This window comes from Denticeps clupeoides, chromosome 16, assembly GCF_900700375.1.
Source record: "Denticeps clupeoides chromosome 16, fDenClu1.1, whole genome shotgun sequence".
Lineage (NCBI taxonomy): Eukaryota > Metazoa > Chordata > Actinopteri > Clupeiformes > Denticipitidae > Denticeps > Denticeps clupeoides.
In genome coordinates this window covers 18,440,384-18,512,472 of record NC_041722.1, presented here as the reverse complement: position 1 = coordinate 18,512,472, position 72,089 = coordinate 18,440,384, and the positions used below count along the sequence as shown (strand labels likewise).

General features: G+C 48.1%; 1 protein-coding gene across 1 annotated transcript; it reads right to left on the bottom strand.

The window, feature by feature from the left end:
* Nucleotides 1-25,153: 25,153 nt before the first annotated feature.
* On the bottom strand, nt 25,154-57,396 carry lgr4 (leucine-rich repeat containing G protein-coupled receptor 4). The gene is made up of 18 exons (XM_028956728.1): nt 56,942-57,396; nt 44,929-45,000; nt 39,206-39,277; nt 37,774-37,845; nt 35,583-35,798; nt 34,763-34,834; nt 33,481-33,549; nt 32,586-32,657; nt 32,390-32,461; nt 32,021-32,089; nt 31,318-31,389; nt 31,022-31,087; nt 30,866-30,937; nt 30,665-30,736; nt 30,418-30,543; nt 30,155-30,249; nt 29,875-29,931; nt 25,154-28,447 (listed from the first exon to the last, which is right to left on the bottom strand). Exons 1-18 carry the CDS (start codon nt 57,136-57,138, stop codon nt 27,024-27,026), a joined length of 2,967 nt encoding a protein of 988 aa, XP_028812561.1. The 5' UTR covers nt 57,139-57,396; the 3' UTR covers nt 25,154-27,023.
* Between the last annotated feature and the right edge of the window lie 14,693 nt (nt 57,397-72,089).

Sequence of the window (72,089 nt, the reverse complement as noted above, 5' to 3'; positions counted from 1 at the left end):
TGCTTTTCCTCTTCACTAGTAATGCCGCAGATGCTTGTAAAAAAAAAATGTCACCTATGCAACTGAATAGGAGATACAGGAAACAGAAACCGTGATATAATAATGTCTCGTCTCGTCTTTGGTTTAACAGAAATGAAGAGTCATTTGAAAATAGTTTTTATTTTATAAACCATTATTAATCTCGTTTTTATTCGTCAACAACATCTGCCTTCGCCCTTAAAACCTGCTTCTCTGCAGTCAACCTGTAAAACATTAGGCCAGCTTTTTACACATTGCAACACATGACTCTCTATTTGCTAACACAGCAATAAATATCTACCTTTGTTTTCTCCAAATGTCTGCAAAGAAGTTGTGTGTTTGGAACAATGCAGTTGGCCACATGCTCTAAAAATGTCTATTAGTCACGCTTCCTAATGTAACCAGAAAAATAATAAAACCCGATGTGCCCAAATGGGAATTCTATTCCAAGTATTTCAAAGCTATGTATTTTTCATGGTGCATAAATGTGATGTAATTACTACACATAACATGGTCAAAGGCCATACTAAAGCTGGCAAGAAGCATGGTGTGGTAAGCTTTTGAAGCGTTGCAGTGTCTATCTTGAGTAGTAATGCATTACTCAGAGTGATTTGCATGAAATACATAAATAAATATTTGCATGAAATATTAGTGCCCACACAACTAAGACAGGGCTACTGGCAGTTTGTCTCCACAAACAGAGAGAAATGTTGTGTGCGCTATATACTCTGCTGTATTATATAATCAGTCTATGCCTTAAAACTATCCAGGGAAATCATTTTTATTTTTTTCTCGAGCTGTCTCCAGCGATCGGGAGTAAAGGGGCCTCGCCGCTGTACAGTCCATCCTGGAGGCAGCAGTGCATGAATGGAAAAGGAGCGGCAGATAGATGGATTCTCGGAGAGGGAGGGCGTGCGTGAGTGTGCGTGTTCTTCCAACGCTGGCTGCGAAAGAGACGAGCCTGGAGAGGGGAGAAGCGGAAAAAACAAGAAGAAAAAGAGAACCCTAAATTCAGTCTGGAGAGACGGACGCTGCACCGCAAGTGGCACAAATAACAGGGAGAAAATGGACAAGGGAGGAGAGCAAATAAGCGGCGAAAGGGACAAAGACGCTGTCTGTCTGTCAAAGCGATCCACTCAAAACGGCATTAGTGTCCGTAAAAAAAAAAAAAAAACCTTAGCCAGCCCTGAACCCGGGAGATGGAAATAGGACATGAAGGAGGGATGAGAGCAGTGCAGTGTGATGTAATTGTCGGAGATGTGATGCCGTGTGATATTTGTCCTGATTATCCACAGTTCCTCTGTCAGTGCATGACGTGTGCGGCGGTTCGGCTCGGCTGAGGACCGCCTCCTCCCCGGCTCGGGAACGCACGCGGGTGAGGTGCGAGGGGAGATTTCTATTTGTTGTCATGGCAACTGCCAGCGTAGCTCGTCAGGAGCAAGAACACAAGCCCCGGCGAGATGGAGTCGGATCCCCAAACTCTCTCTGAGGACCAGCCCTCTCTCCCTCCATTTTGAGAGACAGGAGAGTCCGGCACCTGAAGCCAGAAATAAACTGGCGGCTGCAAATAAATTTAAAATGCGAGGGCATTTACGGCATTTACCAGACGTCCTTATCCAGAGTAACTTACAGCCAGTAGTTACAGGGACAGTTCCCCCCTGGAGACACTTAGGGTTAAGTGTTCTGCTCAGGGACACGATGGTAGTAAGTGGGATTTGAACCTGGGTCTTCTGGTTCATAGACAAGTGGGTTGTCCATGTTGCTAACGTGTAACATCACCTCGACCCAACGAGCACCATTCATCACACAGGGACAACTCGCAGCCCCCTCGCGCTCACAAGCGCGCAGAATAGTGCGGCCCTCCACCCCGAGCCCGGTTTCCCGGGGGACCTTCTCTCCGTGTCAGAGGCTGCCAATCACGCGCCGTGGTGGCTTCCATTCTCCGGCCATGCCCTTTCCAGCGCACAACGCACCTTGGTGGTTCGGGATGTGGGATATATGCAGAACCCTTTGGTTTGTGTCCATTTCCGTACCCGCTAGGCCACCACTGCCCCAATTAACGTTTCAGTTAAGATTTTTTGATGCTATATAAACTATTGTGTGTTGGTCATGATTACTAAGGTCACAGTATTTACGTGATTAAGATCTACAGATAGGAAGGGACATTTGCTAGTCATTTGCATCTTGGAGAGAAGGAACTGACTGGAAATGACACTGTGCCTTGAGAATATCCCACCTACGTCTTCGTCGAGGAGCAAAAAATATATAGATATTTAGCAAAAATGAGCCTGTGCACATTGGTAACAAGGATCTGGGATAAAAACCCCTTTAATGCTTTTCATGCTTTAACTCCGCCCGTCCAGTTCCATTCATCAGTAGAGTTTGTTCTATAGGCGCTACGGTCAGAGACGGTCATGTCCATTCTGTTAACACGTGTGGAGCACGCGCCAAGTGAAGTGCACTAATCTCTCCGTGGTGTGTGACCTGTACGGCCTCTCTGGACGAGGAGATGAGGAAGGGTTGGAGAAGACCGGGGGGGGGGGGGGGGGGGTTTCATTCATCACAAGCGTCTCCTCCTCTTCCTCAGACGCGCACGCACCCAACCACAGTCTTCCTCGCTCTCTCTTTCACACAGACTCCTCTCCCTGTCTCCCTCTATTAGACCCACACAGACACAGCCTGCAGACACACACACACACACACACACACACAGCATCTCTCACGCTGTCCTCGCTGCTGTAGTATCTGAATGACTGCAAGGGGACTGTCTGGATAGTGTGTGTGTGTGTGTGTGTGGGCCCTCTGCCCCCTACAAACAACTACAGCCTATAAATAGCTTGACCTTTTTTTTTAAATCTTGTATTTTTTCCCCCCTCCCATCAGAAAATAGAACACGGGGGGCAAGCGGCGTCCTGCTCAGGACACGCCCGGGAGCTCCGGCTTTGCATGAAACGAGCATTGATAAATTTAGAACCTTACGTAATCCTCCTCGGTTCGAATCATACTGATGAGGCAGAAAGAGATATTTATTTCATTCCGCCGAGCCGCTATGCTAATGAATTGTGTTGGCGCCTCGGCGACGTGACAGGCGGAGACAGAGGGAGAGGGAGGAGAGGCGAAATCCAAGTGCCGAAGCTGAGATCTTCCTGCTGTCTCTGTGATGCTGGAGACCGTGGCTCCTGCTGGTTGCCGGGCTACACTGAGCACTCAGCTGAGAGCGGAGAAAGAGGGGGAGCGGTTCCGGGTTTTAAAGAAATACGAACAGGTACGACATGGGCAATATGGGGTAACACACTCGCCTATGAACCAGAAGACCCAGGTTCAAACCCCAAAGCCGAGAGCAGAGAAAGAGGGGGAGCGGTTCCGGGTTTTAAAGAAATACGAACAGGTACGACATGGGCAATATGGGGTAACACACTCGCCTATGAACCAGAAGACCCAGGTTCAAACCCCAAAGCCGAGAGCAGAGAAAGAGGGGGAGCGGTTCTGGGCTCCTGTGTTAAAAAAGAAGGGTTTTAAAGAAATATGCACAGGTACAACTCTTCCCAGATGGTGAAGCTTTCAATAAGAGGAGGAAATCTCACAACCATCTGAAAAATTTAATAAAAGTAACGGGAAGATCTATTGACAACACTGGAAAACTAACACAACTCTCCATGTTTCATGTGATCTTTTCTCTGAGATTTTTGTACATGTAAATTAAGCAGAATGGGCACTATGTCTGAACACAATAAACCTTTTAATGCTTTAGAAGTACCATGTAATTGAATAACACGCCTCTTTGCTCAATTTGGGGGTGACCAGCACATGCAACCCGAACAATTCTGCCTGATCCATCCTAGTGCCTCAAGGACAAACAACCGATCAGATAAAAGATCATTAACATTTTACAGTAATATGCTCCCAATAATGATAAACATCTCCCTTAAGAGAACAGAAGGTACAGATTAATTAAATTATCGATCCAATCACAACTTGTAATAATATGCAATGGTATATGTGATACAAAATCTACAAATGCTGATTATACGATAACTAAGAATTATTACTGAAGTTAAAGGGAAGGTTTATAAAGACAGTTGTAAAGCCCAGCGATGTTATATGGGTTGGAGATGGTGGCACTGACAAAAAGAAGTTAAAGATAAATAGATGAACACTTAGGGTTGTACGTTTTGGAGGCGAACCGCAGCGTTTTCATGCCGTAATGCTACGTTTTTTTTATTTTTCATCTTCCTTCATTTTGTTGTGTTTGCACGAGTCGAAACAGCGTTAGCCCCAGGATGACTGAGCTTTCGTAATTAGCCTTTCATATGCGATCAAGCAATTACTTAATAACTGAGCGAGCTCCGCCACTGACTTCCACCGAAGGAACGCGCGGCCTTGAGGGAGGAGCCGCGTGGAGTCATCCAGCATCGCTGATGCCCCAGAGAGCGAGAGGCTATAAAAGCATTAGCTTGAAGTCTGTTAAACGAATGGACGTCGCTGTAAATGTCCGGTGAAAACGAGCAAAACGGCAGATGCCCCGGAGTCACATTGGGCTGCAATGTCTGCTGAACGAACGAAGCTTTCTACACGTTGGGTTGAGAAATACATCAGCCGCTGAGCGCTCTCTATCTTCCTCGTGTCCGAAATCAGTGGGCATAAAGACCCGAAAACTTCAAATTGAGGGCATCTTGCACCCGTCAGCGTTGGCACCGTGCCAACAGACGGTTTTCAGAGATAAGTATGTCTGTAGGTGCCAGAGGCTGTCGTTTGTACGGTTGTACAACGTGAAACTGAAAGCGAAGTGATTGTAATTGTGCTACACTGCAGAACAGCACACGGTGCGCACAGTGAAATTTGTCCTCTGCATTTAACCCATCACCCTTCGTGAGCAGAGGTCAGCCATGACAGGCGCCCCGGGAGCAGTGTGTGGGGACGGTGATTTGCTCAGTGGTGGATCGGGATACACTGCACCAGTACCATTCTGGATACGCCACAGCCATAGGCGAAACTCCCGGAAGGGACGGAGGGGACATGTCCCACCTGACATAAATATCTCCCTCCCAAAACCCCATAAAACACAAAATATTTTTTTATTTGAACAATATATTCATGCTTTTTTGAATGCACAATACAAGTTGTGCTACTTAAAAACACACTTTTTGAGCAGAGTAGAGCAGAGCGGCGTGTACATAGCTGCCTGGTGAGTTTTTAATGCATTAAAACTGGTTATCGATCACCACACTTGTTCAACACGGGAGACGTGACACTACAGTTCAGCCCCTTTGTGTGAAGTCTGGCACGTTTCACATAGACGACATGTATTGTTGGCTTAAGCAGAGAGAGCATCCAAAAACCTGTAGACAGGTATCATATGGACGAATAAAGAACAACAGATATTATTTTTATATTATATGAGACATTTAACAAGTGGTGGCCTAGCTGGGCCTAGCTGGGCAGTGGTGGCCTAGCGGTTAAGGAAGCGGCCCTGTAATCAGAAGGTTGCCAAGGTGCCACTGAGGTGCCACTGAGCAAAGCACCGTCCCCACACACTGCTCCCCTGGCGCTTGTCATGGCTGCCCACTGCTCACTCAGGGTGATGGGTTAAATGCAGAGGGCAAATTTCACTGTGTGCATCGTGTGCTGTGCTGCTGTGTATCACATGTGACAATCACTTCACTTTAAACTTTACTTTTAAAGTGTCAGCAGAACATGAAAAAATGTCTAATGCCCCCCCAGCAATGATGAGGGATTTTCGCCCCTGGCCACAGCTGCCGACTTGCCGCCTCGGCAGAGGTTGTGTCAGGCCACACGAACACAGCTGTGCGTGTTGGACTGTGCTACGCTACGGTTACCAGTTGCACTTATGAAAAACTGATAGGTCTGTTTAGGGTGAAGTTAACAAGTGGCACACAGGTTCTCTCCAAACATCTGGCTGTGTTGTTCTGCTCAGTCATTCACAAAATGCTGTTTACGCTCAGGAACCGAAGCAGAAACTGTGCATCGCTTACTCATTTTGCTCTACAAAAAAACGTGCTGCTATATAATTTGCATCATTTTTCATTCGGAAGACCTCTGTAATATGACGTTCGCCTAAATAAGCTCTGCTTCAACAAGAGGTCCTTGAATGGACCTGAAGAAAAACAGACAATATAACAAACAAGACCTGGTAATGTCACTCGTGGAGGTTTAAAGCCATGACAATGATACAGAACTACACTGAATAGAAGCACTGCAGAAAATACACATAGAGCTAAACAGACCTGAGATTTAAGTACCAGAAGATATGTGTTCATGCTTGCTTTAGAAAGTTAAAGGCAAAATAGTGCCCAATAGTTCACTGTGTAGAATATCCTTTAAATTGGATTTGAATGTGTATGGTAACTGAATTACAGATCTGGTGATGCTCTCTGGATTTTAGAGCAAAGTTGCAAAACGAAGCTATTCTGTCCAGGAAGCTCCTTTGGAGGGAACGAATAACTTGTTGTTCAGATTTAAAGGAATCCAGATCTGCTGGATAAACCTAATGTTTTTTTCTTTTTGTGCATGTGGTGAATGTACCAGGAGATATTACAGAATAATTGGTGGAAAGTCGAACTGATCCCAGGTTCTTAGCTCTAAAGAATTAATCAGTGAAGCGTAAACTAGCCAGACAATCCTTCGCAGTTTCTCCAAATGGTGCCGTCCAGGCTCACACTGGAGTGCAGGAACCCCTGTGGGCCTTACCATTGGCAGCAGATGGCCAGCCGCCTTGCTTCCAGTGGCCTCCCCGCGGGCTGCTGCCAGGAAACCTCTCCGCGATGCCAACTGTTTAGCCGTGGTAACGGCACCAGGGCTGCATCCCTGGTCTACATACGCACATGAGTCTTCACGCTTTACCCACAAAACAGATGAGCTTATGGATGCCTGTCTGGGCATATAGGGCATCAAATGTCTCCTTCATACACTGATGACAAAACAAGACATGTGCTCTACGCTCCAAGAGACGCGTGTGACGTATGGACAGGAGGAGCAGGAGCTTTAAATTGCCCAGAAACGAAATAGGTTGAACGAGAGCTCAGTATTCATCTGAGCATGAGTAATAATTACACACCAGCAAAACGTTAGCACCTCCTCTCAAAGGCACTTATTTACAAGCTGTTTATTTCTGTAAAACCAAAAGATACAGTGGGGCAAAAAAAAGGATTTGGCGGCCACCGACTGTGCAAGTTGTCCCATTTAAAAAGATGGGAGGGGTCGGAGCGGGAGTGAAGAGCAGAGGCGTCTCAGTCCACGTTAATGCAGCGGCATCGTTCTGCTGCCATCTCCTTCCTTATATCAGGACGGCATTTGTCCGTGGCTGGAGCCCTGCTCTCAGGCTGATTGGTGCTTTTCATCATGGGTTCACTTCAACTGTGCTTTTAAAGAATCTATTCGCGTATGGTGCAGAAAATATGTATTTGGTCAGTGATGTTACATTAGTGAACATTCCCCACGTGCTACATCTGTTATATGGGGTGCACAGCAGATTATGCAGACCAAGCGATTTTAGGCAATTTGCAAAAAAGCAAAGTCTTGGTGTAATTCACACACCATTCACTAGCTACCGCAACTCCATGTGTAGGTATAAGATGGGAAGTCCCCAGGTCCCTCATATTACGCACTTTTGTCTTGCGTGGAAGGTCCATCACCTCTTTGGTCTCCATACCTTTGTCAAATGACCTTCCCCAAGCAAGAGGTGTGAAGGGCCAGCCATTTGTCATTGGATCTCCCGCTCTGACACCCACCAAGGGCGTGACAGGGCAGAAATAACAAATTCTATTTGGTCTGTGGCAACTTCTTGGTAGTCAAATGTATAAAAGGACTTGTGGTCTCAAGGACTTCCATTTTCTTTTCCATTGGGAACTGAGGGGAATATTCCCATCAGTTTCTGAGTCTTTTCTATTTACCTATTTTTTTCTCCTGGATCAGGTGATCTCTCTGAAGCTTGGTTCAGGCCTTTTCTCTCTTTTCTCTATCTTTTATTTTTGGTTTTTCTGTAATAATTTACTGGTGTTAATAAATTGGAAACTGTTCATCCTTTTAACCTCTATTGTGCCATCATGCCTCTTTCTGCCAGGTAACATCAGATTGGAGTGGTTTTAATACCGTGCTTTTGTGTGTAGAAAGAGAGTTTTTTGGCTTTAATCTCCACTTTTTTTACATAGGCATCTCTGCAAGCTCGTTGGCATCGCTTGATAAAAACACAAGACACTATGCTACATATGGTTTGACAAATGAGAAAAGTTCTGAGAACATAATTTATTAACAGTTACTTTTAGTGTGTCCAGAACCGGGCCCCTGATTTGTGGTGTCGGGGAGAATAATCAGTCTTGGTCTAACTAATCTAGGCTTGTGAAGGACAGTGGAAGGATAATCTGCTCCACTCCACATCATTAGCTGAATGCGTTTCTGCACCTTTCATTATGGCAGGGCCGCGGGGCCCGATCTTTAGCCCCGAGCAGCTGTTATTTCCGAAAGAGATGGGTCTGTGCAGCTTTTCAGTGGTTCACGGCTTCGTTCCTGAAGTCATTTCTTTGGTTATGTGTTGAATATTGGGAGGTCTGTTTTGACAGTGGATGAAAAAAGGAAACAAAATGAAGCGACTGGCCAAATGCATCCCACAAATGCATCCGTCCCTGCAGCACTTCCAGGATGATTATTCCCCAAGTGCCTGACCCCTGCAGAGATGGGAGCGGTCAGGGTCGCGACTCTGATTCTGGCTCTGTTCTGATGGCTGGGGACCGCAACGTGATCGATGTCCCGAAAGGACTGTGAACTCATCAAGTCTCTGGCCGGACATTTATTTGTGTTTTGGTTGTTTTTTTTTCCCCCGCGGATGCAGAGAAGAGCCGGGACTCGCTCTGTGCCACCCGGTCCCCCCGGCTGTGACCGCAATGCAAATAGCGCCTCGTAACTGCACACTCATCATTCAGATCCATATCAGTTAGTGGGCGACTGGACGTCTGGCAGGACGACTGAGCTGAAGGTGCGACCTGACCTTCTCATACGGCGCGAGGGGCCGCTGACAAGATAAATGATGTGCGACCGCTGCGGCGCTTACCTCATTAACCTGGAATAATGTACAAGTACACAATAAAAGGGGTCTTTTTAATGCATCTTTACCTCATGCAAGATCACGTCTTCACATTCTTCTTCGTGTCACAGTGCCCTTTGGATAAGGACGCGGGATTTTAATCGCAAACCCTTATCAGATAAAAAAAAACCTAAATCCGTTCCATTTTTATATGTCAATTGCTGCTAATTACAGAAGAGAAGCGACCCCCCCGAAGGCAGAGCCCCATGCGTTGCTGCGACTGCTGCATCAGACGCAGTTCGATACTCATCAGTTGGCCATTAAATCATGTGCTGAGGATCCCGAAGACTTCTTGACAGCCGTCCCGGGGATATGATGAGGTCTCTTGTCCAGCCACGAAATGCGTTCTGGCGCGATTTGCATGTGTTAGGACCCTGGACGATGCCCCGTCCCGACTGTAACAGCGCATTTTGAGAGAAACTCTTTCAGAAGTTGGAAAAAGAGCCGGCGAGCTTCATCCCAGTTTATCAATGAGATTCTCCTTCAGCTGCTGACCGCTGCAGATGGAGGCAGATTTAGGCGCATCGTTGCTCCGTCGCTTGATTGTTTGGTCAATTGCTCTCTGACAGAAGCCATTAGACTTCTGAACTCCAGATTCAAAGAGGCTGCAGAGATCAAGACGCCGGCGTTCGGTAGAGATGACGAGGCACTTTCTCAGGCAGCTTTGCCGAGGAAATTGTTGGTGTCTTTGCAGGGGGTGATGATAATCGAGGTCTTTAAAGCACGTCCAACATATAAACCCTGGCCTCCTGGCTTTAACAAGCGTTCTGAAATAATCCTTGTATTTTCCATCTTGACAGACCTGACATGGATCCTCAAAATTGTACAAAATTTGTATCGGTATCTGTGTTACCAGATTTTGTTTAGGCAGCCGCACATTTTCTTACAGTAAAGAGTCACTGCACGGTGGTATTTTTTATTTTCCTGCGCATTCGAGCACATCATTGGACGATTTCAAGGCTCTAGATTTATATCAGTACAACATGCGGGTGAAATCCACTATTGTGCATACTTGATGAAATAAGTTGTGGCACAACATGGCTTTGTTGTAATGTGAAAAGACGCTGCTCCGTCCTCCCGTTTAACACACAAGATGACTGAGCAGCGAGCATCTAACTAACGCTCAGGTTCATCAGAAAATAAATAATAAAATGTCTTAATAAAACATGCATGATTCAAAAAAAAAATTAAAAATGTTAGTCAGTGGGGTTTGAACCTGTACATTTGTGGTCTTCTGGTTCATAGGTGAGTGTCTCACCCACAAGGCCACTTCCACCCTAAAATTCTACCCCGTAGCCCTGCGTCCGGACGAACATGGAAGACGGAGATGTGTTATGTAACGTCGCCCGAACGTTGGGTGAACATTTTGGCAACCGTTGGGAGCGTGTGCGCCTCCCACGGAGCTCTTGAACGCGCGGCCGCGTTACTCCCACTCCCGAGCGAGGCCTGCAAAGCTGTGGAACGGAGCAGGATCAACATGGCCCGTTCCAGCCTGAGTCACTCTTCTGTTTGACGTCGGCGCGGAAGGGAGAGTTTGTGCGGTGCGGCTCGTTGTTTCTGCACGATGGACGAAGTCGGTAGGAGAACTTCTGGAAATGACGTACAAGGACGCTGATGGAGCGGCAGTCGAGACGGGACACGGATTAATCCCGAATCGCGGAAATGAAGGGTCTGAAACGTTCTCGCCCCAAAAAAGCAGCGCTCAGCACCCGCGGCGGCTAATCAGCGGCGTGCAGCAGGGAGGTTCACATCGTGGAGGGCCACCGTCCTCCGGACGTCACGGCGGGATAAATCTCGTCCCCGGAATCCGCAGATTACTGACGGCACGCGGTACGGGCAGGTTGGAGAGGGGTTTAGCAGCAGGGAGCGGAGCTCGGCTCGTTCCCAAGCTAATGAGGCTCCGGGAGACTGACGGGGGCCCCTGTGGGAGAGTGGACCGGTGGAGAGTGGGTCTTCCTGGGTTTCTGGAGAGACTTTAATGAAGATGTGATGGCGGTTGGAATTGGTCCCCGGGGGCTGAGACTACACATTCTTTGTGCTCGTATTGAGAGATAATCCATCGCTTCTTATTAAGTCCTACAGATGGACGCCCAGTAATATTGACCACCGGTGACTTGATTTCAGGTTTGTTGGCAGCAGACATCCGAGCACAGTGCATATGGACAATAAGAACAATAGTAGGATTCCGAATTGCTTCTAGCTATTTAGTGGATCTTAAATCTATATCACGAACGAGAGGTCGCGTTTGCATGTCTTCAAATGGAGATTACAGAATCAGGACCATGTAACTAATTCATCTCTGATTCTAACCTTGCGTTTTTCGCGGAAATGGACACAGAGCATGTCCAACGTGACCTTTAACCCCAAACGCGTCCTACATATATACAATGGCGGATAAAAGAAATCCTCTGTATGCTGCACATTTATAAAGGAGAGACGAGGGGAACCACAACGCTAAATGCCAAACAAGGAGAGCAGGGAGTTACAGCGCCACCTACAGGTGTGGAGGGGGGGTTAAAACTGCATTCGGGACATGGCACCCATGTGGACGCAGTTTTAGAGAAATATTAGAGATATTCTTGTGTGGACGGGTATAAATCTATTCTCAGTTAAATCAATAAGTCAACTTCTGCTGAAGGTCTCCACTAGATGGTCACTGTACTCGTCCTACTGAAGGCATTTCAACTTCTTCTAAAGATCTGTCCTCTGTCAGCCATCGTTAGACAGTCTCTGTCCTCTGAGTAAAAAAAAAAAAAGTCTCTAGAGATTTCTCTCTTTTTTTTAATGAAGTCTCGGATTCGCTTCCTTTTCACCTTTTTCTGCAGCGGCTCAGCCATCCTCTCGGGTCCCGGGGCACGTGGCGGGTCAGAAGTTGATCCTTTCAGCACCACGCTCTCGTTCTGCGGGCCGCCCCCGTCCTCGCGCCTGGTTTCAATAAGCAACAGATGTGACTCCCCGACTCCAGGCGTCCTCCCAACTCTGCATGTTGTTATGAGGAGGTGAGCGCCTCCAGCGCTGGTGAAACGAGCTGAGGAGGATCAGAGCGTGGGCCATTTTTAGTTTATTGTCTCACGTGTTGGTTTTTAAACCCTCTGCGGAGCGATTACTCATGAATTGATGCCCGTTGCAGAATGCAGGCCCCATCAGGAGGCTGTTTTCTGACGTCAGTGGCCATTTTGGATTTCTCTTGGCCTCTGCAGTAACGTTCTGGAACATATTTCAGCCGGGTGTTGAAACAAGGTCTCCACCCTGTGTAATTTTCTATGTTCAGAAGAACCATGAAACAAGCTGAACATCATGACAGATGCTGCTGGAACTCAGCACCTAAGTAGAAGAAAAAAAACTTCCTGAAATTTTAAGTTCATAAAACTGACAGATCATCTTTCTAGAATCTTGTATCAGAAGTGTTTGAGTCTTGATGATGATGAGTGTGTAACGCTCGGAACGCATATTGGAGGAGCATTTAAAATGTCTGTAGGGTGTGTCATGTGGTAACAACCAGTTGCAAAAGAAACTCTGAAACTCTAACTCAATGACAGCCAACACGGGTTGATCATTCACTTCGCTCGTGAAGACAGATCTCAAGACGGAAATCCGGCAAGGACATCGCTTTCATCGCTAAATTTAATGAGATCTGAGCCGCGTCCAAAGCGCACATGGAACAAAGCTAGAAATCCACAGTCGGTGGTTGCGGATCTGTATGGTGATTATGCAAATATTTGAGGTTTATGTTCCATGAAGAAATCGTTCATCTCTGATCCGGCTGTGCGTAAAAGCTGCTTCACTCAACAGCCGCTGGTCATGTGACCTTGTGACTGTACACACTGTAATGAGGTGAAACGATGTTTAAGGAGATGGTATCGTGAGTCAGAATTCACTGTGGTACATACAACGTCCACACACCCCTGTGATGACACTTCTATGCTGCTTGTGCTGCCAAGTTGCTAGGCAACCAGAGATTTCTCAAGCACCAGGTTACAGTGTGTTGGTGAGAATGAGAGCCGGTGCTCAGCGAACAGTGTTCTGAATGCCTGCATGATCACAACCGCTCATCGTCCGGACATCCCGGCAGGTACAGATTCGGTTGTTGCCTTGAAGACGGATATCTGTCGACGCCTCAGCATGCAGCTGTTCGCCTCCCCTTTTCGTGCTTCATCATTTTATTCGATTCCTCACCTGAATGCATTTTGAGCTTTAAAACCAAAAGATGAAGCACCGGCTCTCATGCTGAGCGTTAATCCCGGCAAAATACCCGTACGATGCTGCCAAGGGCGAAGCAGGCAGCAGAGAGGAAAAGAGCCGAGCTGCAGGACAGGAGCCGGAGAGATGGCCCCTGGCACCAACAGTAATCCACCCCTCTCTAGCCAGATCAATGGCTTACAATTAGTCCACACCTTCAAATAAATTTAAATTGATCCCCCACCCTCCAGTTACGGTTAACTAGTGTATTTTTATTCTTAATTTATTTGAAAAATGTGCACAGGCAAGCTTTCTTTAATCAATGATCAATCAAAAAAATGACATTTACAGCATTTACCAGACGCCCTTATCCAGAGCGACTTACAATCAGTAGTTACAGGGACAGTCCCCCCCTGGAGACACTCAGGGTTAAGTGTCTTGCTCAGGGACACAATGGTAGTAAGTGGGATTTGAACCCGGGTCTTCTGGTTCATAGGCGAGTGTGTTACCCACTAGGCTACCACCACCCAAATTACAAAAGAGAAATGTCAGAAATAGTTAGTCAGGAGTTGATTTTGGTGGGATTTCTACTCTCAGTTGTAGAATCGGTCCGTTCTGCCGAGTCAGCGGCTGCATTTCTCCAGCGTTTGTGGGGATGAGAAACACTCGCGTTTCTGTCTCGCTGCACTTCTGACAGGAACTCTGTAATGTGGAGCGCGGAGGAACACGGACGCTCTGGACTCCTGCCGGCTTCCAGACATGCACAGCAGGGTCCCCTCCACCGGCTAGGCCATACGAGACATGTCATGTGTTCACTAATGTCGGATTCACTAGTCCGCCCATCAGAAATACCATCTCGAAATACAGCTCTGACAAGCAATGTGCACTGTGGAGAACGGAGGAGAAAAGGAGACAAAATGTGGCTCAGGATATTTGTGTCACAAGAAAAATTGCATAGTTCACTTAACTAAAAATAATACATATATACTGTATATATTTACTTTTTTTCTATTTGGCAGAAATAAATGTAAATAGCCAACGAGGTCCATTTCATTTCTCTCGAATTTCCCAGATCTGTTCACAGGGACAACAGTGACAAACGACACTGACTAAATAAAAATAAATAAATAAATATTAACTAGGAGAAAAAAAAAAAAAAAAAGTGTCTGCTTCTGCATTTTAATAAGAGGGTTGTTGATGGGGAGAGTATTAATTATGAGGTGAAACACAACATGATATAACTCCAACTTATTTCGTTTCTAACCCAGCCACTGGGGACGCAGGTGACGCCGTATTTCTGGTCAGGTTAATGGTGTCAGGAAGGTGCATTCGGCGAAACACGTTTGCCGAATCAATGAACAGCCAGGTCGGCTGATCCACCGTTGCGACCCCGGGCAGGAGCGGCCAAAGGCAGAAGATGAACAAGACGACTTACTCAGTTTCTAGGAAAACATCAAATTTTCTATCAATCTGAGGTCAGAGAACTTCTCCACCTTTGACTGCGAAATATCACGAATCTGAGGAGCTGGTGAAGTTCTCCCACTCCTCCCTTATCCGTAGCCCCTTATGGGTCCGTCAGCAGAATTCCCTCTTAAGCTCTTTTAGGTGGTGTGACATCAAATCCCAGAGTGTGTGTGTGTACAAATGCGTGTTAATCTCGAAACGATTTTATCAGTTTACGCAACAACCTTGACAGAAAAAAAACGTGTGTGTGATGCGAGGACAAAATATGTCTGATCAAAGAAGAAGGGGGAGACGGAAAGAGACCCGAACACACGCTTCACGCACAATGTCCTTGGGGTCCTGACAAATCCACAGAAAGCGCCTGGAATAAGTAGGACAAGCCATTTATAAAAGCCCAGTCATCTCTCCAGGAGTTCATGTACGGAGACCGGGAGGGGCCCGACCTGCACCCGATTGAAATAAAATAATAAAAGACACACGGAGTGTCCTGACTCACGCTCTTCGCTCTCCGCGAGGATGATGTCACTCGCGAGTTTTCGCCGGTGACATGACGGCTTCTGACAGCGGCCCTCACCGACTGGTCAGATAAGGGAATGTAGAAAAAAAATTATTCGATATTACATTTTAATAAATCAAAGAAAAATAAAAGCAGAGAGTAAGTAGAGTTTATGTGAGCTTGAGACATTGTTCTCTGTGAAGGACCAGAGATCTTCTGCAAAGTGTGAGGCCATCAGTGAGCATTTTTTCTACAAGTGCAGGGGCACAGACACTCTTTAGATACCGAGATGCAAGAATGAAATTACGCCCGGGGCCATGGCCAGAGGAAGAGAGGTGAGGGAGAGGGAGGGTCCCAGAAGCGGCGAGTAAAACGGAGCAGGAAGTAGATGAACATCATACCCGCTCGTCCCCATGTGCTTCTTCTGTTCTTCAGGTCCACAACATGCACTCAGTGTGGGTTCTACTTGAGAGGTTGAGAGGACCCCTGCTCGACTGTAAAGGTTCTGCCCAGATCTACGCGGGGTTCTGCCGCTCTATTTCTGTCTGCGTTGAAGAACGTGGCTATTTCGGGCCCAGAGCTGTCATGAGAGATGTTTGAAGCGCCGAGAGCCTCGGGGCAGCGGCAGCCATTTACATCTGGAGGAACAGCAGCCAGGGATCCATGTGCTAAACAGTCCGTGGTGCTGCACTCCTCTCACGGAACCCGGGCTCCAGACGGCAGAGGAGGAGCACGGAAAAATAAAACGCTGCGCGAAGCTCGTGCCGTAACAGGTGCCATGAGATGTCTATCGCTGATCTGACCCTGGCCTTTCCGCTCAGAGGGCCTGTGCTCATTACAAGCTGTAATAAGCTCAGTCCAGGGTCTTATTCTGTCTTATTCTGTTGCTCTGTAAAATAGTGCCGGAATCAGATCCATCATGGATGCGTCATGGATGTGCCATGGATCAGGCTTTGCCGTAAAGCCGGGGGAACAAAATTAAAATTAGGGTGACCAGATGCAAACAGGCCAATAACTGGATACAATGTGGGGCAATTTACCAACGAGGCAAATGTTCACATGATGTTGGCCTTTCAGCTCTATTTTATTCCACAGAACAACAGTTCTGATCATAAATGAGAAAATATGAGTATATAAAAAAAGGGCATGTTCTTTTACTTTTAGGGGGGGTCATGATATAACTCGCAGGCTGACTCTCTCCTTATTTGATGTGACATTATCGAACGTTTACATTTACATTTACATTTACATTTACATTTAAGGTATTTACCAGACGTCCTTATCCAGAGCAACTTACAACGTGTTTTCATGTTACCATGGATGAAGTGATCAGTTCTGGTTCATTAGGACCCCCAACTATGAATACAATCTTTTTATTCACTCTGTTCTAGTTTCTGTACAGAAGTCAGACAAGAAGAAGGTTACAAGTTCATCTAAATATTCTCTAAAGAGGAAGGTCTTGAGCTGCCGTGTGAAGGTGCTCAGTGACTGAGCTGTTCTGACCTCGAGGGGAAGTTCATTCCACCACCGAGGGGCCAAGATGCAGAAGAGTCTAGATGAGCGTCTTCCTTTTACCTTCAGAGATTATTTACTTTTATTTACCAGGAGAGGGGTTCTGGGTGACAGTCATCACAGCCTTCACTCTTCTCCTCTGGATATCGTGTTGGCGAATGAGATAATCTTAATATGCGGGTGTGAAGCACAACACAAAAAAGTGACCAAAAAAAAAAAAGAAACGATGGCGGTTTCCATGACAACACAAGCACAATTAGTGCCAATAAACGGCCGTAGTTTGTGCATAATTCCAGAAATGAACAAGACCAGAGAACTGCCAGGCATGCTGGAGGAAATAATTATCTAGTGCAGCGACAGCAACACAGATTTGCCATGCAGGTCATTTCCGTTTAAATGCGCTTCATCTGATTGGTCTGTGCTGGGCAGGTGGTTGTGGGTCTTTCTGAAGACTCCTGCTCCTCTTTTTCTCTCGGGGTTATATAACGGGCTGCCGGCGTCAGCTCCAGTAAGACGTCAGGCTGCCCTGCGCCAGTGTGGTAATTCGGTGCCCAGGCTTCATTCATTACCATGCCTGTTCCCATAACCAGAGTGTGGGGCGATTCATGCGGAACAGAAGACCGGGCCTGGAGGGGGGTATGTGCCTGCCTGCCTCCCGCCTGCCACCTTCCTCTCTCTCTATATATATATATTTTTTTTGGACATATGGATATTTAATATCAATTTTAATGATATCGAGGGATCCAAATAATATAACTAAGAAAAGCATTTTTAAAACTTTCTGTGAAATGTAATTTAAAAAGAATGCAATTTCTGGTGAGGAATAAATTAGGACACCCCTGCATATTATCCCACACAGCTGTATCACGTCAGGTGCATATGATCAGTACATCTTTACCCAGCGTTGTAAAGGAGCCCTGCCCTGGGTAAACCTCACATAGGTTTGGTGTGCTCCTGACTGTTGAAGTGTTGTCTATATCAGCCAAAGGGGGCAACACTAATTATTAGGGGGTAGGGTGTCCTAACTTTTTCCTCCATTATAACACACTTTTTTGTTCATATATTTTTTTTGATGTGTAAAAAAATATAAATTTTAGTTGTTTAATTGTAATTAAGTCACTTTCTTTTCCACACATCCAGACATAGATGGACATTGATATGTGAACATTTCCTAATAAAGAGCTGATTATTTAATGGGATGTCCTAATACATATATGTGCTTGAATATTGTCTGAATGAAAAATACAGTCATGTATAATAATGTGTGTACGATATGTTGGTTACATGGTTCTCTCTTTGTGATGACGTTATACCAACAGTGGCCGAAATAAACCTTTTTGTCTGAAAAGTCCTTGTCATCTTACCATTGCAGCCTAGACAAAGCAAAAACGTATAACTGGTAATACAAATAATTTTGATCACTTCTAGCAAGCTGTTAGAATAATTCTTGAAAAAAGGGGGTGTTACAGGAAGGCAAATATTGTAACATCATATAAAGAGGAGAATAAATTCAGTTATTATTAATGATAAGTATATAATACACTCTTACAGCCACTTCTCTAAAGATTAAAACTTACATGTGTGTATGTTTTGGATGAAGTTTGTGTGTTGTGTAACATGTGATTGTGTGTGTGTGTGTTTACGAGTATATGTAAGTGTGTGGGCTGGTGGATGAAGGCACCTGGGTTGGCGTCTCAGATGCCATCCCAGAAGCCCCCTCTTCTTCCGACAGCACGTCGCCATGACAAATTGGAGCGGACTTGTTCCGCCCTGCCGGCCTCCGACGACACAGAGATCCGGCACTCACTCGTACGTTGAATGAATTAACACGGACAACACACACATTTCACCGCGCGTGAAGACAGGCATCATCAGGAGAGCACGTGTGTCTGATTAGCTGATTATTAGCTAATGATCAGCATGTAAAAAACTCGTTCTGATCATATTTAGTGCCTCGATTGACACAGTTCGTTCCTTCTGAAACTGGGGATTCGACCCCGACCCCTTGATTCAGGTCCACAGGTGAGTGCTGGAGGGGCGTGGCCTTAGCGTTAGCCCATTAGCATCAATGTTCAACAGTCCTGCCACTCCTTGTGGCACAAACACGCGCCGCTACGTTTAGGCTCTTGTTATTTTCTCCGCAGCCTTCCCCTGCCCCGCCAACATGGGATGAACCAGCGTTCCTCAACGCTCAAGTAAATAATCGGAGAATAATCAGACTAATCGGGACCCGGGGGGGTTATTCCGTGAAGCAGGATTTCCCAGTTCACTGGATAATTCAAGCCAACGGACGAGAGCGTCCAATCGGCCCGCCCGCTGCCTCGTCTCCCCATTGGCCAGTGGCGATGGGGTGCTGGAGAGCGGGATTCGGCGGTGCTAGAAAGCCATCAGGCCACGCTAGATTAACTCCGCCGCCGCGGTGAAAGGACTCAACGTCGTGTTTCACGAGAGGCGTCGCTCCGACCCGGCCCGGCCCTGGATTCACGTGTGTGGTTTACATAATCGGCCCGAGAAATGCCGAGTCGACACTGACGCGCCTGGCCTGAAGAGGCGGGAAAAGTTACTAATCAAAGTAATGCTGCGTTGCCAGTATTTTACTTCATTACTTCATTAGAACATGCTCGTACAGCAGACCAGTTGCACTGAAAAACTTCTAGTCCGATGTGTGAAAGTGTGCGACAGCAGAGCAGAAACGAGACACTGACGGTACTTGAAATGATGCATTTATATTTTCTTTAACGGAAGAAATAACTAATTCCGATGCCAAGTAATGAGTAGTAAGTAGTACTATTAAACAGTAATGTATTCATTTTCACTGTCACACTGGTAATAATACACACAGCAGCTCCGGTGCACTAAGCGGCTTGTTTGAAACTGTACATTTTGTGCAGCATTACACGTTATTAGGCTTACGCTGGTCTAATTACGGGAACACGTTCCTCCATCCAGACCCGGTCCCCACTGAGAGGGGGCTGCTGATTAATCCCGGAGAAGCGGCGTCTGCGGCGGGCCTGGAACGGGGATGTGAGACGCGCGGAGGATAATTGGTGTTCCGTCGGAGCCGGGAAGCGGGAGTCAAGCCGCGTGTGGGTCCTGTGAAGGATGGATCTGTTCGGTTCAGACAAGAAGGCACAAAGACACACACACACACACACACACACACACACACTTGCGCACACGTACGGACGGAGAAGGGCCGTCGCGGAGCCAACGCACACACAGACAAACACAGGCGGCCCACAGCTGCACCCAACACCACACAAATCGTCTGGACCGTTTAATTACCCCGCGACAAATGTCACGGATACGCGACCGGACAGACATCTGAGTCGAATAAAATAATAATAATATAAAAAAAAAATAATAATATTTTTCAATATTTGACCTCCTGCGGTGGCAGCACATTACGTATTAGACGTCGAACAGGACATATGAGGTGCAGGGACGTTTCCAAAAGTGAACTTTGACAGTCTGCTGTGACAAAGACAAGGGGTGGCGATATTAACAGAGCCCGCCCATAAATATTCAGCATCTCAACGAGGTTCTGGACTTCAGGTCTGCCGCGTTTTCAAAGCCTCTGGACATCTTATGTCTTTTCTAGATTTTGAATTTTATTTTTAAAACTTCATCTCAATTTCACTGAAATTCTGTGTCGTCTCGCGTTTGGACATCGGACACCCGGGAGAACAAGGACACACTCTCCTGCCACCTACTGCGATCCGGTCACATGGGGAGGTGACCCTGAGAGGTCACGCATGCCAGGAGCGACTCGCACTCCCTCTGTCACCGGCGCGCTGTTTACAATGCCAACGCCACGGAAACCGGCTCACAGAGGGGGAAAGGGCAGGTCACTAAGTTCTCACACACACACACACACACACACACACACACACGTGATCATGCATACAGAGCGAGCGAGGGACTCATTTCAGCGCCCGGGAGACGTCCCCCGGGCCACGTCCTGTTGATAAATACGCTGAGCCCCAAAGTGCAGCCAATTAACACCTCCTCCCTGACCAATCCGGCGCCGGCCCCCCATCCGAACACCCGACAGGACCGGGTTCAGGCCGTAATGAGTCGTAATAGGACCAAATTAGATTTTAAAGGGTTTTTTTTATAAACGGGGAGGGGGGGGGGAGCTGCCAATGTCACCGCGCCCAGGCAGCCTGAGCCCCGTAACTCCACAACACGTCACTCACTCAGTGTTGGGCTGCGGGGGGCATTTCAGTAAATAGATCTGAGCGCCAAGGGGGACACCGGTCAGAGAAACCAAATTAGACTTAAAGAACAGGCAGTTCTATAAGGGGACAGACGACCCAGGAAGCGACAGAAACGACAAGGAATGATCGGAAGAATGTTTTAGTGTTTTATTACATGCTATAAATGACAAACGTGCTATAAATGAACACGCACGCACGCACAGGTCCACAACTCTGGTTCCGGTTGATTTGACTGGTGTGATCCATGATTAGGCAGATTTCAACAGTAGGGTGGTAGTAGCCTAGCGGGTAACACACTCACATATGAACCAGAAGACCCAGGTTCAAATCCCACTTACTACCATTGTTTCCCAGAGCAAGACACTTAACCCTGAGTGTCTCCAGGGGGGGACTGTCCCTGTCACTACTGATTGTAAGTCGCTCTGGATAAGAACGTCTGGTAAATGCTGTAAATGTAAATATATTGGATGAAACAGATTCGAACATGGATTTAAAAATAGTAAAAATAGCAGTCTGGTAATGCTGTTGCCACTTGTGAAGTGATTGTCACATGTGATACACAGCAGCACAGCACACGGTGCACACAGTGAAATTTGTCCTCTCCATTTAACCCATCGCCCTTGGTGAGCAGTGGGCAGCCATGACAGGCGCCCGGGGAGCAGTGTGTGGGGACGGTGCTTTGCTCAGTGGCACCTCAGTGGCACCTTGGTGGATTGGGCTTCCTTAACCACTAGGCCACCACTGCCCCCACTGCTTTAACCAGGAAAGGCAGGTTTTCGGGGTGAGGCTGTGCAGGGGTATGGATTTCCATTGTTGCTCTGCCGAGGAGACGTATGGGGAGGCGGAACCGTGGCTTCTGCTGCCTCCTGCTCAATGAGCGCCATTAGCGGCGCGGCCGGCAGCGCTGAGCGATCGTGGCTGCAGACGGAGGTCGGCTCGACAGCTGGAGGTTCGGGGCCAAATAATGTTTCATGTGAAAGTGGGGCTGTCGTTACACCCCGTTAGACCGCGAGAACATTACAGCACCGTGATGGCCACCCGGCTCAGGAACCTCACCGTTTATCTCCCTCCATCCAGATGAGGGTGATTGCGGCCCGTTTTTCTCTCTCCCTACACACACACACACACACACAAAAATGACTCATAGGAGAGCTGGAGGCACATGTCTGATGTGGAGTGTGTGTGTGTTTGTGTTTGCTGAAGGTGTGTGTAGTGGACGATAAACTGTCAGGTTGCATTTACTCTCTCTCTCAGAAGAAAAAAAAAAAAAGCTCCTTGATCAAAAACCTTCAGGACTCATTTTGTAGGTCACAAAGGTCATTTGCTCTTCATTTAGTCCAGTGGTGAACATTCTTCAGTTCTGGTGCTAATAGTCATATTTAAATCGGTTACAAGCCCATGACCTTCCATGTCAGTTCCTCCCGATCGGTTCCATGCATGCGGTTAGGTCAGATCAGATTGGGTACTGACAAGCGAGCGAACGGTAAACAAAACCAAAATATTTCAACACGTTAAAAACGACTTGTGTATTAATTTTAACAGCCATGTTTACTACTCCAATTTACCGAATTGTGCAGAACTGTATATTTGTATACAGTACAGGCCAAAGGTTTGGACACACCTTCTCATTCAACGTGTTTTCTTTATTTTCATGGCCATTTACGTTTGATAGATTCTCACTGAAGGCATCAAAACTATGAATGAACACATGTGGAGTTATGTACTTAACAAAAAGTGGAGACCTGACCTCCACAGTCACCGGACCTGAACCCAATCCAGATGGTTTGGGGCAGAGTGAATACAACAAGTGCTAAACACCTCTGGGAACTCCTTCAAGACTGTTGGAGAACCATTTCAGGTGACGACCTCTTGAAGCTCATCGAGAGAATGCCAAGAGTGTGCAAAGCAGTAATCAGAGCAAAGAAACTAGAATATAAAACATGTTTTCACTTATTTCACCTTTTTTTTGTTAAGTACATAACTCCACATGTGTTCATTCATAGTTTTGATGCCTTCAGTGAGAATCTACCAACGTAAATGGTCATGAAAATAAAGAAACCACATTGAATGAGAAGGTGTGTCCACACTTTTGGCCTGTACTGCATCTGACTTCTGGTTTCTGTTGGTTCATTCATAACCCCCATCACTCGCCTGCCTCCTACTAGAACAGGGGATGCTGTGAAATTGGGCATTCCCCTTTTCAGCACACAGCCGGGCGCGGTGTCAGTGTAGACCTGTCAGTGTTCCGTGTAAACATCCAGAATCACCAGCTGAGAACAGCTGGGCGGAGCCTCGGGCTCATGCCGCTGCCGTTCCCAATGATAAATCTTTGTAAGATACTCACTGATTTCACTGAATGAAATCTAACAAAAGACTGGTGCAAGTTGCGCATCTTTTGTATCGAAAGCAAAGTGACATATCAGCTATATTTGCAGTCCATTGGCGGCCATCTTCGATTCAGGGGGCTTCATGAGGACTTCATTGCTCAGCATCATCTGAAAAGGCCTCGGGCATGAACCCACAATGCTGGTCACAAATCATTTGGGGCAGTGGTGGCCTAGCGGTTAAGGAAGCGTAATCAGAAGGTTGCCGGTTTGAATCCCGTTCAGTCAAGGTGCCACTGAGCAAAGCACCGTCCCCGGGCGCCTGTCATGGCTGCCCACTGCTCACCAAGGGTGATGGTTAAATGCAGAGGACAAATTTCACTGTGTGTGCTGTGCTGCTGTGTATCACAAGTGACAAATCACTTCACTTTATCACAATACCAATTTTTAAACTATTAACTATATCAAATATTAATTTGCAATATTCTTATTAAATGGTTTTGTTAATAAAAAAAAACCTATAACGGAAAAGGTTGTTCTGGATGCAGATGTGCGGACGCCAGCAACCGGCTGCTTCTGCAGAGCTTCTCAGATGACTTCTGACACAGCTGCAGGAGCAACTGCGGCCATAAGGCCAGAATAATCTCGGCATCTGGAACAGTCTGTTGTGCTTAGTGTGCATGGCTGAGCCGAGCGCCTGCAGAACACTGCCACCTGCTGGCCAAAGCCCGTATTCGGCCCTGACTGACTCATTCATCTTGGCAATGCCAGACGTACCGTAATTTTACCCTCTGAACGATCAATAATTTAAAATAAAAATCCCATAATGAGGGATCATTTTAATCCTTCTAAGTTATTTCACCAGACATACGTGGCTTGTAATGCATTTACAACCAATCAATGCCCGATGTAACACAATGGTGGCAAACTGGCGATCATTTAATATAGATTTATGAGTATGGGTGGTAGTAGCCTAGTGGGGTAACACACTCGCTTGTGAACCAGAAGACCCAGGTTCAAACCCCACTTAATAACATTGTGTCCCTGAGCAAGACACTTCACCCTGAGTGACTCCAGGGTGGCTACAAACTACAGATCCCATAATGCAGTGCTTCAGTTGCCTTGCTGAACACTTTGTGACGCACAAAGTAAACAATGATGAGTGGTTTGAGGGGTGGATGTGCAGTTAAAAGTTGCATTATACACTATAATATGCACATTATACACTATGCAATATGCACGTGTTATTGAAGCAGATTTTCTGAGCAACGTCCGAATGAAAACAGGAACAATTTGACTTCAACATTTAGGATCTGTCAGAACTGCTCCCCACACTGCACCAGCACAGCGCCGAGGGTTCCCAGCCAAGTATGCGTCCGGTCCCCTCTAAAACGAATCGCTAAACCTCGACTTTTTAATGCGCCAATCAGTGAACGGGAAGGGAGGACTGCAGACCATTCATGATGTCTGCAGTTTGAGAATTTGGACCTAATCCAGCATTGCCAGTGCATCTCCAAAAAAAAAAAAAAAAAAAAAAAGAAAGAACACATCAGGAGTGGGTTCTGTAGTGACAACGTGCAGAACAAGTACACATTTATTTTATTTTCTTTGTATTTGTTGGTCTTCTGGAGTCTCCACTCAAGCCATTCCTTAACTAGGCCCGAGGTGATAATTAATGGCCTAATAATGACTGCGAAGATATGCGGGTTGGAACAAAACAGTCCTGGCCAGGGTTGTGAAACGCTGTCCTAAGATGCCTACAGGTGCAGAGTTTTCAGTGACACGTCCTCTTGCGCATGGGTGTGGGTACAGGCAACACACACACGAACACATGACACGGCACTTTAAAAGCAATTTAGTTTATAGATTTCGATTTACAAAAATGGAACTGTATACAAGATTACAAATTCCTCCCAGAATTGGCATGGACTAAAGACGCGACTCGGTTTGTGACAAAATACAGAAATCAGACACATTTACAGAGCAAGAGGGCGCAATCTCACACACTCACACTCACACACACACACACACCAGGCTGTAGCAGAGGTAGCTTCCACGGTTCCACCATGCATCCCATTGCTGATCGGCTGAGCTCGATTCAAATCATTTAGACAGACGCTTTCATCAGAGACTCGTACAGACAGCCGACACCACTTCACCCCTACAGCTCCACCCATCATGACTTATGAGCCGTATTGATTCTTTTTTTATTTTTTTTTTTTTAAAGATAAGGTTCCGGTGGTGATAATCACCGGTGGTGATAAAAGAGTTTCCAATGAGATTAACCACTTAAATCCTCAGAATATATTTCCCAGTCGTCTTCTCCCTGCAGGTCTTTATAACAGCGGTGCATTATATGCATTTCAATGTCCGTATAAGGACAACGGCCACATTTGAAATGTTCACAAAAAAGGGTCATTTGCTATTCTGTTTGACCAAAGAGAAGGTGGAACATGAGAATAAAACAGAACAAAAAAAACAACCGTGTGCAGTAGTGTGAGTTCCTGGTCGGCGTCAATTTAGGAAAAAAATATAAATCATTAAAAACAGCATGTTAGCAGGGAAAGGTAAAATTTGTGTGTGCGTGTGTGTGTGTGTGTGTGGACGCCACACCTGTTAGCAGGTGGCGACACCCCTAAAACGCTGGACATCCAGTTATGCCACCAAGTGTCCCGGGTGTCATTTAGCCGGTGTTGGGAGGCTTCATTACTCCCCGACTCAGAGTTTAATTATGAGACGGGAAGTGGCACAGTTTTCACCGCTGCACTCCTCTCTCCGGGGGAAAACCCTTCCTCTCAACCATGCTCATTCACACACACACACACACACACACACACAGAACAGATTAACAATAAATAAGTACACACACACACACACACACACACACACAAGGAGACGCAGGTTAAAGCAATGCAGTAAAACCATCTGGTAGGCAGTTAAACCTCCTCACAATTCAGCATCAGAACCCAGGTCACCTCACAATAGGACTCCGCCTCTTTTTTTTTTTTTTCCTGGTGCTGCATGCGGCATCGGTGAGGTTAATTACCCGGTTAATCACCCAGTCCTGTTTGTTGGTGTATAATCGTTTCTGACGCCCCGGGGGGCAGACTTTAATGACGTTTTTATGAACAAAGTTTTAAAAGGGGGCGGAGCCTGTAGGCATGACTGACAGCTCTCACACACCCTACGTCCTCTTTCTGGACTATTTAAACCCCCTCCTGTCAATACGTGCCACGCCCAGGTGTGGTGCAGCTTCCGTCTCCTCCCTTCTCTACATGCCTAATACCCCATGTACACAAACGTGACCACGCCCACTACCACTACCAACATGCAGGTTATCGGCGCTTTAATTCCACCGTTCTGATGGATGAACTAGTGACGTTTTAGACATTGAGGACCTGGACATTTGGCCCATCATGTCGAAACAGGAGGCCGGTGTTTCTGCTCCAGCCCTAAGATTAAAACATCAGGGAATGACAGAATGAAAAATATTAACTCTGGCGGGGGAAAGTTCCGAATCCGCGCATGTGTTCAAACACAGACAAACACGTTCAGAAAAATAGGACTTAGTACAAAAATATACGTCTCGTTTCATCGTGTGAGGGCCAGGCGGGCCCCGGCAGAAGGGACTGTGGGTAAGGGGGCTCCAGGTTCCCTTTTTGGTCGGTGTTCCGGTCACCCCGCTGGAGAAGTTCCGTCCCGGTGTCTCGGCGTCACACCTTGCCGCGGGGCGGGGTGTAGGCGTACTGAACCAGCGGGAGCCCGCGGCTCTGGCAGAAGCAGGCGCGGCCGCAGGCCTGCACCTGGTCCGAGCTGTCCGACACGAAGGAGTCGCCCTCGTCGGCGTACTCCGACTGAGCCGACGGGGTCCCGCCGCCGGCCCAGAACCCCGCTCCCCGGGGAGGGTGGGCGGCGCGGCTGGGGGTCAGCGCCGGGCAGCTGTGCGACTTCACCAAGTGTCTGCCAGCCGAGGAGGAGGAGGAGGAGGAGGAGGGTGACGCTGATGAGGAAGAGTTCCTGGCCAGCAGGGCGGCTCGGCAGCAGTGGCCGCACACGGCAGGCTCCGCCCCCAGCTGCTGGTAGGCGCTGCAGGTGTAGCCCGGCCCTGTCTGCAACTCGTCGTCCGGCAACATTCCCTGGCAACCGGCAGCCCGAGCGGCCACCCCGGTCACCGCGGCGACCCCTTTGGTCCGCCCCCCGGTGCCGCAGCAGCCTCCTCCGCCGTGGTCGCGTCCGCGGAGGCGGAGCCAGTCTCCCCGGAAGGCGGGGCTGAAGAAAACGTAGAGGACCGGGTTCAGGCAGGCGGGCAGCGGGAAGAATATGAGGAGGACGGACTTGGCGATCTCCGGGCCGCCGGCCGAGTCGGCGCCGGTCAGCAGCGGGGCGAAGGAGAAGGCGGCCACGGGGCAGAAGAAGATGCAGTTGGTGAAGATGAGCCACGCCACGTGGCGAACGGCGCCCGCCTGCTCGGGGTCGGCCAGCTGCGCCCGCCCCAGGCCGCAGTAGAGCTGGGTGTAGACCGCCGCCGTCAGCAGGAACGCCAGCGCGTTGAGGAGCGTCAGCGCCACGGTGACGCCGAGCCACGGGCCGCCCTGCGATGCCGAGAAGGGCAGGCAGAGCGGCGACACCGCCGCTCCGGGATCCGCCGCGGGAGGGACCAGCGGGAGGCTGGCGGCCCCCGCGGCCAGCAGCGCCAGCAGGGACGCCGCGACCCCGAACCTCCGCCGCCCGCCTCGCGGCGCCCCCGCCGCCCCCAGCAGGGCCCTCACGGCCACGCTGCGCTCCACCGCCGCCAGCGCCAGCAGCAGCACCGCCCACTCCGAGCTGAACACCGCCAGCACGCCCAACGCCGGGCACCCCGCGCCCGTCTCCCACCACACCCCGTACGCCGCGAACGCGCCCCAGGCGGCGGCGTCCAGCAGCACCAGCGCGGCCACGTACAGCCCGGTCAGCAGGTTGGATCCGGCCAGCAGGCCCACCAGCATCCGCGCGGGGGACAGCGGCGTGCAGGAGCCGCGCCGGACGAACGTGGCCAGCAGGACCAGGACGTTGAAAGCCAGAGACACCGCGCATATGAACCAGACGGTCAGGCGGATCATCCAGCTGCCCAGCAGGTGCTCGCATGGCTTAAACGCGCCTGTCGAGAAGGAAACAAAATTACGTTAATTCCATTAAGATAATATAAGATAAGATAAGAAGAACTTTATTTACAAAAATAGTGCAATAGAGCAAATATCAAAAATAGCTTAAGGTTCAATAACAATAATGACATTACTATATACAGTGAAATGGCCGAGATTAACACAGCTTTGTTTCGTACACTTCCTGGGTGGGGGCTGAACTAAATTCTAGCCACATACTTTAGTAATTAATATGCATGAGCCCCCCCCATCATTTCAAAAGTAAAGTCAACAATCATGTATGTATGTGTGTGTGTGTGTGTGTGTGTGTCCAGTGATTGTCACTTGTGATACACAACAGCACAGCACACGGTGCACACAGTGAAATTTGTCCTCTGCATTTAACCCATCACCCTTGGTGAGCAGTGGGCGGCCATGACAGGCGCCCGGGGAGCAGTGTGTGGGGACGGGTGCTTTGCTCAGTGGCACCTCGGTGATTCAGGATTCGAACCACCAACCTTCTGATTATGGGGCTGCCTCCTTAACTGCTAGGCCACCACTGCCCCCTATTTCAATAAAACATTCCCTACTTGAAATTCCCCACTGTGATACTCTAGTCTCCCTTCTAAAGCTCACTTCATCTGAAACCCGAGTGAAAATAGGAGCAACATGAAATTGTGGCAGTAGCCCTATGGGAAAGACCCTCACCTATAAACCAGAAGACCAAACATCACCTACAAGCATTGTGCCCCTGACACTTAACCCCCTAACCATACCCCGTAACTACTGGTTGTAAGGTGTCTGCTAAATGCCACGATCGTGAAGTTGTCCTAACAGATGCTAAAGGGACTGGAGTGCAGAACAGTAGTGAGTAACATTTCAGATGTTTTTGCCCCATTTGTTTTCAGCGTCCAAACCAACACGTTAAAGATTGAGCCACAGATAAGTAATAAAGAGAAGTGATTGTCACATGTGATACACAGCAGCACAGCACACAGTGCATCCAGTGGAAATTTGTCCTCTGCATTTAACCCATCACCCTGAGTGAGCAGTGGGCAGCCATGACCGGCGCCCGGGGAGCAGTGTGTGGGGACGGTGCTTTGCTCAGGGGCACCTCAGTGGCTTTAAATGATTTTATCTTTTGCGATTACATGACATCCTAATTGCTGAAGTGCACATGTTCACCAGCAAACACATACTTGGCCCAGAGTGTCAGAGCTTAATGTGGCTCAATGAGGGGACTAATGTTAGTCATTTACTCAGAGCACACAGGCTGTAAATCTCTTTCGCCCTCCAATAGCACTTCATTGAGGGATCGAACTGCTTCAAAGATAACTTTCCATACAAATTCGGTTTGCAGCTCTTAAGGCAACATGTCCCATAATTCTTAGCAAAAAGGTGATGCACAGCAGAAGGAGGAGGAGGAGGATGCTGCTTCATTAACCTGGAGCTGGGGAGCAGTGCAGGACCAGAGAAATCCTCTCGACTCCCTCATCACCGCCTGCAAAACAAATACAAACATTCATTTAACTGAAGTCCATTAATCTGTTCCTCTTCCATCAATCAGCCCCTGGTTCAGTTCCCCCGATATATCAGATCAGGGCTGCGTATGTATCAATAGTAGCGCGTGGAAGAGTCTGGGTGATCGTGCCACCTTGCAAAAAAAAAAAACGCACATCAAACATCCACAAACCGAGAGTCACGGTCATTAGTGTCCCCCTCACCTGCGCCTTTCTTCCTGGAAACCTCATCAGAAGAGCTAAATGGGTCGCAGCCAATGAACGCACAGCACTGGTAAGCATAGGGCACAGATATGGACCTGAGGGGAAACAGGCAGTTGGAGATTAAATGCTGGATCTCTCAGACGTTGTTATCTTCAACAGATAAAGTTCAACCAATATCACGCGGTTCGTAAGTAGGTAGATGTTCAGTTTCTGTAAAGCGTTGTCGGGCCCGGAGTCCGGAGTCAGCCGTTTAGGGCAAGTACCTGAGTTTGGGCAGTCTCCTGGCATTGAGTGGACTCTTTATCTGCAGATTGCCCGCAAGTCTCAGTTGACTGAGGGAGCCCAGGCCAACTACGGGCACAGTGGTCAGCGCATTTTGACTCAGGTCCCTAAAGAGAACACACATGCTTTTAGAGAACGTGTGTTTTACGTGTGTTTTATGCAAACCCAACTGTTGATAGTCTCTCATTACATCAGTGCCAGTGCTGCAAGAATTGAGTTTTCACTCACAGGTTAGTTAAGCTGCTCAGAGTCTCAAACGCGTTGCTGTGGATGTTTGAAATCTGATTCCTACTGAGGTCTCTGGAGGTAAAACAAAAATCAATCATCAATAATAAACGGAACTAAAGGAACCAAAGCACACACTAAACTCCAGTCATTGTGCATCTGATAAACCAATCTGTTGTACTAACGTTCACTCGAGATACTCACAGGACTCTCAGAGCGCTCAGGTCCTGAAATGTCTCTCTGCCCACCTGGCTGATACGGTTGTGCTGCAGACTTCTGCGTAAGATGAAAGAAGCATGAGCTACGCGCACACACGCAGACTCACGTAAAACAGAGGTGGCGAGGATGAGCTGAAGTTACATCTCCTGCAGCTTGACGCAGCCCTGGAAGGTCGGCAGCATCCCGATCTCATTGTACGACAGGTCCCTGAGGGGCAGAAACACTCCAGTCATAAACTAGCAAAGAGTACAGCCGACCGAGCCAGTAAATGGTGCAGCAGTGTATTTCATCCAGATCCTGTTACACGACAGCCATTGAGCTGATGCAAGCACTACTCTATGCGAGTAGCGAGATGAGTGCTATGCGTTTTAGCCTCAGCTTTTTGCCGCAGCCGGCAAACGGCGTAGAGTGTGGGTCTCTCTGGTGAGGTCACTTACAGCGTGCGCAGCAGGGCAAGGTCATTGCACAAGTCAACTGGGACGCCACTAATTTTAGTTCCGGTCACAGTCCTGAAACACAAAAGGTCCAGTGTTGGTACAAACATCCCATTCACTCACACACACACACACACACACACACACACACACATTCTCCCCCTCCAAACTGTTTCCATGGTGTGTACCAATTAGGAAGTACACTGCAGAATGCGGTGTTAATGAATGCATTGTGTGGCACAGAGGTGTGAACCTTCGCTGGTCTCACGATTCGATTACGATTATCGGTGCCTCAATTTGCGATGCACGACTATGCATCCCATAAATGTTCTCCATTACTCCACGCAACGTTTTCAGATACAAGCGTTAAGGCATGCGCTGCACTTGCAAAAAATGCCCGTGGTTTTCTAAACTCCCTATAAGACAATAATGTCGTGCGTGTTGTAGATCTCTGGACACTCAGAGACTGACAAGATCAGCTTTTCCTCCCTTCCCGCTACGTGTGTGTGTTTCGAAGGGGCAGAGCAAACACTGCACCGCTTAAAATGAATCACAGTGCGCAGCGGTCAAAGGAGCGGCACTGTACTCCGATGACGCAAGAATTGTTACGCCGCCACCAGAAAATCACCTAGCAACGGTGTGTTACACGCCTGCATCACAATGGATTGGTTATGAGGGAGTGTGTTAGGGTGCATGTTGTACTCACAGGCTCTCTAGGTTAACAGTGCCACTGAGGTTGGGGAACTCTTGCATCCTACTGGCCCCACGCAGCATGCTGCAATACACAAAACACAACATAACGCACACACACAAACACCTTCCTGATGCGGATCCACAACCGCAGCTGGACATCACATAATGCAAGTCATCAGTCCTCCTTCCATGGCTGGCTCCTTCTGCAGCTAATGCTGGCCTTTTATTCTCTGTATTCTATTTTGAAATATTTACCCTATTGAGTTGTAGGTCAAGTTCACACAGACCCTGCATATAAAATGCTGCATCCAGTAACAGGTCAGATGATTGTGAACTGTCGTGATTGTGAGTCACATTGTGAGTATTATTGTGATATACTCACAGAGAACTCAGATCAGACAGGTTCTGGAAAGCAGAGACTCCAACAAAGGTCAGGGGGTTGTCATAGAGGTGGCTGCAATAAAATAAAACACACACACACACAATTACAGCAGAGTGCTGATATGTACGGTTTCTAAATCGGTCGTCAGAGAGATTCCAAAGGCAATGGCAGATGAGGCGTGAGCGTGAATCCTTACATGGCCCGCAGAAAAGGGTTCTTGCGGAACGCTCCCTCTGGAATGATGCCGATGTTGTTGCTGTGGAACCCTCTGGAAGTAAGCAAACACAGAAACTCACAGAACAGCCTGACGTCAAAAAGGCAGCTTTTTACCGCCGGCTGGTGGCCTGCACAACGCTTCAAGTCTGCTTCAAACGAGTATTTCAGTAGATGCAAGTTAAGCAACAACGCACAGAGATCTCACAATTTCATTGGTTGTCTCAGTGTCCACATGGTTTGTTTAGTTGTGAGGTTAATAATGACTACGCAAGTCAGGCTGGATGTCCAAAGAAGGTGACACATACTGTAGCTCTTAAATATACGCATGTGCTCAATAAGCCCTTTTTTTAGGTCCTTGTTTAAGAGTATCCCAGTGTCTGCCCATGGATCCTGATGACCTTCTGTCTCTCATCTCCCCCCCCTCCCTCCTAAAAGATCCCCCGCACAGATAATTATCCCTCTCCGCACTTCATTCCCTCCCATCCCTTGGCCGAACAGATCTCCCGGACAGATGACCTTCCCGAGGACGACTTCTTTTATGCGCTTCCGAACTTGACAGCTGAAACTGGCCGTGGTCACTGGAATGTCACGTTAAAATACTCGGCCTGCTGCTGTTCCCTCCCCCTGACCAGAAAAATGCCTCGCCTGGCCCAGTCGCCTCTCTTCCGAGTATTTGTTGTGATGGACAGAGAGAAACGGGGCGAACAGGGAGACCGGATGAGAGACAGATGATCCCAGTCATGAGTCTAAAGGGCCACGTCTCGTCTCATCTCACACTTTCGACTCTCTGACATGGACACATCAAACACCCAGAGAAAACAGGACAAGAGTGTGTGTGTGTGTGTGTGTGTGTGTGTGTGTGTGCGCGCACTCACAGCTCTTTCAGTTTGGGCATCGTCTGGATGGCTTCTGGAAAGGTCATCAGTTTGTTGAAGTTGAGGTCTCTGGAGGGACAGAAGACAAACATCCCAGTAAGAGGAGCTGATGGATATTTATAAATTGGACCCAAACGGCTCAGCCATTACCAACCACAGCCCCCGGTTCTGGCCACACCCGCTGTCCTAACGTTCTAACAGGGAAATGAGGACCAGTGCATGATCCTGAAGAGCTGGTCTACAGCTGGTCTCGCTGATTTAGCAGGGATTGAGAATGCTAACAAGTTGCCAGTACACACAGACACACACGCACACAAACTGTGGGAAAGAGTGTGTGTCAGAAGAGGAAGAACGATAGCCATCACTGCCTCAACTCTATTTACCCTGGCTGCAATTACCACGGGAAGTGGACACGCCAACGTCCTGCACCCCTCCGGGGACCGGACGCCGTGGGGGAGCCGGGAGGCTGGGTCACACTGGCCACCACCAAAACACTCTGCAACAAGTGCTGGGAAAACAGCCTGCTGAGACCACTTCCTCTCCCACTGAGACACACAATCTCTCACAAGTCTCAATTCAGAGAATAATAGCAAAGTGTTCCAACAACTCTTGAATATTGAAAAAGATTTTAAACAAGTGCTGCTATTAACACAAGGAGCAATAATTTATCTAACCAGATCGTACTGGGAATTTGAAGACAAATTTTCCAGACGACCTGCAGAGGGCGCCACTGAACTGTACCTGTACCCTGGAACCATTTAATTTAATTTCTTTCCCTATCCATCCTCACTACACATTCAACATATGTATATTGGTCCTTTTTTAATTAATGTGCCATGTCACTGTTTTAAATAGTGTTGTCTTACAAAATTCTGTACACTGTCCAATTTTTATTTTTTTATGCAACCTTACTGGCAACTTAAAGAAATTCACTGTAAAAACACAGTATCTCTGTATTTAATATGACAGGCGCTCGGGGAGCAGTGTGTGGGGACTCAGTGGCACCTCAATGGCAATGTAGCGGTTCGGGATTCGAACTGGCAACCTTCTGATTACGGGGCCGCTTACTTACCCGCTAGGCCACCACTGCCCTACTACAAACCCACCCCCCCCCAAAAAAAAAAAAACCCAAAAAAAAAAAACAGGAAAACGGGATTGTGTTGGGTTGCATGTTGCAGCATGCGCCCAGATTAACGTTGCCTCACCTCACTGTGCAGCATAAATGACTAATAATTGATAAAAAATAAAACAGAAGCCCCTCCTCTCTGGAACCGAAACTCACAGCGTCTCCAGGTTCTCCAGGCCGGCAAAACAGCTCGTGCCGATCTCCTCGATCTGGTTGTTGTGCAGATGCCTGAAAGAAGGGATCATGGTCATCGCGGGCCCACGTGCGTCGCTGATATCTGCAGCAGACGCCTTTGCGCCCTGTGTTTGTTTAACCTACTTTAAAGATTAATGGAATCTTTATTCATGGCACAGAGATTTTCCGGCAGCAGAGGCTTGTAAGCGGGAAATCAGACACAGGGAACGGCCCAGAAAGTGCAGGACCAGATGGGGAGCAAAGCGTCTTTTCCTGTTAGTTCGGCGCTGGAGACTGACATTCGCCTGGGTGGGTTGTGTGTGTCATGTTTGTTCTGCTGAGTGGTCTAACTGATACTGGGTGGTAGTAGCCTAGTGGGTAACACACTCGCCTGTGAACCAGAAGACCCCGGTTCAAATCCCACTTACTACCATCGTGTCCCTGAGCAAGACACTTAACCCTAAATTGCTCCAGGGGGGGACTGTCCCTGTAACTACTGACTGCAAGTCGCTCTGGATAAGGGGGCGTCTGGTAAATGCCGTAAATGTAAAATGTAGATCAGTCTCCTGTGATCAGGCTGTCTGTAATGTTCAGTAAAAAACTGGCTTCGTCCACACGGGAAGGTGCTGCGTCAGCACAGCTGCATTTAACCCATCACCTTAGTGAGCAGTGGGCAGCCACGAAAGGGGACGGTACCTTGAACCTGCCTTTGAACCTTTGAACCTGCAATCCCTCGGTTACGAGGCGGCTTCCTCCCTTACAAGCTACCACTGGCCCAATAGTGCGCGTTTACAATACTCACAACACCACCAGGCTGCTGAGGTTGGCGAACGCGTGGTCGGGGATGCGGGAGATGCGGTTGAGGGCGAGGGTCAGGGCCTGTAGGTTGCCCTGGTGACGCAGCGGCCCGACGGGCACCTCGGTCAGGCTGTTGTCGTCCAACCAGAGGTGGCGTAGCTGCTGCAGGCCTTCGAAGCTGTCCTCGGGCACCGCGGTGATGTGGTTGGCGTCCAAGCGGCTGAAGAAGCAGGAGGGGGAAACGTTTGCACTGTTGTGAGCGTGTGTAAGGCCCGGCAGCGGGGCGCTGAGGTAAACTCTGCGCCTCATTCGTCAGACGGCTAAATATTTGCTGTCGCTGTTTACAGGGAACATCCCAGCGCCGCTTCATTTCCACATTTCCCCGTTCGCGCTGGAGGTTGGGTTCGTGATTAATGACTCTTCCGCAAACGAAGAGAACAAAAGCAGGCAGATGTGACGGACCCAACAGCGGCGGAGCGGCTCTCTTCGCAACGTCAAAACATGGAAATAAATGAGTTCACTAAAAGTCTACCGGTGTGTGTGTGTGTGTGTGTTGAGTGGGTGCTAAGACATCACTAATCTCAGCCGTCCGTCGCTTGGCAACAAAACTCCTATCCTTTCCATGATCTCAGCGGACTGGTCCCGCTCACCCTGTTCCTCTTCACTCCATCTTACGCGCACCAAAACGGCAAAGGTCGTTTCACATCATTTCAGCGACTGTAAAATGTATTTTGGGAGCACGCAGCTGCCAAAAGGCGTAGACAGATGCATAAAGAAGATGCAGTCGGGAACCCTGACCTCAGATCAGTTGGTCACTACGAGCTCTAGAACACTTTTTTTATTTTTTTTGCCCAGCAGATTTCTCTCAATATGTGTGTTTAGAAGTTAGAATTTCTCTCTCAATTATATATTCTATTTTGTTCAGAAACACTCTCAAACGCACAACCTCAGGTCCATTGTATGGATGGTAGTAGCCTAGTGAGTAACACACTCGCCTATGAACCAGAAGACCCAGGTTCAAATCCCACTTACTACCATTGTGTCCCTGAGCAAGACACTTAACCCTGAGTGTCTCCTGGGGGGACTGTCCCTGTAACTACTGATTGTAAGTCGCTCTGGATAAGGGCGTCTGGATAGCCTACACTGGCATACGAGGAGCTATACGAGGAGAAACTAGAAGAGTTTACTGGTGAAGGATGGAGTGGCTGGAACTGAACGCGTGGGCACAAGCACCTCTCCCGAAGCCCAAAATTTAAATCCCAACTACAGGTGCTGCTCAACACTGACTGAGTCCTCGCGAAACACTCTTATGTCCCGTCCCCCGTCCCCCCCGGGAAATAATCCAAGCCAAATCTGTGGGGTAAATAGGCGGAGAGTGCGAGCACCCCGTTTCTCTTCCCGCTTGCCTGGGGGAAGGTGCCAGGTAAGCCTGGCACGGTGCCCGTAAACAGGCCTATTAATAACGCCGGTGTCAGAGGGAGTCGATTTATCACGCTGCGCTGTTAAAATAAACGCCAGCCGACATTCTGCTGCCAAAGCACGCGGCGAGGTGAGTGCCAGAAAGAGCTGACGAAAAACAAGTCCGATTTTCCCACCATCATCTAAAATTTTTTTAGCTACAATTAGCTACTATTGCAAAAGTAATGACGTATTGAGCATTTACACTGAAGGCCACTTGTCATTTTCGTCTAACTTTTCAAAAGGTTTACTGATTTAGGCCGCGATGCGTTGAAGAATAACGCATGCAAATGAATACAAGGTCCACAGGAGCCCACCCGGGTTCTCGCTGTTTGAAAGGCGGATCAGCTCCGGCACGGACGCAGCGACGGATCAGGACATGCCTTCACGTGTGAGGAGCGCAACCGACAGGAGACGAGCCGCGCCCCGACTGCAGCTGATTGGTCAAACGACAAACTGGGCCGTGAGTTTAGAGCCTCCAAGGGACGAAAGCGCCTGACTCCCACAAACTGCATGTGACACTACCAAGGACAGGTTACAGCGTGAGGGTTTTCATTTTTATATATTATTACTGGAAACTGATGCATTATATATTTTAGTTGACGAAGCGATTAAGGAACTGAAGAACAGAACCTAACGCTTGGAAAGCAAGGCCGATGACGTTCCAGTTCATTAGGACAGTGATCGTAATAGACGACAGTGACATTTGCACGCGGAACAGGGCGGTGGGTTCTTACAGTGACTGCAAGGCGTGCAGGTTCTTGAGGGCGGCGCCGGGGACGGTCCTCAGCTGGTTGTTCTGCAGCATCCTGGCGGCAGAGAGCGGGATAAATATTTAGACAGCAGCTCGGCCTTCCGAGCCTTAATTACACAGACGGGACGGGCGGAGGGGATCCTCCGTCTCGGGCCACCGGCTGAGAGCAGCCCATCGCTACACGGGGCCCGGGTTGCTCGAGAACCGGCTGCAGAACTGCAGGCAAATGACCAGATATGGCTGTGTGTGTGTGTGTACACAAAACAAGCTTTATGCAAATTTATTGTACACAAACAAAAAAAAAAAAACAAAAAAAAAGATAAATTAAAAAAAAAAAAAAAAAAAACAATGAACGACAACATTGCAGAGTGTGTGTCACAGTGCAGGTCGGCATCCTCCCTCCCTCCATATCTCGGCGCTCCATCTCTCTTCCTGTCCCCTATCAGGCCGCTCTGGCGTCACTGCAGCGACCACGGCGCTGGCCCGGCGGTACCTTCCCTCTCCGCAGGTCGCAAGGGATTGTGGATTGTGGGAGGCGCAGCGGCGTTTGCCCACTGCCCCACGTCAGGGCAGGAAAAAGGAAATTCTTATGCAAAAAGTGCGGGAGAATAGGAAGAGAGCGGCGAAACTCGCTGCTGGCAGATAAGCGACATTTGAATTGGTGCTTAAGCCTCATCGGTGACGCGGGTGCTAAATCTCGGCGGTCACCTGCTCGGTTTTACGCAACCGACTGGGAACTCAAACTGGTTCTGAAGACCTCATCTCAGAGCCGATCGGCATTAAAAGGAGGTGTCCCATGCGGGTGACCTGCCGTGACCTGGTCACACATGCCCAGCCCAGGAAAAGAGGAATGAATCATGGGGAAAGTGGAAAGAAAAAAAGGTAAGACGGGGGTGGTAGTGGCCTGGTGGGTAAGGCACTCACCCAGGTTCATACCCCACTTGGTACCATCGTGTCCCTGAGCAAGACACTTAACCACTAAGTGTCTCCAGGGCGGGACTGTCCCTATAACTACTGGTGGTAAGTCGCTCTGGATAAGGACGTCTGATAATGTAAGGACGCATTCGGCACCAGAACCAGTACCGGCAGCCTGAAATTCAACTTTTTGCAGGACGCAATTGTCTCGGGACTGACCGGGGCAGCACATATGCATATGCATGATGCATCGTGTTCTAGGCAAATGAACAAGCATTAATAATGGATTTTGAAAAAAAGACCAGCGCAAGTCTACACAATTAAAATAAATAAATTGGGATATTACCTCCTTTTATTTTTGTCAACCACAATATGGTTAATAAATGAAACAGTACTGGCACCGCCGACAGAACTAAAATGGGGTACGGTGTCGGTGGCAAGTCACGTGTTACACACACCCTTTCATCATCTCAAGCTGTAAAAGAGAGAGACAGACTTACAGAACTTTCAACTGGTGGAGTCCAGACAGGGCATCAGGGTGGATGAAGGAAAGGTCATTTCCCGCCAAACGTCTGAGAGAGAGAGAGAGAGAGAGAAAGAGAAACAATCAAAATAATAATAAAAGATTTTTCAGTCTGCTCAGATTATGGGGCTTTGGGCACTTCAGCTAAAGATGTATGCTGATATACGACCACTTTTTACCACACAGCTAGAAAGATTACTGCCTGTTCAACACGCAAACACGCCCCACAAACCCACACGCTCTTTTGCATCTCTGATGACGCTAGGTGAGGTGTTGATAATCCAGCCGCTGCTGGCGCCTACACGGGTGGCATGTCAGCCCAGAAACAACTTAACCTATTCTCACTGCCTCAAATACGGCAAGATCCCGGCTAACTACTTACTCCGGAACTGTCGCACAGCGAAGATGGACCCAAGAGGGTATGTGTGTGTGTGTGTGTGTGTGTGTGTGTGTGTGACCAGGCTGGTGAGATCAACACGTCCTGCAGCCAGGAGGGAGGTCCTCACCCCCACCTCACTCATCCCACCAGCCCAGGCCGCGTCCACTACTTCATGTCCCTAATAACGTTCTCCTTACTGTTAAGAAGACCCCAAATGTCACCTCCATCTGCAACCGGCCCCAATGCGTTACATGACGGCAGCTGGAGCTCAGGCCCGTGGAGAAAGAAGAAAAGGCAGAAGAAGATGAAAGGCAGAAAGGAGCACAAGGAAAGAAAGTGGCACTGACTGAGTGCCTCGACAAGATGACAGGCTCTCCTTATCGGAGAGATTCATCATGGGGGCTCAGGAGGCGGTGGGCAGCTGCAGGAACACCACACAGAGAGACGGGGGTGGTGCTTGTTCTATTATATATATGTATAATAGAATGATATATGATCACTGTTATTATCAATCCGCTCTGCTGCATAAGGAACGATGGGGTTCAGCGTGCAGCACAACGGCAAAACACGTCCGGTAAATGAAGGACGTCTCTGCTCTCAGTTGACGGAAATCAGTCACAGCGGCAGAAAACTGAGTCCACGTGACAGGCTTTAAAACAAAACTCCTGAAGTGCACATATGGCAGGCTGCTCCAGTTGTTTTAATAGACGTGATGCGTGGCGACGAAGCTGTGCTCCCGCCGTGGCCGTTGTTTCGTAGCGGTTCGGGGTTAAACCCGTGGTGCAACAACTGACAAGAGGAGACAGGTGCTACAGGTTCTGCAGCCAGCTCACCACACCAGCAGACCTCTTTCACATTGAAAGTATGATGGAAAAAGTTCACCCTCTGATGCAGCGGTTCCTAAGAAACGTCATGCAGCAGCAGCTGGTCAGCTGACATAGAATGACTCAGAAGGACGTGTGTGTGTGTGTTTCACGTCCTCATCTAGGGATGGTAAGGTAAAGTAGCTAAGACATTTATTTACAGTGAGGAGTGGGCAGGTGTCAACTGAGGGGGAAATATGATTAAAAAAAAAAAAAAGCAAATCCAAGGACATAGGGAAAGATCTCTAGCAGACCTCTCCATCACTAGCAGACGTGCTAATGGGATGGTAGTAGCCTAGTGGGTAACACACTCGCCTATGAACCAGAAGACCACAAAGACCCAGGTCCAAAATCCTGCTTACTACCATTGTGTCCCTGACACTTAACCCCAAGTCTCTCCAGGGGGGACTGTCCCTGTAACTACTGATTGTAAGTCGCTCTGGATAAGAGCATCTGGTAAATGCCATAAATGTAAAGTGTTGCTGCGGCCAATCAGCATTTTGGTAGGTCGGAGCCTTTAGACGTGTGACTCCTCCCATCAAAGGGAGACACACACAAACATTTACATTTACATTTATCCAGAGCGACTTGCAATCAGTATTTACAGGGACAGTCCCCCTGGAGCAATTTAGGGTAAAGTGTCTTGCTCAGGGACACAGTGGTAGTAAGTGGGATTCGAACCCGGGTCTTCTGGTTCATAGGCGAGTGTGTTACCCACTAGGCTACTACCACCCAGAGAAAGACAATGTGTGTGTGTGTGTGTGTGTGTAACTGGTTAACACTTTAAATCCTCTTCGACTATTCCGCAGTGATGCCTATTTATCCATTGTAAACACGCAGCTTTGGCAAACGAGTTCACCAACACGCTTTACTGCAGTGCAGAGTTAAAAATGACACACGGGTAGACCTGGGAAACGCAGACCTCACACAGTTTGTTGTTAAAAGTGCCAGATAATAACAAACAATCCAAAAATCTGTGTGTGTGTGTGTGTGTGTGCTTGGGTAACCATTGTGGGAAAAAAAATATATAAAATAATGAAAAACTGCACCAGCAAGCAGAAGGAAAAAAACATTTTACACGCACACTTCAACACAAGATAGCAGTGTGAGCAGCCAGTGAACACAGACACCAACAGCAGCTCTAATCCAATCACAACACATGTTTACAATACCAGATGTGTTGTGGTCAACCAAGATGGCTGCAAATCAGCTGCGGCAAGAGCTGTGGGTTGAGCGTCTCAATGAGTGTGTGTGTGTGTGTGTGTGTGTGTGTGTGTGTGTGAGAACAGATCTTGGCTTGCACTGAAACCAGCAGGCAGACGTGCTTGGTAGGGTTCCCTGAGGCTACAACCCACCGCAGAACTCTCCAATCTGTTTATCTTCACCGACGACCCTCATTTGTCAGGAAGACTCTTTTTCATTCATGCGGCAGAAACTCCGCCTCCGCCGCGAGGTTCTGCCGTACCTGTGCGGTTCAGTCTGTGGGTTCCTGAGGATCCCCGGCCCAACCAGGCAACAGGTACCTCATTTCCACTACACTGGTGCCGAACTGGGACCCGACTGAGAACCACGTTACCAGACTTCGGCTCTACGCCATTTTCTCTTCCGATCACTCCGCCCACCACGGAGCGCTCCCATCACGGCTTGTTTTCTATAGAAAAGTGCGGCACGGGAACCAGAGCAGTGGAACAGAAGTCAGAGATACAGCGCGAGATGTGATGATAATTAGTGACTGTTTTCTACAATACTAAAAGAGATCAATAAAATAGATCATTAAAAAGTTACATTTGCTGCATGCCGTACCAATCAATGGCCAAACCCCTAATATAAACAAACCTTTTAAATGAAAATGTTTAATAATATATTTAGTTATTTATTATTATAAAAGGATTATGAAGTTTGAGATTCATGCAAAACTTTTTTTTTTTTTTTGAGAATTCAGTTCCTGAAGCCCCCTGGAGTGTCCAGCGACAGACTCAAGTTACAATAAATGTTCTTAAAGCACCCTGCTTTACTGTATGTATTAATTTGTAATTATATAGCTTTTACTGATACAACAGGATTGTCACAGTATGATGCGTGCAACATGCAAGATAAAAAAAATGTAATAAAACAATGCGGGGCCGCAGCTGCAGGGTTTTCAGTGTTTGAGTGGGAGCACATCAGGTCACTGATAAGAACATTAATGAGCCTCCAAATATTCTGGTGGCACTGTATCACTTTCTGGGGAGTCCTCCAATGTCTGCATTCATTAACCTGCACAAAAGAGCATAAAGTGACTCTGTGGTTTATGTTTTCATTAGAAATGATGGTAAAAATGAGTTAACGTGCATGAAGGGGAAGTAAATCAGGCTGCTGTGAGGCATGATGACAGATTCTGGGCCCAGAAAAATGCCGCTGTTTATTTTTGTATACCTGTGTGTGTGTGTGTGTGTGTGTGTGTGTGTGTGTGTGTGTCAGGCTGCAGGCTGGAATGTGTCCGGCCTTGTTGAGTCAAAATAAAATCCTCCCTGCAGAAAACACACACGGCCTGGAGTGTGCCCAGTCGAGAGAGAGAGAGAGAGAGAGACTCCTACGCACACTCATGAACAGAAACACACACACACACACACACACACACACACACACCCCAACACAAACAAGTAAAGCGTGTTATATTCCATACATGAGATGGAGCAGATGAGATTTGTTTCTGACAGGCAGGGTGTGTGTGTGTGTGTGTGTGTGTGTGTGTGTGTGTGCTGTATGTACATTTTTGTGAGAGAGTGAGGGCTTGCGTGACTGGGTGGATGAGAATGTTTCTCTCAGCCTGCCCCGAGGACACAGAGACCTGCTAAACACACACACACACACACACACACACGCACACGTTAGATGGCATCTGCCTAGAATATCTTCGAAATTAAGTCTGTATATAATGAAAGCAGCACTGGGGCATTCTGGGTAACTTTTCAGTCAGGGAGGGAGTGACGCAACATTCAGTTAAGTTCTGTGTGTTATTACCGGGGGTGTGCAAAAAAAAATAATAATAATAATTTGATTCACGGTTTTATCTCTACCGATTCAAAATCGATTCACACAGGATAAATCGATTAATATTTCCCATTTTGTAACGGCGCGAGTTTAATTGTTTTTCCAGATAGGAGCTTGCCAATCCTATAGATGGCGCTATGCTTGTTTCTGCTCAGATAGTAATCGTTGGTGAGAATGAGAAGAATTTGGGATTTTGGAACATCGATGGCAAGGAAGAGATTTATAAAACTCATGTCATACGCAAGCTTTGTACAGCTAAAGTCAAATATTTTGCAAACGCTGCAAACCGCAGGACTCACATGGAACGTCCAGAGGATGCAAACGAAGTTCCGCCAAAAGTAACTGTGACTTCAACTATTATCTCAGGGCTGTATTTCGTATCAGACTGATGGAAAATAAACAATAATCAACGTTTTGAATCGCGAGCCCATGAATCGAGATCGAATCGTGACATTAGCTGAATCGTGCACCCCTAATTATTACATTATTAGTTATGCTCTAACGACTTATCTATACCATCGCCAACCATGAAAACTAGTTCAATCAACGGTTGCTAGGCAACGGCCTTCAGTCAGCATTCTGATAACTAGAACGTTGCATTATGATATTAAAACAGTACGGAGGTATGAAGAACGGTGACGCCACGGTGGCTCTCGTCAGATCAGAATCGGAACGTGACATTGAACAAGTCAGCGGTGGCCATTTTTCATGTAGAAATACGAGGAAAAAAAAACAAAAAAAAAGAGACCGTCGGAAAGTGAAGGGTCACGACCAGTTGTAAAACCGGGCCGTGCGAGAACAACGCTCCCGCCCTTTTCTTTTTTTAAACTCCAGTTGTCACGGAAACCACTGTTTTGCCTCCTTCCTTCCTGGCTCACATTCCTAGGAACAATGCGCTGAAAAGTAAATGGGCCTTTGACAAAGGCCGCGACGGCGTGTTTTGGGAAAAGAAGGGTGCGGAGATTGGACGGGATGAAAGACGCGCCGGGCAAGAAAAACCCGAAGGAGAAAGAGAACAATGACGCGCGGCGGCCATTCCGGCGGCGTTACCTGATATCAGGTAGACCGATTTTATCTGCTTCCCCTGCAAGCAGACGGCGGACACACGCGCGAAACGTGCACCACGAGCTCACGCAACCGCGGCGGCTCCGGCGCAACAGACGCCAACCAGCAGTAGTGCCGGCACCGCACCGGTTTTACCGGGCCCCAGACCAAACGTGGAGGTAATGGCCGTATTGAACCCCCAAAATCAGCCCAAACTGAACTAGTGAGTCGAATCGCAGGGCCATCGCGGAGTCCCGGGTAAATCTGGGTCCTGGGATCCGCTTGGCGCGTGGCGAACACCGGTGAACGTCCGGCATTCCGCCGCACGGACTGAACGGCCGAAGACGGCGTCAGAAAGAGGCGTAGCCGGCGAAGACTCACAGCTCCTCCAGGTACGGCAGGGTTTTGAAGACGTTGGCCGGGAGCTTGGTGATGTTGTTCATGCTGATGTCCCTATGGAAACAAAACAAAGTGACTTTAGCACGGGAGTGAACGCACACACACACACACACACACACACACACACACACGCGCACACACGCAACCACAATGGTGCCAGGCTGTCAGATAACACCTGTTGAACAAGGGGAAAAAAATGTGACACCCCGGGACCAACACGGCCCACGCGATGGCAGACGGGCATCTGCCACGCGAGTCCATGCCGGAGACGGTGCCACGGGACCCAATAGTGGCGTTACGTCTGACTGTGACGTCAGCAACTCTGAGGGACGGAATGCATTTACATTTATAGCATTTATCAGGCGCCCTTATCCAGAGCGACTTACAATCAGTAGTTACAGGGACTGTCCCCCTCTGGAGCAACTTAGGGTTAAGTGTCTTGCTCTGGGACACAATGGTAGTAAGTGGGATTCGAACCCGGGTCTTCTGGTTCATAGGCGAGTGTGTTACCCACTAGGCTACTACCAGGCTACCATCCCTGCTCCCGGAGTCCTGCTCCTGCGAGCGCCGGGGAGAGGCGCGGCGGCGTGTAGCGGCTCGACAGGTATGCAGCCCCCTCCCCCCCCCCCCTCTCCTGATTTAACCTATGGCAGAAGCTTCCAAAAACTTAAACCGGTGCTCTGGGATTATATAAAGAAAAAAAAATATATAAATATATATATTTATATCCTAACAGAAGAATAAATATAAAAATGTGTGTGGCGCCCCGAGCGGTGAACCGTGGTACTGTAGCACTGCAGAAAGTTCTGGAAAGGTGTCAGAGCACTAATCCATAAACAATCTTGTACGTTTACAGGCCATTAAAAAAAAAAAAAAAATTCAAATATCGTGCACTTCCAGAGAGACCGATTTGCAGACAGATCGCATCAATTTGCATGCTAGGAATGCACAAGCAAACTGTGTACTTGTCTAACCAACTGATAAATGAACGCATGAAAAAAAAAAAAAGAAAACATGAAAGAACTTTAGCCGCCAGGCAAAACACACAAAAGCAGAGGAAGGGGACGAAGATGAGGAGGAGGCGGTCATCTTGGGTTTCACCGTCAGGACCGGCTTTAGCCTTCACATGACGGGCAGGCTGGCCTGAAGACCCTGCAGAGATTAAATTACACACACAGCCACCCCCCCCCAATCGTCTCGCTGTGTCCCTATTGAAAAATGTCCACCCCCGCCCGTCCCCCATCAGCCCCCATGGTCTCCACCCTCAGCCCCGGGTTACCCGTTTCATCCAATTACGCTTCAGGGCTTCTTTCAATGGGGCGTCCCTCGCACCCCGCACCCCCTCCACGCTGCGCGCCCCTATTTGTACGCCGCCTCCGGTGGTCCTCTGGTAGATACATTGTGTGTTGTTGACAGCCGCCGCCCCACCCAGACACCGGCGTCTCCCCAGCGCTGCCCGCAGCTCGCGCGCCTTCACTCTTCACTTCGCGCCCTCGTCCAATCACGTTTAAACTCTTATACACACACAGGATGGAGGTGAATAGACCTCCTACTTCACCATCCTCACCCGTCAAGTCTGAACAGAGGCCCAGTAAAGCCATGGGATTCAACCAGCTAGGTGAGGAAAGGTCTTCAACGCCTGAAGCATCTGGACAAGGAGGAGCGAAAAGCTGACTGGCCAATCGGTGGCCAGTATTCTGTTCAACCAACAAGAACCTTCCAGAACCTTCTGCGCCCGTAATGTCCACCTCTGGTCATGACTTGAGGCAACGGTTTGGTTTCTGATGATGCACAACTTCCAACAGATGAGTTAAAAGCAAGAGAGAGACAGATGAAGGAAAATAGCTCGTTTCACGTATGTGCTGGGTTAAGGGTCGTGAGGGGTCATATGAAGCTTGGGGTCTCTCTGATGAAGCATATGCTGGGGCTGATCACAAATCGTAATTTTGTATTACTAAGGAGAGTCTCGTGTCCGGATGCGCGGGATATGGTTGATGCGTGAGGTGGAGGTTCAATCCAAATGAATAATTTAAAAAACGGCAACACTGGTTATCATAAAATGTCCAGGATTCAAAACTGAAATAAATATTAGAACCCAAATTTAGCCAGAACTAATGAAGGGAACTAGAGAGTACAAGCTCATCAGTCCTAAACACACACATATATACACACACACACACACAGACACAAACACACACACAGTCTTTAATGAACACCGCCTCACACGCTCAGTCCCTAAAGCATAATTTATTAGGGTGAAGTCGGAGTTCTCCAGCGTCCACCTCCTTTATTCATCTCCAACACTTCCTGGTCCGACTGCTATAGAGGAGCTTGTGTTGTTGGCTGAGGTTTCTTGGCTGGAGAGAAGGGCACGTGCACAAACGCACACAGACACACACACACACAGTTCATTGTGAGTTTTTCCACAGGTAGACATGAAAAAAAGAAGACTCGGTAAAAGGCAGCAGGGGGGAGAGCGTTGAGGAGCGAAGAAACGTGGAGAAGTAGAGTATGAATGTGCGTATGTGCGTGTGTAAGGGAGAAAACCGCACTCGGGCGGGCGGGCAGACAGCGGGCGTAAACACCAGCCCTGTTCTCACGGAACGGAGGGGGAAAGCTGAGTGGTCCCTTTCACCTCTGCCGAACAGGCGTGTGATTGAGGCAGCCCCCCCCCCCCCCCCGGGACCCCCGAAAACACAGTAGCCACATTAACCCTCAGACTGCTTTTCAGCAGTAAAAGGTTTTCATGAAAGAGCGAAACTTTTTACCCCCCTCCCCGCAGTATTTTCAGGTGCATCATACGGACAGCGAAAGAACATGTGAAAAGGCATGGGATGGGGGACTAGGCTCGTCACAAACTCCATACCAATACTAAGGATGATTTTCGATACCACAGGTGGTATCAAAATATACACCAACTTTTTCAATAAAGATGATTTTCAATAGGATTGCTTGACAGTGGCGATTCAAATATTCATATTACGTTTAAACAATTTTCATCCTCTCTTGAATAATTCCGCGTATAATTCGATTTTCTTTCAAACGCTTTGCTTAATTTCTCCTGCAGCTCGCTTTGATGGAGACAACGGTGCAGACAACTTCCAAAATACTTCCGGACGGCGTATTTTCCAGCAAGCTTGGTGCTACAGAATTAACGTTGGAGCTGCTTGCGCCCGCTGCCATGTTTAAAAAAATCTCTCATGTAAACATCGGGTCCTCCAGGTAGCCGGGAGTGCAGCTGGCCGCTGCAATGCCTGTTGAAAATCGTTGTGGTCTGCTGGAGATTTCAGTGATCCCGCAGATGCAAAATTGGACTGAGTATCGATTCCGGTGATTATTGATATTGAAATCAATACTAAATTTTAATACTTTAAGCCTAGTCTAGGTCTAGGGTCAATCAAAAAACAGGAAACTGTATGTTCTTTCTGAATGAATACATTTAGGCTACAAAAAAAATATTTAAATGGTCATTTAAAACTATATTTTATTTTTTATTAAACTTAATGAGCCAAACTGTTAAGACCACCTCACGTTGCCCTGAATCTTAGGTACACTCAGCCCCCCAAAAAACTACTCCTTCTACTCCTCTCCAGAGGGTAAACACACTCCATGAAGGGCCGTGTGATTTGGCACAAAATGAATATTGAGATATAAATTGAACCATAGACGGTAGACAGTATATATTGAGTCATATAATATGATCTGTAAATGTAAATGTAGCTGCTTTTTTTTGTTGTATCCACAGCAGAGACACCGCAGCAGGATGTTGTAAAATAAACTTTTTTTTTTTACAAATTTCAAAGTAGCTGTGAATGTAGAATAGTTATTGAGCAAATCTGCCATTATAGAAAAAATATGACATACCATTTCTCCCACAAAGGTCCCATAAAGTTAGCAATAGGCCATGTATTCGATAGATATTCATAGACCTTTGCTGAATTTTCTCTTACTCATTAAACAAAATCTCCACTTTCACAAAGTCGTGTATGTCTGTGAACTTACACACGTTGATTTTTTAATTGCTGCCGTTGATAAATTGTGAAAATGCTAAATACATTCCCTCTTCCACTCACTGCGCTATTGACTGTATGCAACGTTTCAAAATAAAAGCCAACCCCCAAACCTAACCCTAACCGTATTATTTACAGCTTCCACAAAAGTAAAAGAGCATGATGGATTTACACGTGGTTTGACCCCGGGCTGAAAGGCACAATATTAAATGCAAATTAAATAATTCTCCGTTTTTCCATTGTTTCAAAATAAAAGTGCCCAATCAGAATTTTGAACACCATCAAAAGCGCGGCGAGCGCCTCGAATCGGAAGAGTGGCTGTATTAATAAAAGTGGAGACTTCTAGCTTTTTGTTTACTGGGTACGAGAAAAGACAGGACCCACTCCCAACTTTCCTCCGGTTAGATTATTGATGATGCACCGCCGTTTTTAACAAGCTCTGCGCTCTCGTCCATTCAGCAAAAATAATGGAGTGCGCTGCAAGTGGGCGTGGTTTTGCACACATGACGCAGATATTTCGCCAACGGGCCGATATGATATAAACTTGTCCAGCAGGAGAGATTTTGATCTCATAACGTTTCTACAGTTTATACAGCCCGGTACTAACTCCCTGATACGGCCATGGAGAAATAATCGTTTTTAAGAGCTCCAGCGCTCGGCCCCGCCCACACAGTCACAGTCCACTTCCAAATTCTTTACATCTCCACGTTCTCCGCCTCGGATCCAAACAGGACGGAAGCGGCGAGGAGGCACAACCCAAACAAACCCAGAATTCTGACATGTCCCTGTGACTTGGCTTGACTTGTGACTTGTGCGTTTCTCACTCTGGATTATTCTCACACCCATTATATCCATTTGCACACCAGTAAAAGTTGAGGACGCTCTTATTAATATTGTGATGAACATCTATTTTACTTGCGTATTAGGTAATATTTGATATCTGTAGCTTCACCGTGAGAGCAGGCCGAGGTGCCGTGACTCAGCTCGAGAGAACGAGGAGAAAACGTATCACGCCCGGTGGGGCGGGGCGGAGCACGGACGCCGCCAGTGTGGACATAAGATGCGGTCGACAGCCTACGGTAACCGAACGGACCTGCAACGGGGTAAAAGTTCCTCAGGGAAAAGAAACGTACCAAAAAATTACGGATTCGTTACAGAACCGTGCGAAGAACGGGGGGTGGGGGGGGGGTGGGGTGGGGGGGTTCTCCAACAATGAAGAACGTCTAGAGGAGGGTGGCGGGGGGAGGGACGGAGAGATAGAAATTCTTTTCCAGCAGTGGAACATTCATCCCCCAAACTCTCTCCTCCCTCTGCACGTGTGTGTGTGTGTGTGTGTGTGTGTGTGTGTGTGTATGTAGCATTGGCTGGCCTTGATTTGACTTCATCAGGGCAGTAAATTACCGCGGCCCCCCGAGCGCCTCTCCCTCCCCCACTCAGACGGCCTCCTCCCAACACACACACGGCCCAGAAATCCCCCACAGCCAAGGAATAAAAAAAAAATTAAAAAATTATGTTAATGAAGCAGAACCAAATGTTGTCTAATTCAAACAGTTTAAAATAACACCAACAAAAAAGCTATTTGCTCTTCCTCTGCATATCAAGACAACGTTAAAAAAAATAAATAAATTCACTTTGTAACACAACGGCGCAAATGTTAATCACAATACAGCCTTTCTTGTGCATTGACAACTCTACATGAGAAAATCATCCTAACACACATTACAAGTCAATTCGTCACTATAATATAAACCTTCGAAACAGTGCACATACAGAGCGATTATTAAAATTCATTCACCTGCCTACAAACCAACGGTGTGAACACACACACACACACACACACACACACACACACAACGTGGAGTTTTGCTAAACAGATTATGAAAGCAAACCAGAGTTCAACAAGGAAAACGTGTTTTCTTTATTAATTTTAATGTCATTATTTTAAACAGGTGTGTGTGTTTGTGTGTGTATAGCGAGCTGCTATCGGTGAGATTCACGGCCCAGCCTGCTTGATTTCAGCGCAGAAAGCCAGAGCGCTGCGCGTCACCGTAGCGTGGTCGATTTGAAGGGAGAATTCGGGAGAAGCGACCGCCGCATTGTTATTTAAATCGGCCCCATCTCAGGGCCCCTCCGCCTTCGCCCACAGAGCTGCTGCAGCTGCTGCGTGTCACACCAACCGTCATAAGCCTTCCGCCCGCTGGGGTGGGGGGGGGGGGGGGGGTTAGGCCGGGACGGATGGGGGCACCGAAGGGCCGGGAATTTATCCCGAGACGAACAGGGAGAGAGACAGCTGCACTCCGACCCAAACCAATTACTGCGGGTCACATGACCACAAGCAACATCTTCGACCCTCCATCCACACCGCCGCTTAGAAAGGTGGCCCTCAGGCTCGGAAGTAAAATGCACCGAACCTGGCAACGTAGGCTAGCGAAAGGAAAAGTCGTTTAAAATAAATTTAATTAAAAAAATATATATATTTTTGCACAGGGTCTGACCAGAGCCTGCCCAGATGCTGATGCTGACGTTACCCTTCAAATGAACAGTCGTCGACCTTCACCGGTCTAACGATTCGATACGATTACGTTGCGTGCGCTCGAAATTTGGCCCACAAAAAAAAATTAAAAATCCCCATAAACACAAAACAGCCACAGGCAACAAACAGCGGCAAGCAAACGGCGAGCCAGCGCAGCAACGAAGCGCGTACGGCGCACCGAGGGCCGAACTCCTACCAGGAGTGGCGCTGCACTCGGATCACTAACGGCACTACCGCCGCCAGAAAACCCCCCCGAGCAACGTCATTACGGTACAATCGCTCTGCTGCGCATCGATTGTGAGATTAATTTCGAAACCCCGAATTCACGTGGCAAGCCCACACTGGTTTAAAAATGATAAATAAATAAATTTTTAATTTTTTCACGATGCTGATATTCAACAGCCGAACGGGCCACTCATATTTCTGCTTTTAGCGACAAAATAGTAAAGTAATAATTAAGTAATCAGTAAATTAGAGATTCTCGAACATTAGGCTGCCAACTATCAAACAGATAACAATATGAATGTTAATTATGAATGACACAGCCACTAAAATAAAAATCTACGATTTGATAGTCCCGTCTGCTCTTGGCGACGCCTCTACACCTGTTGCAGTGTGGCCGAGCCGTGGTGGGGGGGGGGGGGGGGGGGGGGGGGGGGGGGGGGAGGTTCCACCCGAGCGACGGCCGCGGGCTCCGCCCGGAGACGCCGGAGCGCCAGCAGCACTTGGCTTTGTTAACGGGACACAAAGGTGCATTCCTGTCTCTCAGTACCTTAACGCTTTACTGAGTTGGGGGAGGAAGGAGGCTGCAGTTATATGTGGGACATCTGAGTCCAAGGCACCATGGGAATTTCTCCATGCTAGAAGCATATTCCTCAGGAAAAAAAATCTAAAACTGAACTGATCTGAAATCAGCACTGACAGCGTGGGCTTCACTTCAGTTTGCGTGGCTTTCGAGATGTAACCCAACACCATGCACATACCGGCCATAAAATTATGACCACTGACAGTTACTACTGATTTTTGGACACGATGGCACCTGCCAGTGGGACAGATCAGGTTGCAACGGAACATTTTGTCCGTGAAATGTGTGCGTTGGAAGCGGCGAGGACTTGGGCGGCCAAGCCTCGTTGGTGTACTCATGGAAAGGACCAGCCTGCTTTCCAGCAGTTCTTGGACGTGGTTGCGGCCCAGCCCTCCCAGCACAAGCGCACGCGTTCTGTCCGCCGCACAATAGTTAGAACTTTTTCTGTCTCAACATTGTGCAACAACTAAAACCAATTAAAAACATCCACAAGCTATTATTCTAAAGTGAAGTGATCGTCACATGTGATACACAGCAGCACAGCACACGGTGCACACAGTGAAATTTGTCCTCTGCATTTAACCCATCACCCTGAGTGAGCAGTGGGCGGCCATGACAGGGGTTCGGGGAGCAGTGTGTGGGGACGGTGCTTTGCTCAGTGGCACCTCAGTGGCACCTTGGCGGATCGGGATTCGAACCGGCAACCTTCTGATCACGGGGCTGCTTCCTTAACCGCTAGGCCACCACTGTCCCGCATTTGATGGTAGACCAAAATTTCTAAAATTCTAGTATAGTACATGATCCTCGCAGAATATCAACGTTCCTTCAGCTGAGTGGACGAACAGCATGGACTCCCAAGCGGAGGCGTCAATAAAGTAAAACAAGAAAAAATACTCTTCAGACGTCTATAGCTCAATAAGACACGTCATTTTACTGGATCAGTCGTAAAGCGAGACTGTCGTAATTCAACTGGCACCTTTCGCAGAGGCCGACCGCGGCGCTCGCCTCCGCCGCTCTGACCGCCGCCTACGGCCGGCCTGCATGGACGCGCGGCCGTGGAAACACTCGTTTGTGGCCGCGCGGCGCTGTTGTGGCCACGTCTTGTCATTAGTCACGGGCGCATTTCTGTCTTCAGCTAAACGACTCGTCGCGGACGCCGGGACTGCGGGCCCTTTTTATTAAACAAACTTTTCTACTTCAAAAACGCGTATGAACCGGCCGTTTCCAACAATGAAATCTGATTGGCTCGTGGTACGGTACCTGTGGTCACCTGACTCTGACATTAAGACACCGTAATCTGTTAACGAACTTTGACCCTGGTTGGCCGATTAGGAGGAAGTGACTCAGGCCCTTGGTGCCTTTAAATGTGGGTAGTACCCAGGTTCAAATCCCCACTTACTACCATCGTGTCCCTGAGCAAGACACTTAACCCTGAGTGTCTCCAGGGGGGGACTGTCCCTGTAACTACTGATTGTAACTCTGGATAAGGGCGTCTGGTAAATGCTGTAAATGTATATGGTTTTACTCCGGTAATTAAGAGACTGGATTTACTGGTCACAGCTACTCCACCGTCTAGCAAAGCATCAGAATAAAAGTCTGAAGCCGTATTCATTATTTAATGATTTGAATATAAAAAGGGACCTCTTCCACTTTCCAGTCCCGTGTGGACACGAGTGTTGGTGAAAGTGGTCCAGAATGTTCCAGGTTAATGACCCAGACCGAGCAGCGATGTGGTCGAACCGGCAATCGAATGACAGCTTTTCCCCTTTTGTGTTGCTGTCAATCATTATTTATTCAGCCAACTGAATGGGCGAGAGGGGGGGGGGGCGGGACCTCCAAACACAGGGGACTGATACGGCCGTCAGTCATTCGCAAACGTCGAAAACATCGCTAACCGGATTAGTTCGAGGGGTGTATCGGTTTAGTATCACAATTCACGAATAAACATCACACCGCTCACAAATATATTTCTTTTTTCAGCAACAACTGTAACAGCACTCAAAATTTACAAGATGCACAAATGTCAGTGCGGTCAATTGTAGTCACAAACCCAAAAACCTGCATCTACAAAACACCGTATATATATATATATAACGTTATTTCCAAATGGTAGCCAATCAGATGTCTCCAAAGTTTACAGCCAATCGCATCAACGGATGTTTGAGAGTTCGACTTGCAGCTTTTTTCGCGTCGTTACATTTGTTGCTGTGTGAAATGTGTGATGTTTATTCGTGAATCTGCATAGAATCATGCCGTTGTGTGTGTGTGTGTGTGTGTTAAGTGAAGTGATTGTCACTTGTGATACACAGCAGCACAGCACACGGTGCACACAACAAAACGTGTCCTCTGCATTTAACCGTCACCCTTGGTGAGCAGTTGGGCGGCCATGACGGGCGCCCGGGGAGCAGCGTGTGGGGACGGTGCTTTGCTCGGCGGCACCTCGGCGGGTCGGGACTCAAACCAGCGACCTTCCGATTACGGGGCCGCTTCCTTAACCGCTAGGCCACCACTGGCCCAGTGTGTGTGTGTGTGTGTGTGTGTGTGTGTGTGTGTGTGTGTGCAGTGAAAAACACGCGTGGAACGTTCTTGTTGCGGTTCCGTCCTCGGGATTTTGCCGGGCCAACTCTTGGCCGGGCGTGATCACGGGAAGGCGGGCTAGGGACCACGCGCCTCGAACGCTCGCAGGGTCGAAAAACGCGAGGGGGAAGCATTTCGGGCGGCTGTGAATTTCCGTCAGGTCGGGGCAAGAAGTCGAGCGCGCGCTTTAATAGCCGAACCGCGCGCGCCGGCCGGCGTCCGGGAAACCTGCAGGCAGCCACACGACGTTCCCGCTCCCGCCCGCTCAAGGTCGCCGCGCGGCAGCCGTATGATTAACCGGGGGGCCCTTGCGCAACGCTATCTGCGGCGCGGACTAATGATCAACCAGGCCCCGCCCCTTCTCCCCGACGCAGACATGCCGGCGACGGCCGGGAGCGCCCGTCTGACTGAATCTAGGAAGCGGCCCGGCACCAGAAACACCGACAGGTTGACATTTGACCTTGGCGCGAGATGGTCGAGATGGTAGTAGCCTAGCTGGTAACACACTCGCCTGTGAACCAGGAGACCCGGGTTCAAACCCCACTTACTACCATCGTGTCCCTGAGCGCTTTAATAGCCGAATACGTTCCCTGAGCAGGACAGTTAACCCTGAGTGTCTCCAGGGGGGGACTGTCCCTGTAACTACTGGGTGGTAGTAGCCTAGTGGGTAACACACTCGCCTGTGAACCGAAAGACCCAGGTTCAAACTCCACCTACTACCATCGTGTCCCTGAGCAAGACACTTAACCCTGAGTGTCTCCAGGGGGGGACTGTCCCTGTAACTACTGGGTGGTAGTAGCCTAGTGGGTAACACACTCGCCTGTGAACCGGAAGGCCCAGGTTCAAACCCCACCTACTACCATCGTGTCCCTGAGCAGCACACTTAACCCTGAGTGTCTCCAGGGGGGGACTGTCCCTGTAACTACTGGGTGGTAGTAGCCTAGTGGGTAACACACTCGCCTGTGAACCGAAAGACCCGGGTTCAAACTCCACTTACTACCATTGTGTCCCTGAGCAGGACACTTAACCCCGAGTGTCTCCAGGGGGGGACTGTCCCTGTAACTACTGATAGTAAGTCGCTGTGGATAAGGGCGTCTGGTAAATGCCGTAAATGACGCGGTGAGATCCGGACCAGCCGTAAATCACGGCGATGGTGAGCAGATGACCGTCACGGGGGAGTCCGGGGGCCGCCGGCGACAGGGCGAGTGTTAACACGGCGGCTTTATTTTCGGGTCTTATCGCTTCTCCAGATTGGCCTCGCCGGCGTCGCGTTTCATGCCGCGGCGTGGCCGGGATATTTTGAGATGTTTGTCTGGCGGCGGGACGGGGGGGGGTGGGGGCGAGCGCAACACCTCCTTCACACTCTCTCTCTCTCTCCTGTAGGCCACAAACACAGACCACAATCTGACGGGCCGAGCGCGGCGCCCACCGAAGAAACCGCACCCGACCGCCGGCCCTCGGCGGCTTTTCTGCTCCCCGTGTCATGGTCTCTGCGGTGGTTTGGTTCCGGAGCAGGACGGCCCCCACGCCATGCCAGCCTTCCACAACCTCACCTCCCAGCAGGACGAACCCCAAACCGCACACGCGCCGCGCGTCTTCCCAGCCGCGGCAAGAAAACGCCTGGAAAGTTCCAACAAAGGAGGAGAAAAGAAAGAGGACGTGCATGCGGTGCATGCGTCCGAACCAGCGCAACCACAGGACGGGGCCGTTTGTGTGTGTGTGTGTGTGTGTGAGAAAAGGCCGAAGGGTCCAGACTCCACGTTACCTGGCAACCTGGTGCAAAGTGCACGACCTGTCGTAAAGCGGAGAAGGTGAATCTCCACGCCGGACTCGCAGCCCCCGCGTTAACGTTTACATGTTACCATCGATGAAGTGATCGATTCTGGTTCACTAGGACCCCCCCCAACTGTGAATACAATCTTTTTATTCTGTTGTAGATTCTGTACATAAAGTCAGACAACAAGGAGGTTACAAGTCCATCTAAATATTCTCTCCACTTTGTTTCCCATGCAGAGGAAAAAAAAAATTCTATTTGTATGGGACATTTTACATTTTTTTTTTTTTACTCACAGGTAGTAGGTGAAGGCGCTGAGTCCAGTCGGGACGGAGGTCAGTCCCCTGCCCGAGCAGTCCGCGAATCCGTCTTCGTCGCACCGGCACGCCGGCGAGCAGGCGGCCGGGGTGGAGAGCCCCTGTCCGGCGGCGGCGGCGCCGCGTCGCAGGAGCGCCCAGCAGCCGAGCAGCAGCAGCAACGTCCCAGCCCGCATTTTTCCGCCCCGGGTCAGCGGCCTGCGTCCCGCGTCCCGCTCGCAACGACGATACCGCAACCGGAACGCGTGATCCGTAGCGCCTCCCGAAGCCGATCTCTCCGAGTTACACGCGGCGAACGGTCGTCGGCGTCGGACGAAAAGCCGCCGGGTCTCTGGCGCACCTCGGTCCCCGGGCAGCGGCGCGCATTTTACCTCACGGTTACCTAACCGCGGCACCGACAACAAATCGGGCTTCTCCCCCACCCCCGTCTCCTCTGTCCCATGAACCCCAGAGTGTCCCCCACCCCTCCTCCGGTCCGTTTCCTGGACGAGGAGCAGGAACACGCACAGAGAGGGGGGAGAAGAAAAAAAAAAAAAAAAAAAAGGACCCACGGTCGACGGTCGGCGGCCGGCCGCTCCTCACGCTCCCTCCGCGGGTTCCTGCACTAGCCGCGCCGCGGCCCCGGAGCCGTACGGGTCTGCTGAATATGCAAATGCGTCGTCGTGCATATTCATGAGCAGTCTACGTCACACCCTAGGCAGGTCGAGGTGGTGAAGTAGGGGCGCAGAGACTGATCCGTGGGGAGCCAGTCAGGGTGCAGGACGGTCTTCCAATCAGCCAATGACAAAGAAGAGCTTTAATGATCGCAAATCACATGAATCAATATTACCATATCTACACGTAATTACTGTCTTATAGCGTAATCATTTAATACATGTGCAAAAATGTAATGTGACAATCAGCTTAATTATCCTAAGTTTCACACACAATATTTAATTATGGCATTAAATGTACGTATATTTTCTGAAAAATAAAATTTAAAGATGCATACACACACAAACACACACAGACACTATCGTTCAAACATTTAGGGTTATTTAGAAATGTCTGTTTTTCTCTGAGAAAAAAAAACTTGAAAATGATTTGGATAGAAAGATTATTAAAGAAAATATATATTGACAAAGCTTTAAATTATTACGCAGTCAAACCTACATCTTCTAATGTAAAGAAAAAGATACTCTTACAGTTCAGTCCTGTAACCCAGCCACTGGACTGGGGACGCAGGTGACATAAAACTTTTTGCCAAACCCCTAACAAAGCAATTGAGTCTATTCTGTGTAGCGAATAATAAAATATTAAAGTGAGGTTCCACAAGCTCCTCTCACAAAACACATTTATCAAAATCGGACTTTGCCCAAATTATTGCTGCATCGACAGACTGCCATAAGGTTCTATCAAAAAAAGCTGAAAGCACCAGCAAGCCACAATATACCACAATGCAGCTAAGATTCAGCACATTTAATGGAAAATATTACGTTTCATGTATTTATGGCATTTATCAGACGCCCTTATCCAGAGCGCCTTACTATCTGTACTTACAGGGACAGTCCCCCTGGAGACACTCAGGGTCCAGTGTCTTGCTCAGGGATTTGATGGTTGTAAGTGGGGTTTGTAGGGTGGGTAGTAGCCTAGTGGGTAACACACTCGCCTATGTACCAGAAGACCCAGGTTCAAACCCCCCTTACTACCATTGTGTCCCTGAGCAGGACACTTAACCCTGAGTGTCTCCAGGGGGGGACTGTTCCTGTAACTACTGACTGAAAGTCGCTCTGGATAAGGACGTCTGGTAAATGCTGTAAATGTTTGAACCTGAGATTTTATGGTTTTCTGGTTCAGAGGCAAGTGTCTTACAAACCAGGCTAATAACAAAACCCCTTCATTATATTATGTGTGTGTGTTCATCTTAGATTTAGTTGTATGGTTTCACATGCCCTTATTACACCTCGCACTGCACCTCGTATACTCCGAGCCTCCAGTACTGCTCGCCTGGTCCCCCCATCTCTGAAGGTAAAAGGAAAACATTCATCTAGACTCTTCTCCGTCTTGGCCCCTCGGTGGTGGAATGAACTTCCCCTCGAGGTCAGAACAGCTCAGTCACTGAGCACCTTCAAATGACAGCTCAAGACCTCTTTAAAGAATATTTAGACTAAATTGTAATTTTCTTGTTGTCGAACTTTGTGTACAGAATCTACAACAGAGTGAATTAAATAGATGTATAGTTTGGGTCCTAGTGAACCGGAATTGATCTCTTCATCGATGGTAACTTGAAAGCACGTTGTAAGTCGCACTGGATAAGGGCGTCTGCCAAATGCCATAAATGTAAATGTGGAAGATGGGTACAGTCACATTACTAATCATGTGATCATGTGTCCATCGTTTCTGATCATCTGATTACTTGCTAATAATCCTTTACCATGTTGTGTGACCCCGTATTATGCCATTAATGTTAAAATAGTAGGCAGTGATGGCGTAGTAGTTAATGCGGCCCCGTAATCAGAAGGTTGCCGGCTCGAATCCCGATCCGCCAAGGTGCCACTGAGGTTCCCTTGATCAAAGCACCGTCTCCACACACTGCTCCCTGGGCGCCTGTCATGGCTGCCCACTGCTCACCAAGGGTGATGGTATAAAAGCAGAGGACACAGTTCTTTGTGTCACCGTGTGCTGTGCTGCAGCGTTTCACAATGACAATCACTTCACTTTCATCTCCCTTTTAGAGCAGCAAGTGCGAACCGAGGTCAGGCTGAGCGACTGCAGCACATTTGAAACGGTTGTTTCCGTTCCTGCGGGAGGGCTGGACTTGTCCTTGACCCTGGTAAACATAAAGTAGAGTTTCTTCACTGAGCAAATAACCTTGACTAATTCAGCTTGGTTAATATGTAACGATATTCCTCCCTTAGAGAAAAAAGCCACGCACACACACACACACACACACACTGTCCTCGTGTTACCCAGACTCCTGCAGCTATCAGGCCGAGCCATCAGAGTTGTCTCTGGACTCGTGCCATCACGGCAGGTTCGTCGTTTTGTGTTAAACTTCTTGCGCTTTGTCGGAGGGGAAATCTCGCGCATGACGGCCTGGGCCAGTTCGGGATGATGGAGCGTGTTCCGCTGACGCCACGTCCCCGAGAAACAAACCATTTGCTGCCCCGCTCCTTCGCTATCTTATCTCCCCAGCGCGCCATCTGTCATTATCATCATGCCGCATTTGACTGTGCGTTTCTGCTTTTCACATCGCTTGCAGACAGCCGTGGGCAACAGGCGCGAGGCCGGAGGGGAAGTCTGCCGCTCGGGTCAGGATCCCCTCAGATGCACAAAGCGAAACGCCTCAAAAGGAAATGCTCAACCACTAAGCAAATGTTACAGTTTAACTGCAAGGAAACGGCCAGGAGCTGGGAGCGAACTGTGACCTCTGTAAATATCTGTAATAACCCGTTCTGTAGAACCTAGATCTATGTCAATTCAGATTGAATACGCCTAATATATGTCAACGTCTAAGACCTCTGGAGAAAAAAAGTCTTCCATTTTTCCATGTTCTCCCCGTGTTGGCGCAGGTTTCCTCCTGTCACTCCGGTTTCCTCCCGCCATCCAAAGGCATGAACAGTAGTGAAAAAAAGTGAAAGGATTGTCATTGTGAAACACTGCAGCACAGCACATGATGCAATGTGTCCTCTGCTTTTAACCATCACCCTTGGTGAGCAGTGGGCGGCCACGACAGGCGCCCAGGGAGCAGTGTGTGGGGGACGGTGCTTTGCTCAGTGGCACCTTGGCAGATCGGGATTCGAACCGGCAACCTTTCTGATTATGGGGCCGCTTCCTTTATTGCTAGGCCACCACTGCCACTAGGTGGATCGGCACCTCTGATGAGATCCTAAATGAGATCCCGCCCTGCGCCTAGTGATGGGCTCTGGTAGTGGAACGTGAGTGTCAGATTTCAATGTCAAATTATTTCAAAAGCTTGAATCTTTCAGAATCTCTTGGTTTGTCCCTATTTTGCTTTAATGACAGCCTTGCTCCATATGCATGGACCCCCCAAATCCTGGTGATCCCAGAGTGTAAGAAGACGTGCTTTTATACTTTTTTTGTACATTAATAGGCACGGTCACACATTTCTGTAAGTGTCCTAGTTACAGTGCCTGGAAATAGAGCTGCAAATTAAACGTTTCTTAATTTAGCATCAGTTTTACTTGGTTTGCATTTTCAAAATTCCCCAAAATGTTCTGATTATGTCCCCGTTTTAATAAATGCCAGATTTTCGGTGTGGTCTCAGCGTGGACTCACACTGCATGTTTCTTTTCCATGTTTGTTTGGTAATTTTATGAACGTGCATCGTGACTGCTTCCATTCAGCCTGCTTATTTTTAATGCCATAAGGGCGCCTCGCTCTGTTTGCCCAGAAACGAATAAAGGGGCGTTTCAGCCCTCGGCCGTTAGTGAACCGGTGGGGAGCAGAAGGCAAGAACGTCCCCGGGACGTTCTCTCAGACAGGAAGAGGCCACGGGCCAGGCAGTGCTCATGCAAATGATATTTGCATAAGCGTCGCTTGCCAGGGCGGTGGTGAGAAAGGCACTTGTTATGACAGATCTGCGCCGGGACAGGGCACATTTACATGGCAAATCCGAAAAATCTGCTCCCAAAACAGGCTTATCAAAGCCGTGAGGCGAAGGCTGGCCGAGCAAATGTATTTACTACATCGTTCCAGTGGTCCAGCGTTGAGTGTTGAAGGCGGAGAAACGGGGTTTTTGTGACCTCTCTCTCACGACCCCCCAGTGCCCGCTCGGTGTGAGAGGATTTGGCAGCCGTGACTCTGCCGACAGCTTGGTCTTCGAGCTGCGCTGCCGCCCGTCACCCTGACACGTGCGGCTGTGTAACTTTTCCATCTGGACCTGCATGCACCACCCACCCGGCCTCCCAACCGCACTCTCTTTACGGTCAGTGCGCTGGGGAAAAGCCGGAGTGCTTTAAGTTTACTCAACAGTTTGCGCATAAATGAGCTTTTTTCGGAGGAGGGGGCTGTCGAATTTGTCAAAATGGCCAATTTCCAGTGGACGCCGAGCTCTAGGTCTTCTGCTCAGGAGCATTGTTTTAAACAGCTCGACCGCGCCACCTGCTGCTGAGACCTGGTGCATGCAGCACTGCGCACTGCTGCACTGCAGCCACATCAACAAAAAAAATAATAAATCAAGCAGCATAATGCAGCCACTGGGACCCATTAAAATGCTGAGAGGAAAAAAAATGAACCACAGCGGAAGCATTCTGGCACCGACGTTAAAATGCAGCAAGAACATTGGGGATCAAAGACTTTCATGTTGAGTGCGAGGTTGCTGAGTGCTGAGTGCGAGGTTGCATGCAGCTACATGCATTTCTGGGTGTGTTGAGGAGCACACAAGCAGGCGCCGGCTTACCTCACTGAGCTGCTCAGGCACTAAATGCAGCCTTTCAGAAAGTCAGAAGATCCGGTCTGCCGACTTTCTGTCTTTGGGAAATATTTCTAGAAGGACCACCTTTATTTTACTTGTGACTTGTGAAATGTGCAATTCCTGAAAACTGCTAATTAATTATATCCATATCAGTGAATAATGTGGAGTAAATTATATTCCGTTGAGCTGGCAATAAATTATTATGTTATGCAATAAAATAAAGCTAATTATTTTACTTTTATTTTTGAATGAATTAAATGATTGGCTCCCTATCCCAACTTACCTGTCACCTTTTGGCTGGGGATTCTCTGTCTCCTGTTTTAACTAAGATTGATGAGTGTTCTCAGACAAATGGACTTTTTTATATTTATGTTGCCAGGTGAGACTGACGTTGCCAGGTGTACAGCAAATAAGCGTATACATATGGCAGTGATAAATATTCCATTCTTTCAATACGCTGGACACTGGAAGTAACAGGGAGAAACATTGAGAAGTCAAAAAGAATATATAAAATTAGAATAATTTCAGATGTCAAGATTTTTCTTGAGCATTTAATTCATTTACCTCAATGAAATTGAATTATTGTCATTGAATTATTTAATGTATGCTGAAACTGCGGTACAATTCACTTCAGTTCTTCAGCATCTGCTGGTTCATAATTTTTGCAATATTTTATGCAAAGCTGATACATGGACGTGGCTGCTCTTCCTCAACAGCAGAATGAAAAATTGGCATGACTCACATCTGAACACAGAAACTGAATGCCGACTCTTGTCTGCAGTAGGAAATAATGCAAGGTGCTCACATCACACTATGTAATAATTAATGTGATGTTCTGGAAATATGAATCCTCAAAATACAAGCGCAAAAACAAAACAGATCCTGCCTTTCCATCCATGCTTTAGCAGAGGCAGATGCAAATGTTCTTATGGGGGTCAGAGTAGTGCAAATATTATACAGTTATAAGCATTCATCTTTTGAGAAGTGAGGGTGTGGTGATGCTTAAAACTGATAGTATGGCAGAGAAAAGATGGAGAACACTGGCAGGCAGGATGGGCTCTTCTGGCTGCACTGCCTCAGCCTGGGCACTCGGTGGAGACAGCAGACTGAGGAATGGTGGGACGGCAGTGGCCTTTTCGATGACTCATCCTTTACCATCTGGCACCGGACCGCTCCCGAAAGCCGAAAGGAAACAAAGAGTCGAGAAAAGAGGCTTTTTCTACAAAAGCTGTGCTGAAGATGCAGTGGTCAGCTGGCAATAGCATCTTTGTGCTTTTCAGCAAATAATCCTCCATGTAAGTCCATGTATGCCTGCATGAAGTAAGAGTGGCCTGGATTGGCCATGGGCTGGCTTTAAAGACTTTTTTGTGATGATAAATTCAGAAAAAAAACTGAATATGCTCATATGGGGGAGTGCAACTTAGGTCTCCAGTCTTTCTTTAAAAAGAAAGACTGGAATAAACAAACATGATTTGCCATGATTTACAAGCGCAATACAATCAACACAAGTTTAGTTGAGATTCATGTTGTAATAATAATCATTAATGATAATAGAACACTGTGATTATAGTAATATACTGGATACAGATACTCATTCATTCATGATTGATTGATTGATTGGAAGGTAGGATGAATTGCAAGCAATTGTTGACTTTAATACAGACAACGCCTTTAAGTGATTGATTAATTGATTCATTCATTCATGCATAAATACATGCAATATTGACTGAAAGAAAATTTGACTTGCATGCATTTATGGCAAAATGAATTTGACTTATAACAGGCAACTCTATTAAGGGTTTGTTTATTAATCATTCATGACAAAATGAAAAAATGTGTATGCATGAACTGTGAACATAGATAGCTGTGAAATAAATAGCTCTTTTAAGGCTACATTTAATTTATTATTATACATTTATTTACATATATGTCTATTGACACATTTATTGACACAAAGGGCACCTTGTTCTTTCCCAGCACATTCTCATACAAGCATTTCATTCGGTTTAAGCCTCAGCAGACAGGTCATTTATCAGCGTCTACAAACTTCATTAGAAACCATTACAGCGCAGAGCCACAAAAACACAAATCTCCCACAGATCCTCAAAGAAACAAACCAAAAAAAACAACATTTGAATCATAACCAAGCAACGGCCACAATGAAATCGGAGAGAATCAAGTATCGTCTCATCCATTAAGATCCATTTCTGTTCCGCTGCAACCATTCTTCATCTTAAAAAACAGAAATCACAAGCTGACGCTAATTTAACACAGCAGAAGAGCAGCGGCTTTGCCAAAATTAATTTTTGAAGGGTTCTGCACACACACAATAGAAGTTAATCTAGAAGCAGTTCCCCTCTGGTTCTAGATTATGCATTTTGTAAATGTGAAAAAGTTGTTTGTTCCATGCCGATGCATTTGTCATAAATTTGTCATAAAATGCAATTATTGTGTAATTATTCGATTTCTGCCCGGTGCTGGATAATCTAGAAACATCTCGTTCACGTTGTCAGCTCAGCAGGTCCCACTCCCCACTTTTCCATGGTGTGTGTGTGTGCGTGTGTGATGGACAGTAATCACATTGGGTAATAAAAGTGTCTGGAGCGCATCAGAGCGTCGCACGTCAAACAGCGACGCACCGCCAGTCATTTAATCCTCGTTATCCCATCGTACCGAGGTTGACTCATTCCCATTTGTGTCCCATCTGATCTGTCCAGGTTGACAAGAAAAGGAAGCCACGCCGGCCCCCCTCCACACCCCAGGAAGCTATAAAAAGAAATTAAGGAAGGATCAATTGAATGAGTTTCAGCATTGGGACACTAAATGGGACGCATGGTGCTCCGGCCGGAACTCGGAGTTCTGATGAGCTTCCTTCGTGACATCAGCGCATCTTCCTTTTTCTCGTCTCCCTGGTTACCACCGCTGACGCCGCCGTCTTTGCAGCGACTTGGCTTAAACACAGCGGGCAGCCATCTTGCTCTGAGGTGTTGTGGAGATGCAGAGGTGTCCCCCCCTCGGGACGCTGCCGTCCTAGACGAGCCTCTCGAGTCGGACAGCAGCTGGTGTGTCTGTGCATCACAAAGCTCCCGTTGTACCCCGGAACAGAGCCGGAATGCAGAGAAAAATAACGCCGTTCAAGCAAATTGCCCCATTAATCCTGACCAAAAAAAAAAAAAAAAAGAGTGAACTGCCTCCCTCAGCCCACCGAAACACTTGATGCATTGCCACGGCAACCTTATGCCAATATCCTGGAGGCATTGTGGTTGTTTTGTGGCCCTTTGTCTCCGGAGGGGATGTGAATGGGACGCATTGATTCTGACAAGCTGTCCAGTTCACCCGTCACTTACATCACGCGTTGGACCACCCGGACTCAGCGGCCGAACTTTCCCGCCTCCGTTCTTCCTTAATGGGAGCGTGCGGCGATGGTTCTGATCCCGGGGCTTGAGCTCGACGTCAGGCTGAAGCGGCGCGTTTGTTGTGGTCACGGATCATCCGGACGGGACGCGAGGCCCAGTCACTCGGCCCTCTGTTGTCTGGAGATGGAGGCGACTGCTGGTCGGCACAGGGCCAACTCGACCGCACGCTGGCATGGCTCCACACACCACACACACACACACACACACACACACACACATGCCGATGCCGCCTAACAGTTCGACGGGGAATGTGAGGATTGTAACCGTGCCAACAGGGCAATGGTGGCCTGGCGGGTAAGGAAGTGCACTTGTAGCTAAAGGGTTGTGGGTTCGAGTCCTGAACCGCCAAGGTGCCACTGGGCTCCCCCTGACCAAGGGACTGTCCCCACACGCTGCTCTCCTTTCATGGCGGCCCACTGCTCGCTAAGGGTGATGGTTAAATGCAGAGGACACATTTTGTTTGCGGGCTTGGCTGTGTGCCGTGCTGCAGTGTACCATAATGACAAAAAGCATTCACTTTCTCTTTAAAACCCATGTAGTCAGTCAAGATTAAATGAAAACAACGAATGTTTTCATGAACAAAAACAGAAATAAAGAGGTTTTAAGCTCAGAATTGACTTGAAAATGGAAAATCAGCACCTTTCACACCTACCTGTGTGGTTTTATTCCTGAAAAACACATCAGGAGACACACTAAATCACACGGGTGTAGACCTGCCGCCCAGAGCGCAATAAAGACAGAATGAACGCTGCAGGAATCTGCAGTTCTGGAATGACCGACCGGACCTGACATCATCCGTAACATCCAGTGCCGGCGAATGTCCCGCTGTCTGTATAAGATGTCTTCATTACCCTTTTATCATGCCCTTTTGTAGAATCGGGCGTGAAATGCCGTTCCTCCGAGTCCAAGGACATAAATAATGAACTAGTGGAGTCACAATAAAAGTGAAGTGATTGCATTCAACCCATCACCTTGGTGAGCAGTGGGCAGCCATGACAGGTTCCAAGGGAGCAGTGTGTGGGGACGGTGATGTCACGGCTGCAGTCCCCCCTCCCGGCCACCAGGGGGCACAGAGGCGTACAGTATAAAAGGGGGAGAACGAGAACAGGTAGCTGCAAATTCATTTGTTGCCTCACTGACCACTCCTCAAGCCAACTTTCATTGTCCCATTGGTCAACTCAACCAATTTATGTGGTAGTAGGTGAGTGTGTTACCCACTAACCAGAACAGCCAGGTTCAAATCCCACTTACTACCATCGTGTTCCTGAGCAAGACACTTAGCCCTGAGTGTCTCCAGGGGGACACTGTCCCTGTAAATACTGACTGTAAGTCGCTCTGGATAAGGGCGTCTGATAAATGCTGTAAATGTAAATGTATGTATAGTCACAAGTCACTGTGTAGTCACAGGTGAAAAATGATTGGTTGCCACTCTCATGCTCCTGTCACGATGGCTGGACATGGCGAGGAAGGAGGACGCATACGCACGACGTCACGAAACGGGGGTTTCGGACCGGATCATGACACACCCACCTTCATATTGTAAATAAAACACAGCTATGTTGACGGTGTTTGTTTACTTTAACGCGGGATATATTTAAATATTAACATATGAAGACGGCAGCATCGCTAGCCGAAGTCAGCAGGTGATGCTGCACTTTACAGTCTTTCCTACAGCAGACCGGTCTCACATCACAAAGGAAGGGAAGGTAACACGTGTCCTTTCATCCTAACATTTTGCGAGTGCGTCGAAGGTGCTGCGCTGGGCCTGTTCATCAGCGTGTTTCATATCTGCAGAAGGCAGCGGCCTGACCTCTTTCACCCAGAGCCCCGCTGTGCATCCCGAGCAGAACCATGACATTGTCCAATTAAGAGCCGCTCCTCCAGCCGCTCGCACCCCAACAAGTGCGGCCAACGTGCAAATAAGCAGCGCAGGTCAGAGTCAGAGAAGGTGGCGTCTTAACGAAAGTTCGCGGCCTGTTGGCACCTAGAGCTGCAGCTGCCTAACAAGCACAGGATCTCACACACGGCAATACAGAGAAAAACGTGCGTAATCTATTTATAACTGGCCACTTTCATGGCCACAGAATTCACAAAATGACATCTTCATCGATGTCGTCACTTATTGACCAGATTTTGGACAGGACTACAACAGACTGAGGCAGTAGGGTGCATGAGAGCTGTCAATCATGCCTACTGGCCCCTCCCCCTTTAAACACTTTGCTTATAAAAAAATAATGAAAGTTCATCTTCTGAGGGCTTGGTGGGTGGTCAGTTCCACATTCCTAACATTCCTAACACATTTGCGAGACCAGCGCAACCTGAAATACACATCTGGAAAGCACCAGATTCACAGTTACATTTACAGCATTTACCAGACGCCCTTATCAAGCGCGACATACAGGGTTAAGTGTCTTGCTCAGGGACACAATGGTAGTAAATGGGGTTTGAACCTGGGTCTCCTGGTTCATAGGCGAGTGTGTTACCCACTAGGCCACTACCACTAGGCTACTACCATAATCCCGGCCTCTTGTTGCGCTGCAGATTTCTGAGGTTAGGAATCAAGCTGCGCCTCTGTTTGCCTCCGCCATGCACTTTTAAGGCAGACAAAGGTGTCATCGGGCGAACAGCATTTGCATGACCAACATGACCACTGAGTGGAAAAACACAGACGGGGGCGTCGAGGATGAATTCTGCCTGGTTGTTCTTGAGAACCGCGTTTCCTCACTGAACAAGGTTAACAGCTTTGCACAGAAGGACGCCATTTATTATTATTTTTTGGTTCCATGTTTGAGGACGATACAGAGTGAATGAAAGGAAGTGGGAGAGGAGGAGATCACAGCGTTGGGGAAGGGGGGGGGGTGCATCTTAATTTCCACACAGCGATCCATCAATAAGAGGTGCGGGGCTTTTGAGCGCCACCGATCAGGTGACTCAGGCGCTTTGTAATGTTATTTTCATGGTCACAGGCCTTGCAGGAATGAAATAAGGGCTGCATAAAACATTCTATGGGGCTATTGAGTTTGCAGCATGAGTCACTGCCGATCCGGCTGCTCCGAGACGCAATTCAGCGGCAGCCCTGTGAGCCGAGTAATGAAAAAAAATAAAACCTGGGTGAAAGAAACGAGGGAAGGAAATAATTTGAAACACAAAGGGCCCTCTGATGGGGGGATGGTGGTCAGGGTCGATGACCAGTGGCTGCTGATGCCAACACGCACACCTATGGACAACTTAGAGTCAGCAATTCAACTAGCAAATCATGCTTTTGGAAGGCGGGAAGAAACCGGAGAGCCTGGAGGAAACCCATGCAGAAACGGGGAGACACACAAAGCCCAGTATAAGAGGGTCTCTAATTATTTTCACATGGGTTTCAATTAAGCAGATGGTTTTTGATTCCCAGTGTTTTATTCTACACCAAAACTCAATAGAATAATGTAAATAATATTTCATTGCATTAATTATGACATTATCGTCACAGCATGAATGACCAGTATTAAAATTTTCAGCTCTGTGCTGCAGTAGTGTTTTTAAGACCCCTCCAATGCTGCCTAATTCATCCCACCTCTTGGAAGTTACGACAAATCTAAAACTCAACTTGTTCAACTTGGCAAACAAAGTGTGTATTCTATGCAGCTGTGGAAACACATTTCAATTTTTGGTTACATCTCATCGTGTGACCTTTGGCCTCTCATCGAACCCCTCACGCCACCACCTCGACGCCCATCTCTCAGCACTGCTACAGCGCGTAGGTGGAGCTGCTCTGTATGCGCGCTGTCGTATCGGGAGAAGGAGTCGAGTTCCCATGGTGCTCTCTGACTCACGAGCGTCTCGCCCTCTCTCACTCTCTCTCTCTCTCTCCCGCCCCTGCCGTTTCACGTCGGCCGTATGCTCGCAAAACCGGGATCGCGCCAAATGCCGGTAAATATCAGACACGGGCGGCGAGGAGAACTGAGCGAAGGCAAGGGATGAATATTGATCATCGTGCAGGGGCCGCGTGACGGGGGAGGCGTGTGCGGAGAGCCCAACGTTAGCGCTCAGGATGCGAGCCAGAAGCGGTGGTGCCAGTCACATGTCCCACGGTGGCTGTGATGAATGGCACTCGCCGTCAGTGGTGCAATGAGGTCCATCAGGTGAGATATTTCAATACAACCAACCGACACACACACACACACGGTTCACTGTTCTCATTTTCTCCTGCCCTCCCAACGGGGCACCAACGTAACGATTTCCTAACATCCCTCAACCCGCAAAGGTCGGCGTGACTCACTACCTTATACAACATCCGCCCTACGGTTCATCCATCCCTCACTTGCTCTTTTCAGGGCTCAAGTCTCAAGAGCGAACAAGAGTGCCCTCTGCCTCTCAGACGTCGCTCACGTACTCCGCGGCGGCATTTCGTAACCACGTTCCCACCGGTTTCTGCGGACGGGACGGGCGGACGTCTAACCAATAACAAACAATGAATCCAGGGCCACGTGAGGTCCAGCAATTTGCCAAAGGCCTATATCATCTATACTGTTTACCAGTGTGTGTGTGTGTGTGTGTGTGTGTGTGTGTGGCCTGCATGACGGTACAGCTTCACCCACCGCACCCACAGCCAGCCGAATCCCCACCACCCTCCATCTCACTTTACAGTTGTTTACTCCCAGACCGTGCGGGGGCTGTGAGAGTTATGTGATATTATAAATTAGTTATATTTACGTGCGCGCGCAAGGGATGGCGTTCCGGCCATATTGGCTGCGGGAGAATTTATTTGTTCGAGTGCATCAGGATTCCAATGCAATTTAAAGTGGGAGAGATCTCCGGCTGGCGCGCGGCTCGACGTGCAAACGTAACTTTTTTTTCTTCCCACTTTGTACAATTCATTCAGGCCATATTGGATTCCGCTCCGCAGAGCCGGAATTCTTTTTTTTTTTTTTTTCCAGGTACAGCTGAATTTGCCCTGGTCCTTCTGAGAGCATTAAAGCTGTTTGCCAGTCCTCTCCATATTCCTCCTGTTCATTCTCTGTTCCTCATATCCAGTCTTTTTACAAAATGTGCATCTATATCGCAATAACAATAAAATGACTGTGTTTTAAAATAAAAACTGAACTGTATTGAACTGTTCTAGACGGAGAATGGTTTTGTTTTCAAGGGAGACTAAACCTGCTTTAATTTCAGTTTTAGTGCTTTGTGGTTAAGGATTCTTCAATTTTTCAATGATTCGTATTCTGTGTTTTTGCCTTGTCTGGTTATTCCCTGATTGTCTTAGGGCACTTTCACACCATAGTTCATTTGCTTTGGTCCGAATCAGCGAGTGAGTTTGGATCATTTTATCATTTTTATATTTTTATTTGTCACGTACACAGTCATACACGATATGATATGCAGTGAAATGCTTGTGCAACTGCTATTGACCTCAATATCACAAATATTGCAAGTATTTACAAAAATATTGCAACTATAAACAAATTTACCAAATTTATGTTTTTAAACATAAATTTTATGTAAAGAGTAGGGTGAAGGTGTGCAAATGTATAAAGTGTGTAAAGTGAAAAAGTGAAGCTGTGCAAATGACTGGGGGAATATAGTCCAGAAGTGATTGAAAGTGAAAGTGTATTGGAGTTCTATGTAGTGTTGTTGTGGCTGAGAGCTCGTATGGCCTGCGTGAAGAAGCTCCTCCTCGTTCTCTCTGTGTCGCCCTTCAGGGAGCAGAAGCGCTTCCCTGATATCAGTAGAGAGAAGAGTCCATTGTTGGGGTGGCTGAGGTCCTTCACGATCTTCCTGGCCCAGGTCCAGCACCGCTTGCTGTAGATGGATTGCAGGTCAGGGAGCTTGGTACAGATGGTGCGTTCAGCTGATCGAACCGCCCTCTGTAGGGCTCGCCTGTCCTGTGAACCAGGTTGAGATGTTTCCCGTCGGAATGCTCTCTTTTGTGCAGGAGTAGAAGTTCCTAAGCACCTTGGAGGGCAGTCTCTCAGGTGTCTGAGATGGTACAGACGGTGCTGGGCCTTTTTCACCATGGTGTTGATGTGACAGGACCGTTAGACATGACCTCTTGGTTCAGATCCCTTTCACACACGGAAAAATTCAAGTGAACCAAAACATTCTCTCTGCTGATTGGTCACATCACGGAGGGGATTTGTGGCCTAGCAGTTAAGGAAGCAGCCCCTGTAATCAGAAGGTTGCCGCCAAGGTTGCCACTGAGGTGGCATTGATCAAAGCACCTTCCCCACACGCTGCTCCCCAGCCGCCACATTTCGTTGTGTCACTGTGTGCTGTGCTGTGTATCACAATGACAATGACTTCACTTTCACGT

Bases quoted from the DNA above. Each gene is read 5' to 3' on its own strand.
- lgr4 (XM_028956728.1), bottom strand. From the start codon at position 57,138: ATGCGGGCTGGGACGTTGCTGCTGCTGCTCGGCTGCTGGGCGCTCCTG. The intron at 34,835-35,582 runs GTGAGTATTGTA...CCCTTCTTTCAG, and splicing joins CTCAGCAGCCTGGTGGTGTT to GCATCTGCACAACAACCAGA. The intron at 31,390-32,020 runs GTGAGTACAACA...TTTGTGTTTCAG, and splicing joins ACTGTTAACCTAGAGAGCCT to GACTGTGACCGGAACTAAAA.